Below are 72,089 nucleotides of genomic sequence, written 5' to 3'. Positions count from 1 at the left end.
CAGTAGTTGAAAATAGTCCTGTCGAGGACAAAGAAACTCAACAAGATAAGAGAGTCTTGACTTTTATTTTTTATAACTGGTTTGGACTTTGTTGATGACTTGATAAAAAACCCACTTTATCCCTTGAAAGAAAAATTGGTAGAGAAGGCAAAACCTTTTTCCTACATCTTATGTGCATGTGTGTACCTCACACAGTTGTGCCACCCTCTAGAGGGCACCTGTGTTTTTGGTATATTCAAAGGACTCAATAATATACATTGAACGAGTGCCCTTGTGGTAGGGGATAAGCAAATATACCACCTTCAAATGTCCAGTAGCATGCCTACGGTGATTTTTGCATGAGAGATTCTTCCCCCTCCTTGCACAAAGATTATGCCTCCTTTCGGAGGTGAACCGAGTACCTTCTAACTAGGAGGTTTTTACTTGGCTTTTATTCGAATTAATCCCTGGTGGCTCCGCAAGAAAAGTTGAGGCCAACAACCCACACCAACATCTAAAAGTGCACACTACTTGTTTAACAAGCCAAGGGCTGGTGCCAACCAGTGCATAGACAAAGCTTCCCCTTGATATGCAATATCAAGAATTAAGGGGAAGAAATTAATCCGGCTTTGGAATCTTTTGCTCTACAAAGCATCTTGATTATAGTGAGTTGGAATCTCTAGTGAAAGGAGTGTACTCACTTGGGTCATTCCTGAAGGTTGGATCACTCTGGTAGGCCCTCTAAAGGATTAACATGGACTGGTGGTTTAGATTTAAGGGTCTAAGTTTCTTATTTCCCTCAAGGGGAAAGAGCATAATCCTCTACCATATTTCCTCACCCAAACACGCAAGAAAAATTAATTACCAACTTGGCTTAATCAATCCAAACTCATTCTTCCTTAAAGATTTTGATTCCCTTAAAGGAAATCATTGTCTTATCATAGAAGAGAAAAAGCTTTGGAGAACCACCAAGCTACTTTCCTTCTTTGAAATGCCATCTTTTGGAAGCATTTAGGTTTTTGATTCACTCTTGTTCATGACCTCCAAGAAGTAAAGAGCATACTCCCCTATTGTTCTATCTTGCACCCTAGGAAGTTCACAAGCCATTAATTATACTAGTTTTAAAAGCAAGAAAAGAAGACACACATTGTTTTGTGGGTTTGGAATATGGTCTTTGACAGGTGTACCTTCGACAAGTGTCCTACAAGCAAATAGTTAGTCTGTTTGTATCCCAAGTTGACATTGGCCAAGGTGTGGTAATAGATGTCTAGTATTATTTACTAGCTCCTATAGAATCAATGCCCCAATTGGATGAATAGTTCACAATGCAGAGGACTTAAAATGAAGTGTGAGTCCTATATGCTACAAGAAAACAAGCTGTACAAAAGGAAATATAAAGCGATCTACTAAAAATTCTCAGGATGTGAAGAAGCGAAGGAAGTCCTAAAACAATCTCATGAAAACTATGGTACAGGGCATGGTTCAATAGAAGAGACGACTCATATGATTTTAAGATCAGGTTATTTTTGGCCAACAATATTCAAGGACACTTTTGATCATGTGTTCTCATGTCACATTTTCCAAACTAGTGCTAATAGAGAAAGACACCTAGCAATGCTGCTACAATCCATTTATGAGGTATGGCCTTTTGCAAAGTGGGGTCTAGATTTTATTGGTCCAATTAATCCACCATCATCAACCAAACACACCTACATTCTTATAGCCACTAATTATTGTACAAGATGGATAGAAGTAGAAACTTTTAGAAATTCAACCACTAAGGTAGTAACTAACTTCTTGGAGTAACACATTGTTACTAGATTTGGGATGTCATTCACTTTAGTGTGTGATAATAGATCAGCTTTTGCATTGGTATTCTTCAATCAATGAGCATATAAGAATTAGGTCATTATCAAGTTCTCTTTGGATTATTGTCCACAAGGAAATGGAGTAGCAAAATCTATGAACAAGAACTTGATCATAGTAATAAGATGATTATTGAAAGAGCATCCTAAAGATTGGTATACACAACTCAAATATACCCTATGGATAGATCAAGTAAGGGTCAAGAATGCTTTGGGGACTTCTCCAAATTTTGTTGTCTATGGAAAAGAACTAGTATTCCCACTTAACCTCAAGATTCTAGTTTTAAAGTTCATGAGTGAATATGTTGAAGATGCTGACAAAGTGAAAATTAGATTGATGAATCTTTTAGACATGGATAAAAAATGGATAGATGCATTAGAGCACATGGCTAAACATCGAGCCATTGTCAAGAGATGCTTTGACAAGATGGCCATGATAAAATCCTTCAATATTTCTGACCTTGTTCTATTTTCAGATAAGGTGAAAGAAAAACTATGTAGCCATACCAAATTTCAAGAGTTGTGGACTGGTCGTTATCAGATCATGGAAATTCTCAAAGAAAACACTTTTAAGCTCAATTAATTAGAAGGAGAATTTCTTCCCTTGCCAATAAATGGGAAATTTTTAAAGCACTATTTTAAGGCCTAAAAGAACCAAAAGAAAAAAAAAAATATTAGTTAGATTTTATTTTTGCAATTAGCTAGATCTTATTTCTACAAGTGTTTTCTTTCAGTTGTGTTTTCTTCTAGTCATCTTTTTTCTTTCAAAGTTGTCTTAGTCCTAGTGGGTAAGGTTCACTTGAGATTTTATCTCAAAATATTTTATTAACTACTCTTTTGGTTTCAATTTCAGGAATAGTTATTTCTTTGTCAAAGTATTTGGACAATTGTGTGTCTTATATTAACTGAGGAATAGATGTTGCTTGTAGAAGAAGGGAGACTTTCAGTCTTAAACTCAGGATTCTAAACCAATGCGCTCTTAATGCTTTACAAACTTAAAAAATGATTATCTTAGGTGTTGTTTAATCAAGGTCAAAGATAGCAAGGAATGATCCAAACCCCAATTGGTTCAAATGGGAGGGGACTTCTCAAAGGATTGCTAACATCATAGTTTGGCATTAGAATTTCTAAAAAGTTCTAAAAGATGAACATAAGGGATGTTTACAAAAGATCAAATCCAAGAAATGACATTGATGTCCTAGCTGCACAGTCTAAGCATAGTAAGTATACAGAATAAAAAAGAGAGAAAATGAAAATGAAAGAAAAGAACAGTGTTAAGATTGAAGGATTCTAAAAGATCTGAAATGGAAAAACATACATTTTCAAAATGAAGTATCTTGTACTAAAACATTGCTTCATCGAATAGTGACACTATGAACTACATGGAGCAATTATTCAAAATTTGCCAAAAAATTGAAAGAGAGTGACAACCCGCTAAGAACCCATGAACTGATTCTCTTATTTGGTCAAGAAAGTGATTGATAAGTGACCTCCATAAGGATTCTTAATGAATGAGCTACGGGGGGTGGAAGATTGTTTCTAAATTATCAGAAAACTTAGATAGACCACATCCTAAGATATCAAAGAGAATGAATACACGAATCACATACTAATGCTTGAAGGTTTTGGGTCCCAAACTTTTTAACTTTAAAGTCATTTTAAATTTTGTTGGAATGTTCGAGATTTAGTTGATGTTTCACACACATTGAAAGAATTTTTTCTAATGAAGAAATGCCTTTGTCATTTCTTCCTTTTTTCAGGGCTATTTGTTATGGTTCCACTATGCATGCACTATTCCCTAGTAGGGATGGGGACACCCTAATTTATTTTCTGATCTTGGGTTCACAATCTAGGATGTGGAAAAATTATTGGGGTCTTACCTAATCCCCTTAATTAGATCCTAGGTCCTTACAAAGGAGCCCAATTTTCAAGGGATATGTTTTTGAAAGAGTTAGAAGTTTAAAGTTTTTAAAAAAATGTGCACACCTGATATGGTGCATAGTAGGGTGATGCACAAATGGGCACCTACATAGATGAATATGTTCATACTTGTTCACCACCAAATGATGTGGGTTTATATAAACCCCCCACCCCTCTTTTCCTTCTCACTTTATTTCATTTTCTCTCCACAAAACTCTACACTCTGTACTTGCTACTATGCACTCAGTTGTCTTCAGAGCTTCACACTGACCAAGGTATGAGAACATATCATAACAGCTCAGTGCACACTGGCGCAGTTAACCAGGTGTATAGGTGTGTATCAAATCCATTATCACTTAAGAAAAGATAAAAAAACCTCCCTAATGTGATAAACATAATACAAAATGCAAATGGTGGGTGCACACTTGCACACCCAACTTGGTGTACAGGTGTGCACCTCACACACCCAAAAAGTGGAAAACTCAACTTTTGTAAACAAGTTAAGGGGTGTATAGTAGCACACCTTTTGCAAACAAGTTAAGGGGTCCATAGTAGTGCACCTAGCTTGGTGCGCTACTATGTACCCCCCACATGCAAAAAAATAAAAAAGCACAAACCTCTAGAGGGTGCACAGTTGTGCACCTATGAACCCCCAAAGGACCACCAAGCCTCAAGTGACAAGGTGCACACTAGTGCACCTGGACAGGTGTGGTAGTGTGTACCTCTACAAAAGAGTTAACTTAAAAAATGAAGCCCAAACTCCAAGTTTGGTGCACGCTTGTCCACCTAATTTGGTGCACAAGTGTGCACCTTATATTTAATTTGTTTTGAAGAAAAAGAGGATAGTAATGGGTTTTTGTACATTTAGCTTTCTAGATCTTATCATAACTTTGACATTTTTTTATTAATGGACATCTTTCTTTTGTCACATAGATACAATGGTATCTTCATCTGATGAAAAAATGACACCAAAGCCCATTGTTTTCAAGTTCCAAGGTGTGTCAACAAAGTCAAGGTTCCAAGATGACTACGTAGAGATTAAGGATACTAACTTGGGACACATTGATTTGTGACAGTTCTTAAGGATTTATAATAAGCCCAAGGAGAGATTGGCTATATTATCTGTATTAATCTGATCAAGGTTGGTTAACATAGCTTTGCACCCAGCATCAGTATAGTCATCTGAGCTCATAATGACACTTGCACAACACTTTGTTCCCAAGAAAATGCTAGTGAAGAGTGTGACAAGAGAATTTTTTCTTGACCTTTGACCCAAAAACATTGAGAAGGTATTTCATCTCCCCAAGCGGATCAATTCATCAGACTCATCTATGAGTCAGAAAAAAGGTGGTATATGTATATGTGGAATGTGGCCTTATGCTTCACATAGACACTTCAACATAGTCTTTATATGAGGATTCATCATGGAACGAAAATTGGATTTTCCATCTAAAAATCATCCAACAAGCCAACCTATTGCCTTCTATCTAAAAGGATTTCACTTGTTAATATCCTCAAAATTGAGGTGCAGGCAACCAGACCCTCTAAGCACGAAGGATTTAAGAAATGAAATTAATCTATATGATTGTGTAGATTAATCTAGAATGAACATGCAAAGAACTCTAAATATGTTATGCAATTAAGCTAAGAACATATGAAAGAAACTATGCTAAAATGAATGCATATTAATTCTAAGCTAACAATGAAAATACATGAGAATATGCTAAAGCTTAAATGAGTATGTAATTTGGGAGCAATTTGATGCAAATTCTAATTCATCCCTTAAAATGAAGAGATGAGGGTCTCTTAAATAGACTTTCCTAGAATCCATCAATGGTTGAGATCAATTTCAATCAATGGTTAGGATTGAAGATGAAGTTCAGTCATAACAGAAGATTCTCAAATTAGAGGGAGTTAACTAACTCAGATCTAAGTGTAAGAGCTAGTCAGCTCAGATAGACTTTAGTTAAAAGCAAGTGATCTAGGTCACTTCTAATTTGATCAACAGTGAACTAAGAATTTCCATTCTTGAACTAAAGAGAAATTAGGAGAGATATTTAATTTAATAAAATAAGATATGCTTTCATAATTACCTTTTTCCATTTAATTAAATAATTGTATTTAAATAATTAGAGACACTTTTCTTATTTAATTAAATAATTTCATTTAATTAATTAGGAATGACTTCCCATTTGATTAAATAAATTTTCTCAATTAATTATAAGTAGCTTCTCCATTTAATTAAATAATTTTGTTTAATTAATTAAAATAGGCATATTTATTAAATTAAATAAATTTAGTTCCATAGTACATTAGCCTTAGGAGATAATTTAATTTAATTAAAGTATAAATACTTAACAATTAAATTAAGTCTTAATCAATACTAGTAATTAAATACTATAGGTAATTAAAGAGTCTGATTAATGCAGATTTAGGTTTTCTGCATTTGACAATTAAGTCAAGTACCGAGTAGCAGAATACGAATTGCCTAGTGACATAGGACTTTAGAATTGATCAAAAATATACTAGAATTGGTGATCATGGTAATAAGCCAATTTTTGGGTATTACAATATAGAGAACACCTAAGTGAGGCAATTGAGACCATCTTGTCCTCTTAATCTTATTGATTGTACTCCTCTAGGGAAGGTAACATAAAAGGTGGATATGAAAAAAGTGTATATGAAGGAAGATATTGGATTCTCTATCATTCTTTTGAGTAGGGTGATGGGTCTACTAGTATCTAGGCACTAAAATGTTTTCATGGAAAAATTTATTGAGACAATCAAGATGGAAATGATGCCACTTGACTGGGCCACCAAATTGAGCAAAACCTTATGTAAAAAATTGGATGCAGTCAAGGACAAGAATAAGTTTTATATGATGTCATATTTTGTGTATCCTCTAATTTCAAGGGCAACAAACTATCCTAGGTTATATAGGAAGGGCAGCATGCATGATTCCAATGGCTAGCCTTATATTGTCTACCCTCAATTGGTGAAGAAGAAGCTCTCAGGACATAGCAAAGAATACAAAATCATGAATGCTACATTTATATTTGATATCATCTAATTCATAGAGGGAGACTCTACAAAAAGATTATCTGATGATGTAGTAGCACAGATAATAGCTCTTGGGCCTTATTTTATATAGTTCAAAATAGTCACATATCTAAGGGTAGCTAGTGCCACTATCAACCCAAAGAAGCTCCCTAGATATCCTAGTGATAGACTTGTCCTATTGGAGATTGCATGGTAGATTAAATCTACATATGATAGGGTCAAGAGACAATGAAGACCATGTTGGATGTGGCCACTAGTCATAGGACCATATCAAGTAAAGGAAAAATAGGATATTTAGACTTTTGAATGGGAGCGAGATAAATATCCTCTTGAGTAAAATTCTCCTAGGACTTGTCTTGACAATATTAGGAAAGTTCAGAGTTTGGCAAGCAAAGAATTTTAGCACAAAGAGGCTGTTAAAAATGATTGGATGAATTCAACAAATGACTACGATGTTCATATCAGGGACTATTGTAGGATGACTTTGTATTTGGCTAAGAAGGCTCTTAAATAAGCATTCTTGAGGAGATATTGCAGCAAGATTCTAGGGAGCTATTGGACCCTCTATTCAACACGAACAAAATTGGAGAGAGACCCATACTAAACTTTGCGGTTGATAGAGAGGAGAATGATGATATTAATCATCGAGCAAGGCATGTCATTAAGATGACACATGATTGGATCAAGTAACCATTCTGACTTGATCCAATACCTAACATAGTGATTTTTCATGCACAAGTCTGCCTAGACAAAGGTAGAGGAAAGAAGGTTACTATTCCTACCTTTGTATCCCAATCACCAATAAGGCTAGAAATAGTATGCCAACTTGATAAGCAAGTAGGATACTATCACCCTCTAGAGAGGAAAGGAAAGGGAAAAAGAAAGAGTTCTCCTTAAAGGGGTGAAATAGAAGAGGGTGAAGTACAGGCAACTCCCCAATAGCATGAAGGAGATGTGTAGGGATCAGAAGACACTGGGGCTTCTCAAGACTAACCAGACCCTCAATTTCCACCAGTTGCACCTAGCCAAATAGAGGGTGAAATCAAACAAGTCTCTCCTCCTTCACAGGAAGAATTGATATCCCCTTCCTCCTCTAAGAAATAGAAAAATCTTAAGATCCATATGAAGAAGAGGAAAAGGGTGATTAGAAGGATGGTTCCTTTCCCATCTATCCCACAACCTATTCCTGAGTGACAAGAAGAAGAAGAAGAGGAAGGTGAGGAGGAGGATTTTCCCATACAAAGAAGATCCTGACTAGCTAGAGCCATGGAACAAGAATGGACGAAAAGTTCCACGGTGAAACCACCGTCCACCCCAGAGGAACCTTTGGAAGTAACTTCTTCATAAGATAAAGTATAACAATGGGTGGATGAGTAGAGTAAAGAGGGTGATGACCTATTCAAGATGTCAATTTTTGATTTTATGCTAATAGGGATAGAGTTTATTGGAGATAAGATTAGGGATACCCCAACAGGTGAGCCCTAATAAGAAGATTGGACATAGATGCCTCTAGAATCACAAGGCCCTAATCTTACTCCCTCATTTCCACTACAAGTCATAGTGGTGGATAAAGGCTCTGTTACTCCTTCACCTCCTAGTTTCAAAGAAGAACATGTTCAAAAGGAGCCTTCACAAGAGGAGGAGCCATAGAAAATGGTAACCAATGAAGTGTCAAAAGAGAGACAAATTCTTGAATATTCTCAACAAGCCTCCTAGGACACTGAGATGCAAACTACAAATTCCACAGAAATAGAGACCACAGATGGAGAACCTTCAAAAAGAGAAAGAACTCCAAGGAGGAGTGATAATGGAAAGGAAGTAGCTGAACATACTCATTCATCCTCAAGAGGTAGGCATTCAATTTAATAGATTCCAAGGTGTTTGAGGAAAGAAATGATGAGAAACATGTAACCACAATTCCACGTAGATGACAAGGATATCATTGAATTATTCGAGGTCCTAAATAAACCTGAGTCCCCATCATAGGATTTGAGAGCGTTGGTATTTATTAAAAGTACTTAGGATCAAGATTTTCTTGCTCAAGTTGCTATCCCTTCTCTTGATGTAGATGCAAAAAGCTTAAGCCCACAAGATTATTAGATCAAGGAGGTCATGCTCGAGAAGCCTACATTAGATATAGCCAAATTGATTGTGACCATGGGAATAATGGAAGTTTTTAGAAGCATGGACTAGGAAAGGGATAAACTTAGAAAACTTCGAAGGAAAAATGAAATCCTGAGAGGATATCTAGCTAAAGTTATTAGTCCCCTAGATCTTGGACACCCCAAGAAGACTCAAAATGATGTACTCAAAGAAGGGAGAGGTGTGCATTTGGACCCAATTTTGAAACCCTATCAGTCGTGGTGGGAAAGTTTTGATGAAAAGGGTGTCTTGATCGTCTAAGGAAATTTGAAGTTATGACACACTATGCAGGAGAATGTAAATAAGATGGTAGTGATATTGAAGTAGGATTTTAGTATAATGGATGAAATGTGTGCCTGGAGAAAAGATTTACAAATTTTGCAAGTCATAAAAGGGAAGAGCTATAGGATTTTGATAGTTGTGTATACAACAAAAGAATTAGATTTGATTGATGATTAGATTCAGAAGATATTAGATAGTAATAAAATAATGGAGATGTTACATGTAGAGATCTATCGGCTCAAGGACCAAGCCCAAGAGTAAATTTTGCAGGCAGAGAGGCATTATAGTGATGTGTGTCTAGAGATTTTTGAGGATGAGGAATGGGAGATTTTGATGCCTATAGACATAGTAGCAGAGAAATTTAGGAAGATTTTTGAAGAAGCTTCTAGTTACGAGGACATCTGACGAGATTTCAGAATAGAGGAAGCCTAATTAGAGTTGGATACCAAACTCGAGGATTTTCTTGAGACTCAAATTGAGGTGGAAAACTATAGACAAAAGGTTAAAGACAAGTATGAGGCTTTGGATTTTTTGGATGTAGAAACGATTACTGAGATTATAGAGAAATCCAAGGGCAACAAAACCTAGAAGCCAAAATTTCAATTTTGATACTTAATAAAATTTTGAGATTTTGGACCCTTTTGAGGTATGGAGGTCCACAGGTGCACAAGTCCGTAGGTGCACTTTTCGAGAAATGCACCAATAGTTAATTGCCAATTCCAAAAATAGACCTTTCCATACATTGGAAATGCATTCTAACGGTAGTTTAATTTTGACAGATGCCTAGTGAAGGATCAACTTCTATTTTTGGCACTTCCAAACACTTGCACTTCAACTGAAGGCTTTCTTATTCTCTCTCCTCTCATAAATTCCTTTTTTTTGACATGTAAAGGCTCATGCATCCAATTAATGAATAAGAAATTAATAGAGTCTTACTAAGCACCAGTTAAATTATTAGTTTGTATATAATTAGTTTTTTTTATTAATTTAAAAGACTATTATTGCATGAAGATATCTCTAAGTCTCAACACAAATTTAGGAGACAATTTCTTATAAATACCCCATTGTAATATGTAATTGTGGTTATTATTTTTTTCAATAAAATTATGCTTTTGGTGCTTGCATTTGGAGTGCAGTGACTCTTACCTAAATGTGTCATTATTTTGTAAATTTATGTTCATGGAATTGTGATTGAGAAAAAAGTTTATTGCTTTGTTTTTGGTTGGGCGATCTCTTTAGTTTTGGTGTTTTCTATGGTTTTATGAATTCTAGTGACATATCTAGCTTGAGAAGAAATCATCAAATTATGCCTGCATAACTTTTCTTCTCGCATGAGTGCACTTTCTATGGCCTTGTGATTTGATGAAGAGTGAAATATCATATGATTACTAAGTTTCTCACCAATGATTGCATCAATGGAATCGAGGAAGTGTTGCTCCTTTTTTCATTGGTTAGCCACCAATTTCTTTGAAAGCTTAACTCATCAACATCATAGCTTATGTTTGGTAGGATTTTACTTTCATGTTGTTTACTTTAAAGTTCTTGTTATTTAATTTACTAACCCCCTTGCTAGAATAGGACTTCATACCAGTTGCATTGCTAGATTGCATTTTTTTTTTTTTAAAACATAAAAATATAAAACTATAGTTCTTTTTTTCATGTTTTATTTTGTAGTGTGTAGATTATACATCTGATCTGAAATCAAACAGACTAGCAAAGGCCTCCCTGTGATCAATTACATTTATCTTCAACTGAACAAAGTTTATTAGGTCACAAGATCACCTAAAACTTTGGAGTTGATTCACAAGATCAACTTTTCAAGAGAGGAGTTTGAAAGGATTCTTGTCATCAGGCATCATGCAAAATGATGGCATAAAAGGTTCTCAGGGGACTTCTTCTTGATAGGTAAAACTCATTGTTGTTGTACAAATTATATATAATAAATATGTTAATGCATATATTTTATTATGTTTTATTCTTCACTACTATTTTGGATTGATTTTAAATATGGCGCTAATATTATTATTCTCACAAATGAGTATGTTGGAGTTCTTTCTAGTAATGAACATATCAAGTGGATTTAAACCTAATACCAGGAAACAAAGGTAAGGAAAAGGCTAAGGATTAGCTAAATCCTATGTTCAACAAGGCTAAATCTTAGTTCTAGACCAATATTAACAGAGTCATCAGGACTCACTTCACTTTAGGCTCTACTAAGCCAAGGCGGGAAAACCTAAGGGATTTATCCTATTATCCTGATATTCTTCTCTACAAGACTATCCCCTTATAGTAGAAATGGTCAACATTCTTCTATAACCTATTATAAAATTTCCTAATTATAATTGCTAATTATAACCAAAGAAAGTAACAACAAATAAGCAATAACCATAACCTTTATCTTTTTAACATATAAAAAGGTAAATTGATTTGATATTGTGAATTCTCTATAGTTAAGTGAATCATCAATCTACTCTTGAACTTTTAAATGGACCAATGCCTTATCCAATGGGATATAGAGTCAAAGATTAGTAGACTTGAACCTTTTTAATCAACTTGTGATTAAAATTGTTAGCACTAAACTTTAAGTTTCATTCTGATTCTCATCCTTTTCACAAATCTTAAACCTTAGCCATTAGAGAAAGCAATTATGCAATTCTTTGAATTAGCAGCAATTAGTAAAAGATATGCAAGTTGTGTAAATTGCATCAAACTGAATAAAACTTGTTCATTCAATCTCAAGATTATAGATGTATGAGAAAGGAGACAAAACTCAAAGATAATGATGATTAAGGAAAAATCCTCCTTCTTAAGATCTTAATACAGCTAAAAAAAACTCAAATAACTCAAAGGCAAAGCATAGGTGCCAAATGTTCACTTTTTTTTTTTGTATTCAAGTATGCAATTACTGAACTCATTTACATAACCATAGAAAAAAATGGATGGACTGCAAAATAATACATGACACATGAGAAAATTCTATAGGCATTTGACCTTTACTCTTCATCTTGGAAATCCATATATAGGATTGCAACAAGCTACATATAATAGGAGGACACATGTCAAAAATTTTATGGATACACAAAAACTTTGGAAGATGGGAAAAATAAGTATATAGAAAATTCTTCCAAAATATCAATCAGAAAAAGGTAAGTAGTTGAGATGGTAGAATAAAATTTATATTGAGCCTCTAATTTTTCTCCTCCTTGTCCTTCACTGACATGTATGCAAAATATCTCAGCTACTTCCTCTCGATAGAGCTTTAATTTCTCCTACAACCTCCCAAACATAAATTTCCTTTTTGGTGGGCCACTTTGTAGTCTTCACAACTTGTAAATCTTGAGTGGCCTTAGTCCACCTGGCATCCATGATTACTTTTGATTCAATAATAAACTTATTCAAATTTATTTCTACCTTGAAAAGAGAATCAATTAAAGTATTATATGGGATATCAAAATTGTCTTACAAAATTGACACTGTAGCTTCTTGAGTCAAAATATTGTCAAAAGAAGTAGGCCACTTTTGCCAGTCTACTACTGTGCTAGCAGCATCCAGAATTGATGGTATACAAGGATCCACTCCCTCAAATAAAACCCTTAATTTTCTTTGGAAAACTACTAATTTACAATTGAAGAGACCACTCAATTCTCTTACTATCTCTAGGCCTTCCTTCACTGTGATAATTTTATCAAGAAAATCTAGCTTTTTAGCCATTAGTAAAATTAGCCTCTCCATAAATTGAGCATATGGCCCCCACAAAATAAAAGTGGGTGATAGCCATGAAAGTACTTCATTGCAAAATTTCTCAGCACTTTGTAAAGTAATATACAAACTATGAGCCTGTTGTGATATGTTTTTCAAAACTTCAACCCTATGGCTCATCATATTTCTAAGGACACTCGTCCTTATATTTCCTCCCTACTGAATAGATGGAGCATCAATGCTCATTCTTCTTGGTTCTAATTCCTTCTCTTCCCCCAAGTCCTTTTTTTGTACCAGGGCCTCAATTGTGCTTCTAGTTGGCTTTTGTTAGTCTTCATGTTCCTCTCTCTATTCTACAGCAACTACCTACTTTGCATGGGTGACTTTCTCTTTGAGAGATGCAAATTCATTTTCTAATGCTTGGATCTAGGCCTCAAGCTCTTTAATTCTTTCCTTATATACATGGCTTCTTCTCATCTCATTTTCATACAATTTCCTTACATCTATGTAATCATGTATGGAATTAGACAATCTTGTCTCCATCTCCTCTACCTTGGCTTCATTCATAAATGAAAAGTGTTCCAATGCCTTGGAAATCTCTATGCCAAAGGTGCCTTATAGATTCAATACAATCATGTTACCTTGTTTAGTGGTTTGTACATCCATCAATTTTGGCTTATTAGAGGTAGGGGCCATACTCCAGGATCAATATTAAAACAAGTCCCTCTCTTTAATCCATCTACACCAATTGCCTCATATGAAATGGCACTTTCCTACCTCCTTATTCAATCAATCATAAATGCTTATTCTAAGTCTCATCCAAGTACCAATAACATGTCACTCCTCTATACCAAATCCTTAGCCTTCTCTAGATTCATTACCTCACTGTCAGGGTCATAAGCCTACAACTTCTCTATCAATTCCATTTTCTGCTCATCAAACTCTCCAGGTTTCATCTTCAACACTAGTTTACTCTATTTTATTTTATATAGGAAACTCTTGAATTCAGTGGATTTTATGAATTCATCATCCTCAAGGAATTGTTGGGCTTGGATAATCCTGTCATCTAGCCTTGTTGCTACTAACTCCAAGCCTATGAGGGTATTCTCAACTGCATTTATTCTATTTTGGAGATAGTTTTGTCTCAAATCAGCAAAATACTGACCATTCCTTGGTAAAATTTGTAATTTCCTCTATTTCAGCTCATCAAGGATATGGACAATTTTCTGTCTTTTGTTTCCCTTATGGCCCATGATGCTTGACGGACAATATCTTCTTCTTTTTCTTCTAACTCCACATCAAGCTCAACGCTATTAGGACATGCTCTTTCTTCCTCTTCCATCGGGCCTTCTGGCATCTTTTCCATAATTTCATCATGGTCTACAACCATCTTCCTAATCCTTTGTGGATAGGGGATATCCATGTACAATCCTAAAAATTATGGATCTATCATTTTCAACTCTCTCTCCACCCTCAAAACATCATCAAGCTTTGCTAGCTTGTTAGTTTCCTCACCCTTTGCTACTATATTTGGAATTATATCCTCATGAGGCAATTCCTTAGTGCTTGCTAATACATAATTTCTAATTTCCTTGAGGGTATTCCTCATCCAACTATCAGGCTCATACATTCTGTAGGGACTAGTGGATAGATTATAGTGATGGAGATAAGAGTGGACTCTATCTAGGGCTTCTTTCCCAATGGTAAAATCCCCAACTCTAAAGCATCTACACAAAAATGTTCCTTTATGAACTTTAGGTCCTAAATATTCCCTATTGACCATGAACAATTGCCCAATAAATTCAACTATACCTAATCTGGGAGGAATACATTTTGGTAGTATATGGGGTGGTTGAGGACAACCATAGACTCTCATTAAGGAAAAGGTTGGGAACAAGAAAATACCCCCTATTTATGATCAATTCTCTTCCCTTTAGGAAGTAGGGCTGGTCTCAAAAGAACTTTTAAAACATCTAGTGCCCTAAAATACCCTGGTCTAACATTTTCATAACTATAGCAATAAAATTATTTAAAAATGAAACAAAATCAGAATAATGGTGATTGCTATCCCATACCTATGTCCACAACTACACTGGTAGAGCTCTATTTGCATCAGAAGTGTGATCAATAAATTAAGAGTTGATATAGCCTATATTTTTGTAAAGGATTAAATGCATTAGCAGTAAATAATAGTGGAAAGTATAATCCTTTAGGTCTCCACTTTGAGCCCTAGCAATATTCTCTTTCATGACCTCCAAAATCTAATTGGCATAATCATAATCCCCACCATGGTAGGAGTCTTGTACATCTCTAGAAATTATAATTTTTTCTCAATAGACCATATTAGTCCCATCCTTGCCAACCACCTTATGGACACCATATACTATCTTTAAAAAATAGTTTTTAAACTTATCCAGTGGCATCATTTCATCTATCTTCTTAGGGTAATCACCCACATTCTTCAATTCCATAGGAATATGTTGTAACATAGATTTCTTGATGTATGCCTTGGTGTTTTCTTCAATTTTCTTTTGCAAATATTTTAAATCTATAGGCTAGCCCATAGCTTTATCTAGTCCAAAGGCCTCAAGGAAAGATTCCTAGTCTAGAGTGTAGAGGATGGTTCCATCTTTCCTATGGAAGGATTTTGTGGCTAGATTACACCATTAAAATAGGGCCTTCATCAAATCTACATCTATGAAAACTTCTGGAAATATGAGTTTAGCTAGATTTTTCTTCTACGGGTTGCACATGGAAATTTTCTTCTCCCTATTATGATAGAAGTATTTGAAAAATTTTGAACTTGTAACATGAGGGCATATAGCATCTCTGTAGAGGGCATATGGATCAATGAAAGCTTGATCATATGCAACATTAGCATTGGAAGAACCAGGAAAGAGTTCCATCCATTCCTCAGTAAACTTGTTAGGTTTCTTCTAGCTAGTTTTCCCAACCTTTGAAGTTGAAGGCTCTACAACTCCCATGTTTGATGCTTGAATTTCTTCTACTTCTTTATCAGACATTTTGATACTATGTAAGTAAGTACCAAATATTAAAATTTTTTATAGACGCTCTAAAAATAACAATTTGCAATATACTAGAAGCTCTAAAACTGATCAAATTCTCTCTTTCTACAAATGTCAAACTATAATTTAGAACCAAGGAAATCTTTACAACTTAATATATGCAAATAAACATTCACTTTGCTTTGATTTCATCATGCTTGAAAAATAATATCAAATCATTTTTTCAATTCAATGGAGTGTTGCAATTAATTCCTAGACATGTGCTTTTTGTATTATGCTTAACTCCCATTGGTTGAAAAGCTCACTGTTGATTCCAGCTCAAAATAAGTGACTTAACATTTTAATGAAAAATGTAGGGCTTATGATGCTATGACTATGACTGATGAAAAGACCTATCACATTATCTTACAACTCCAAGAATAGTCTTTGGATGTTATGAAAACCTTTGAAAAACCCTTGATGACTAGTCAGACATAATAATAAAAAATTATGACCTTACAATTCCTTTGTTGCCTTGACATTGGTACTAACCTCATCTTCCTCTATGATCATATGAAAAATAGCTTTGTAGCATCACAAATTATACCCTCTTAGCATATGATCTTACGATCCTAGTTACTTTTACCTTTTCATAACATCTTTGATGATCTATCAAGCTTTTACAATGTTACAACAAACAATTAACCCATAATATTGTAGCATCGATAGTTTAACATTTTCCATGTGTGATCTTACAATGAAAACCTAATCATAACATTGCAAGACTTCTTTTATAGCCATGAGATCTCATGATGAACCATTCATCGTAATCTTGGAGATCACCATGTGCCACTCAGAACTTATTATAATATCATTTTTTAGTCCCACTAATCCTGACATAGCATACATCTGACATTCATATATCTGTTCTAACCAGTCAAAAATTAGACACCTATCTGATAGCACATCATCTTTATTTGCCTTTGTCTTCTTAATGATATTATGATAGTAAGCACACTATAGCATCATGATATCCCAACATTCCCTTTATAATCCTTCAATATTCATTGCTTTTTAATATTGTAGCACCCTATTTCACTATTCCCAATGTCATGATAACCTTCCTTGTCATAACATTAGAGAAAGCCACAACAATATGAACCAATTAAGTCAAGATAAAATATAAAGGAAATCATATGATTAGGAAGAAAAAATTTCTTACCCATGACAATATGACACAATGTACATCGTAAGATCAGGAGATCTCTAACCGTTGCTTGTGAAACTTTTCTAATCCCCTTTGTTAGGATAAACCACGAACAAAAATAAAAAATACATGCAAATATAACCAATAATATAAAATAATAGATCACATAGAAATGAACTCAAGGCACCAAGATTTAACATGGTTCAACCAATCCCTCGGCTACATCCACCAAACAACAAGTCTGATCTTATTACAATTCACTGATTACAACCTGATTACAATCCTTAATCCCTTATAGCTCAATACCACTGCAAGAAGTAATTTTACATCACAACATAATGAAAATACCTAACCCTAAACCCTTTTATACAAGTATTTTATGCCATTTTAGGGTTACAACATGTTAGCCATATGTCAGCCATATGTCGACTACAACGCTGGCCATAGCCCAAATTTTTTTTTTGAAGTATGTACGGTACTTTCTTGATCAGTCACCATAATCTAAAAATTTCCCACTCGAGGACTGATTAGGCTCCACACTAAACAACAATCTCCCACTTGGAGACTAATCCTATAGAAATACCACTACCACATGGGGCTCCCACTAGATCAAACCACCCTGGACTCTGCTGTTCTTTGATTCATGTTTAGTCTAAAAGAGCAACCAAAGTTGAAGAGGAGTTAAGCTCCTCCCTTGTTACAACCTTGGTCAACATATCTGTTGGCTTGTCATTTGTATGGATCTTCTCCAGCTTTAGTTGTCCATCCTCCAAAACTGACCGAATGAAATGGTACTGCAACTATATGTGTTTGGTCTTAGAATGCAAAGCTGAATTCTTTGCAAGATGAATGGCACTCTAACTATCTATGAACAAATAATTATACTTCTAAGGATATCCCAATTCTTCCAAGAAGAACTGAAGCCATATCATCTCCTTGGATGCCTTTGTAGCAGCAACATACTCTGCCTCTGTAGTGGATGGAGCATTAATCTTCTGTAACCTAGAAACCTAGCTCACAGCTACCCCACCAATAGTAAAGACATAACCTATAGTACTCCGCCTGGTATCAATATCCCCTACCAAATCTAAGTCAACATAGCCCTGTAAATCAATAGTAGAGCCCCCAAAGCATAAACACTTATTGAATTTTCCTCTCAAATATCTGAGAATCCACTTGACAGCATTCCAATGCTCAAATCCTAGATGACTCATATACATGCTAACAACTCCCACTGCATGTGCAATATCTGGCCTAGTACATACCATAGCATACATCAAGCTTCCTACTGCTAAAGCATAGGGTACCTTAGACATCTTATCCTCCTCTTCTTGTGTCTTAGGACACATCTCCTTAGTCAATTTTAAATGACTAGGTAAAGGTGTGTTGACATCGCAAAAGCTTCTCAACATAATCAGCCTGAGATAGTGTTAATGTTCTATTCTTCCTATCTCTGCGAATCTTCATACCAAGGATTTGTTTTTTTGCCCCCAAATTCTTCATAGAAAATGTATGTGCTAATTGGCATTTTAGCCTCTTAATATGATCCATGTTAGACTCAGCTACAAGCATATCATCAACATATAAACATAAAATAATGTAGCTATCATCATCCAACCTCTTAAAATAAATACAATAATCCAAATGACACCTATTATAGCCATACTCATGCATAAACCTATCAAATTTTAGATACCATTGCCGAGGTGCTTGCTTCAAGCCATATAAACTTTTCTTTAATTTGTACACTAACTTTTCCTTACCTTTGACCTCAAATCCCTGTGGCTAAACCATATATATTTCTTCATCCAAATCACCATGAAGGAAGGTTGTTTTAACATCCAACTACTCTAAATGCAAATCTTTAGTAGCCACAAGACTTAAAACAGTATGGATAGAAGTCAGTTTAACAACAGGAGAAAATATCTCATCAAAATCTATTTCCTTTTTTTGTGAAAATCATTTTACAACTAACCTAGCCTTAAATATTTTCTTACCTCCTTCCTCTTCATTCAACCTATAAACCCACTTATTCTGTAAATCCTTTTTACTTGCAGGCAACTTGCACAAATCCCATGTCTTATTCTTTAGCAAAGAGTCCATTTCATCTTTCATTGCAGACTCCCACTGAATCTTAGTATCCACCTACATAGCTTCATCATAACTTTCAAGTTCACCAGCATCAGTAAGTAAAATAGAATACAAAGAGGGAGAAAATTTTTATGAAGGTCTAATTTGCCTCATTGACCATCAAACATTCACTGGTGTGTGTGGTATTTTCATTGTGGTTGTTGCACATCATGAGGAATGGCTAGAACATTAGCTTTTGGAATATCATCCAGCACTACATAATAATCTTCTTTCTTCTCATGTTGCTGAAACATATCTTTGTACAACACTTTCTCATTGAATATGACATCCCAAGTTCTAACAATTTTATGATTTTTAAAATCCCAAAGCCTATAACCAAAATCATTAATGCCATATCCAAAAAAGAAACATTTCTTTGATTTAGCTTCTAGCTTGGTTCTATTTTCAGAGTCTATATGAGAAAAAGCTTCACAACTGAAGGTCTTGAGAAAAGAATAACTCACCTTCTTACTAGTCCATGCCTCCTCTAGAATACCACATCCCAAAGGAGTAGAGGGACCTCTATTAATCAAATATATTGTAGTATTGATAGCCTCTACCCACATGTGTAAGGGAAACCTAACATGCAACCTCATGCTTCTTGCACGCTCCATTATAGTCTTGTTCATGTGTCCAGCTACTCTGTTTTCCTGTGGAGTCCTTGGAATAGTTTTCTATCTATGAATACCATTAGTGGAGCAATAATCTTCAAATTCATGACTGCAATACTCACCACCATTATCATATCTGAGATATTTTAATTTCTTACCAGTCTCATTTTCAACCAAGCATTTCTATTTCTTAAAAGTTTGAAATACATTAGATTTCTATCTAAGGAAATAAACCCATACTTTTCTAGTTGCATCATCAATAAATGTAAGATAATAATGAGGGCCACCAAGGGAAGATACCTGAGCTGGTCCCCATACATCTGTATACACAAGTTCTAATTTCTCCTTTTTGTTTTCCTTCCCAGTCTTTACAAAACTCACTCTCTTTTATTTTCCATATACACAACTTTCACATAAATCCATATTAACACATTTCAGACCTGGTAAAACTTTCATTGAATGAAGTACTTTCATACCTTTCTCACTAATGTGCCCAAGTTTTTTGTGCCACAACGTTGTATCAAAATCTATAGCAGCTATCTATTCTCCCTACTCAACTACAACAATTGTTCCTGAACATTCATTTCTCTCTTAAACAATCAAAGTAGAAGGAACAATATAACCTGTACAAAGATATAAGGTGCCTACTTTTACACCTTTTGCTACTACAAGGGAACCTTTTGAAACCTTCCAATTTTTATCATTAAAAGTAACTACACAACCCTCATCACTGAGTTGCCCCACTAAAATTAAATTCCTACTCAGCCTTGGAACATGTTTTACCTCATGTGGTAGCCAATGATTCCCATTCTGCAACTTAATCTTAATTTTTCCCTTTCCAACAATTTGATAGGGTTCATTATCCCCCAAATAAACAAGCCCAAAATCCCCTTGGACATAATCAATAAAGTAACCTCTATGAGGTGTAGCATGAAATGAAGCACCAGAATCTAAAACCCATGAATCATCAACACTTTCTAAAGACAAAAGCAAAGCATCCTCTTCGAATTTGTTACTTACCACATTTGCCTCCTTGTCTCCATCTAATTTATCTCCTTCCTTTTTCTTTCGATTCCAACAATCTTTCTTTTTATGACCTGGTTTGCCACAATACCAACAGTTTTTTGGTCCTCTTGATTGAGACCTCTTCTCTTTTGACTTTTCTCTTGATTTCCCACGATTTCCAAAGTTGTTTCCTCTCTTAGTCATTCTGCCCCTGCTTTGTGCATTCAAAGCACTTTCTGATGTGGATCCACCTGAGGATTTCCTATGAGTTTCCTCACTCAAAAAAACACTGATCACATCATCATATTTTAGGGTATTAGATCCAAGAACAGAATTACTCACAGCCATTACCAAACCATTCCAGCTTTTAGGCAAGGAACACAAAATCAAGAGAGCCCTAATTTCTTCATGAAAATTGATACCCATAGAAGATAACTGACTAGTAATAGTATTAAACTCATTTAAATGATATGCAATAGATCCACCTTTTTCCATTTTCATATTAAATAAACACTTCATGAGAAATACTTTGTTTGAAGTGGAGGGCTTTTCATAGAGTGTCACTAGGGTTTTCATCAACTCTTCTGTCATCTTTGCTTTTGTAATATTAAATGCCACTGATGGTGCCAGGCATAATCAAATACTTCCAAGTGCCTTTCTATCCAAAAGATCCCATTTAGTATCTGACATAGATCCCTGATTCTTGGCTTTGCCTTCCATCAGATTCCATAAATCTTTCTGATAAAGATAATCTTCCATTTACATCTTCCATAACTGGAAGTTCTGCCCATTAAACCTATCAACCCTCAGCTAATCCTCATCTTCCATTGCTCCCACTCAACTGTGAGACTCCCACTTAATCGTGAGACTTTCCTATAGAGGATAACTAAAAAAACAACTAGGCTCTAAAACCACTTGTTAGGATAAACTACGGACATAAATAAAAACTACATGCAAATATAACCAATAATAAAAAATCATAGATCACACAGAAATGAACACAAGGCACCAAGATTTAACATGGTTTACCCAATCCCTAGGCTATGTCCACCAAACAACAAGTCTCATCTTATTACAATCTAGTGATTACAACCTGATTACAATCTGTAATCCCTTACAGCTCAATACTGCTGCAAGAAGCAATTTTGCATCACAAAAAAATAAAAATACCTAACCCTAAACCCTTTTATACAAGTATTTTATGCCATTTTAGGGTTACAACATGTTAGCCATATGTCAGCAATATGTCAGCTACAATGTCGGCCACTGCCCAAAATCTAACACCTTTATCATAACATCGTAGGAGATGATGTATAATTCAAAATGGAAACTCGCTCACTTATAAGGCCTAGAGTTAGGGCTTAAACTATAATTTCATAAAGATTTTTGCAATGTGGGACAAAATTAAAACCTAGGGCCTCAAACCTTACACTTGGGATACCAATAAAGATAATTAGACTAGGAAAAAATTGCTAGGGTTTTCTCTAAAAAAGAAAGAAAGAATATACAACCCTAACAGTCACAACAAATTAAGTATTTTCACCATAAAATCTTGAACATTAAGCTCAATAAAAATAGGAGCTATTAGAGTGTTGATCGAGAAAAGAGAAAGGAACAAGAAGTTCATGATGAGCCATAGGATGAGTGGGATCCATTCATTATTGATTTTGTGTCAGTAATTGATCCTATGGTTGCATTTCCAAAGGTCCTTCATACACTATCAAGAGCATTAACAAAATTGGTATCAATTCCACCTCAAACTCCCAAAATACAATAGAGAGAGGATGAGTCAATGGACCTAGTTCAAACTTATATAGTAAGTATTCATGTAGTTTTTAATTGTAAAAAAGTTCAATAATGATTTTTGTGGTATTCTCTTTTTTGTGTCATTAAATAAAGTGCATGTGTTATTTTTACAAAGGATGTTGAATAGATTAAAGGGATATGCCCCAGATGATGATACTTCAAGTGGTTCAAGTACATCACATGTTCTATCCTACAATTGTGTTTTGCTCAAACATTTTTTTAATAGCTCTAACAATCTTTTTTTGTGCTCTAACATCTTATATTTCATCTCCTAGCATTGATCCTATGTTAACTACACTTCCTGATACAAGGAATAAAACTAAATAGGTAATATTGACTGCAATGTTGACAATACTAGCATGGAAACATATGCAATGAAAATGCCTATTGGTCAATAGATTCTGTTAATCTTAGATTGGTTTTGACAAGGAAGTGACAAAGCACTTAGTCATTATCTATCAATATTTTAGTGTATGCCAAGTGATCAGAGAGAGCCGAGTAATTAGTGTAAAAAAAGTGATCAAAGCATGTTGAGCATCAATTATTAGACAATACCTGCTAAGAAGATAGTATATGTTGAGTCACTCATGAGCCTAGAGGACTATACATGTTGAGTGGTTCAGAAGGTGAGTAAATAGTGTATGTTGAGCCATTTAGAAGCCGAGTTACAACATTGTGAATGTAGTGATGGTCAAGCATCAGAGCCTTCAGATGTCGAGTGAAAAATTTTGCACATATATTTTTGTAATGGCACAAACTTGTATATAAACCATTTTTGGGCTGACATTATGATTCTTTTATGATTCTAGAAGATATGTATGGATGGATATTATGAATCCATATGCAGTATATGCAACCAATTGAATTAAGGGATGATGTAAGAGACAATATGAATCAATATTAGCCATTGATTCTTACCTAACCCTAGTCCACCTATGTTTACTTAAAGAGGAAAACCCTAAAGATCTTGTATGCAGAAAAGGAGATGAATGCTAAGTGTTGAGAGAGCATTCACGGTGGCTATGGAGGTTGTGACAATGATCTAAATTGCATAATCAATTAGAAAGAAAAGAGGAAAGAAGAGAGAGGATAGAGGAGACATATATAATCATGAGGATCAAGGTTGTATTAGTAAATAGAAGATCTAACATATGAAGGATCATGGTGTTGAATCAATTTAATAGGTCCTACAGAGAAAATCTCCTAACAAAGTAGTCTAAACAAACTTGTGTAAATCTCTTAATTGACTACTTATTTTATTGTAAGTTCATCTCAATTCACATATATACCAAGCGAGTCAACAATACTCAGTACAAATAAAGGATCTTAGTGATAATTCAGCTCAGAAAATAAATCCCTTGAAAGAAGAATATTTTAAAAAGATATTGAAGGACTCCACTAAAGTAGCTCAGTTATGCTCAAAAGCCATACTGATAAGAGTTTATGAAATTTAGAGTGTAGAAGTTGTATTAGCAGTGGAGAAACCAAAAAAAACATCTAATGTGCCCCCTCAATCCAAAGAAGCAAAGGAGAAGGAAAAAATTATCTACAAACATATAAAAGTACAAACCTAGAAGACACAGTTATCACAACTGGGACACAATGTATAATTCTTAGAGATATATTTCACATAAAAGAGGTTGAGGTACAATAGAAAAATACATCTTTTCCTAGCCTATATAGTTCAAGTATGATAGCTATACTTAACATTGAGAAAGATGGAACTCAAGTTCACATGGGTTAGGAAGAAATTCATGTACCTACTCCACAAACACAAGATGAAGCACAACAAGTAGAGATTAAAGATGATAAGCCAAAAGAGTTGAAGGTGAGTACTTTAGTAGAATAAAAAATTTCCATATAGACTCTAGTTACCCTGCCAATTTCTTTTACTCCTCCTAGTAGTCAAGCTCTTCAGAGGCCGAGCACACATGTAACACCTTTGCAAATATCAAGGCCGAGTGCAAGTACATCAAGGATCATTAATGATACATCTTTTGGATATGCAAGTTTAGATGAGGTGATTGAGTTGCCCAAGTTTTATCTAGCAACCATCACAATTGAAGTGATGAGCATTCTACAAAAAGCTCTATAGAGAAAGAAGACACAAGAAATGATGAGAAGGGAGTATAAGAAAAAGTACATTTTGCATGAGATAAAAGACATATTCTATGATGCTTTTAGACTTCCTAAGGTCAATGAAGAAAATTCCATCATTGAACAACTTATCACTATTGTTGACAAAATAAAGGATGAAGACCTACATTCTAATGTTAAACATTTAGAATGGTCTGAAAGGAAATTTCACACAAAGGTACTATAGAATATATCTAGTGTTATTATACTAAGACAAGTTGATTTAACACCCAAAATAGAGAGTGTGAAGAAGGTGTTAAAGAATATTTTCTCTCTATAAACCAAGCTATGTGATATGAACCTTTTCACATGGGAAGTTTAGAGGGCTATTGACCAACTACAAGGAAATTTACAAACTACAAGTACTACTCTTAAGTTATCTCCTAGTCAAAGCCAAGATCATTTTCAAAGATTACTATCCACACAAGGTATGCTTTCCGCACTAAAAGAACAAGATGCAAAAATTTGAGCTACCTTGATAGGTATTCAATCCATGTTGACCGCACACATGGAAGTGTTTTTTAAGGAACTAGCCTATAGTGAGACATTGATGAAGAAAGGTAACCAAATTTCAACTCATGATGGCTTAGTTGACCTTGCTACCTTGCTAGATATTCAATATCATTCTCTAGAGGTAGCATAGAACAATTGAGATGTGGTGTTGAAGATTATAATGGAGATCCACAAATTATTTTTCGACAAATACACTATCAGTGTACCACCCATTACATAAGTGTCAAGAAAAGGGGGATTATGAACTTTTTGTTCATAAATGGGGATAGTGTAAATGAGCAATATAGTTTTGAGTAAGAGGGAGTAATAATGCAAAAATATGTAAAAAAAAATCTACTCAGGAGGAGTATCAAATTTAGATACAAATAGTAAACATTTACTCAGAGGGAGTGATGGAGAAATGGAGAAATAAGGTATGAGAGTTGAGTCATATATATATCGTCTGAGTTATGCTCATAATAGGGATTGTATATGCATTACAATGTGTTTTTTCACTTCATGTCAAAGAGGGAGATTGTTGGTCTCATATTGGTTTTGACAAGGCAAAGAAAAAACACTTGGTCATTATATATTAGTATTTTAGTGCAAGCTGAGTAATCAGAGTGAGCTGAGCAATTAGTGTGAGCAGAGTGATCAAAGCATGTCGAGCATTAGTTGTCAAACAACACATGTCAATAAGATAGCATGTGTTGAGTCACTAATGAGCCAATAAAAATATACATGTTGAGTAATTTAGGAGGTAAGTAAATAGTATATGTCAATCCATTCAGAAGCCAAGTTATAGTTTTGAGAATGTAGTGATAGTCAAGCATTAGAACCTTTAGATTTTGAGCAAATAGTTTTGGTCATAATTATTTGTAATAGCACAAATTTTTATGCAAAGCATTTTTGGGAGGACATAACATTTGTTTTATGATTCTAGAAGATATGTATGGAGGTATATTACAAATCCTTATGCAGTACATGCAACCAATCAAATTAAGGGATATTCTAAGTGGCAATATGGATCAACCTTAGCCATTGATTCTTACCTAATCCTAGTCCACCTATGTTTATTTAAAGAGAAAAGCTGTAAAGAGTTTGTATGCATGAAAGAAGATGAATGCTAAGTGTTAAGAGAGAACTCATGGTGGCTATGAAGTTATGAAAATGATATAAATTATAGAATTAGATAGAGAAAATAAAGGAAAGTAGAGAGAGGATAGAGGAATCATATCTGATTAGAAGGATCAAGGTTTTATCAGTAAAGAGAAGATATGACATCTAGCAATAGAGTGTTAACTAAAAGACCATGGTGTTGAATCATTTTAACAAATGCTATAGAAAAAAAATATCCTTACAGAGTAGTCTTAACAAACTTTTTTAAATCTCTTAACTAAGTGCTTTCTTTATTGTAAGTTTAAGTCCTCTAACAAGGCACACTTTTAGCAGGCTTTTGAAATCATTTAATAGGGTGAGACCTAATAGTCTTTGTAACCCTTTAACAAGGCAAATGTCTCATAGGGTAGATCATAGTTTATGGTTAAACTTATTGTAACCATAATTGGCTAGACTTTCAAAATGTACCAATGAAAATTTGTGGGTGCCATCCCCACCCTAGTTTTACCTTCTCATTAGAGGGTTTCTAGGTAACAGATTTATTGTGTCATGTGTTATTTATTCCATACTATGGATGAACATGTGTAGTTAGCTAAATTATGAGTTGGATGCATGGTGAATATTTTATGGTTATAGTTTTGAAGTGTTGATTCACACCCTCCCACCCTCTCAAAGTTCACTTTCCCATTTTTATTTCAAACAATTGGTATCAAAGCTTTGTTCTCTAGAAAGGGATGCTTTATAGCTTTCCCTACACTGACTCAATGAAGTGAGAGATGAATTGAAACATTCATTATAGAAAAGAAAGGAATTTGGTAGTCATCTAAATGATACTCATTACGAAGAAGAAGACACTACTGAATTGTTTGAGAATTTAAATTCAAGTGATTTTGATGCAATAGTTGTAGATCTAATGGAAAAGAATAATGCCGTAACTAAAGAGGTCAAAAATCATAATATAGAACAAGAAGTCCAATCACTATTGCTATGTGAGGTGACTAAACAAAAAAATAAATTTGAGGAAGAGAAAGTCATGATTGAAGATGAAAAAAGGACACTAACCAACAAACTAGAAGAGAAGACATCAGATGTGCAAAATCTTTCTAACATCAAACTGGATACAATGAATTAATTGATGATTGTGAACCATGAAGTGAATGGAAAGTACATTAAGATTACAATACTAAAGTTATAGAATGATCAATTAAGGAATGAACCGAGAACAAAAAAGGAATTCACTGAAAGTTTCAACAACCTAGTGAAGCCATCAAATGCTTTGAGAAATTGATGAAATTTCCAACACCTAACAACTATATTGCTGGATTGGGATACATCAGTACTAAGGAAGGAGAGTCATTTAAAAGTGGTAGGAAAAGAAACAAAAAAAGGTAAGAACTATAAACTCACTTATCATAATTGTGTAAAGCTAGGTCATACAGAAAATGTTTGCAGGAGAAATAATGAAAATTAAAACCCTAAGAAGAATTTCAAGGGTTACTATCATAAGTGCAACAAGAAAGGACATTAGACACATAAATGTAGGATCAAGACCATAAAAACTCAAAGATTTGAAGGATACTGCCACAATTGTCAGAAGTATGGACACAAAGCATATGAATGTAGATCTAATACCAAATGAACATTGAACGAGTAGAAAAAGGCACAACAAAATGGAAAATCCTATAATTGGGATTAAAACACAAGGTAAAGTTATCACTATTGTGAAGAATATGTACTTGTTCCTGAGAATTGCATTAGAACACATGTCAAAGGAAACTTGATGCAGTAGTGGATAACAAAAGCCTTCAAAAAGCAAGAAATGGTGATGTTTCCAAATCCCTCAACAACCAAGGTGAAGGGTCCAAGTGCCAAATACCTATCATAGGTATATAAAGGGCTTAGACAATGCTATCACAACCCTACACTATAAGGTAACCTAATCACTAGGCTTAACAAGGTCCTAAGCACCAAAACACACAAATGCACTATTGGATTCCTTTAACAAAAAGAGGGATCAAACCCCAAAAAGTGGATACAAAGACCAGGGGTGGCCTAAAATAATTTTTCTAGCCCATTTAGGTCTTACTCACAAGGAACCAATGGTTATTTCCTTCAAAAGCAACCCATAACACAAAGTTGCTTCACAACACAAGGATTTGGCTTGTAGCCCTTCCTAGAGTGAAAATTGAACATAATTTTGAATATCTCCAAATGAGATGATAGTTTGGTTAGGTATTCTAATACCCTTATGGGTTTTACAAGACATTCCAAAACACAAAAGGATGGAAATGCATGGAGGTTGTTGTTGTTGCAACATTAGACCGGGTTGATATGCCTAATTAATGCTCTAATTGCACTAGAAGTACTCTTTCTCCTATGTAAAAACTCAAAAAAAGCATTGATAAATGTGTGAGAATGTAAAATAATCTAAAATCCAAGGTTTCAAGATTTGATGAATCCCCAACCAAGATCTAAGGATGATTGTCCTTAATTGTTGTTTGGTGTACATATAGGGATGCACACCTAGGGTATGATGTTAAATCCAACCCTTCGCATTTTATAGCACTTAACCTAAAAAATATAAAAATAAATTTATAAGGCTTATGTTACACCAAGGTAAATTAATTTCCCATGGTGGAATGTATAAAAACAACCTAGCCCTATTAGAATCTTGATTTTAAGGTTGAATTTTAGGCAGCTGGAGTAAAAAGTTGATATCTCCCAGACTAGACATGATCAAAACATGAGACTTGTTGAAAAAGGAAGAAGATTAATTGTGTCAACTTATTTTATTACTATCACATGCCCAAGCATCTATACCAATTTTTACAATGGCCTAAAACATGAGATCCACAAAAAAAAATGTTTGTTTTTATTGGTAAATTGCCAAATTATACTATTCTTCATACCACCCACCTATGTGGGATTTTTAGGGCATTCCAAATGGTTATATGACCATTTTAAACTGTTTTAGCCTTTGGGAGAAGATATTACAATTTTTTGACAACTTTTAAGAAAGTTGCATGACAACTTTTAGAGCAACTTTAGCAAAATTTGCAAAATTGCAAATCTAATAACCAAACTTGGTCCAAACACTATATTAATGATCCAACATGGATCTAAACCTTAAAAATATGAAAAACCTAAGATCCTATTAATTTTTAGGCTTATTGACTATTTTGATCTTAGTTAGCCAGTGGCTTATAATCATGCCAATCCTAGAACTAGGCCTTACAACTAGGTCTTATGTGCCTGACTAGTACTTCTAGCCTAAGTAGAATGTTTAGGACTCTTAGGTGCATTTTTTTGATGATTTTAGAGTAGGTGATCTTGCACCATAATCCCCTTGAGTTTTAAAACTCAAGTCCCTACTTGAGGGTAGCAAATACACTAAAGTGTCATGTTGTTTGATTTTGTCTTCTGTTAGCCAAGTAGCATCTATGTTGGGAAGGCCCTTCCATTTAACTAGGTACTGCATGTACTTCTTAGTTATGGTTTGTGTTAGTATCTTTGTGTCCAAGGTTTCTTCTAACTCCACTATTTTTTTTGGTAGAAGATTGGTAACATAATTTTCGTTATTGGTGTCTTCACCTTGCTGATTTGATGAACCTGTTGTAGTTTTATATGGTGTGAGGTCTACCACATTAAATATGGAAGAGATCTGCAAATTTGGAGATCTCATAGGCATTATCACCTAGTTTGTTAAGTATGTAGTAGGGGCCTACTTTCTTCATTTTTAGTTTGGAATATCTTCCCTTAGGTAGTCTATCCCTCCTTAGAAAAGTCCAAACTCTATCACCCACTTTGAAGTGGACCTCTCTCCTTCTCTTGTCAGCATTTTCTTTGTACTTCAAGCTAGAGCTTCATAAAGTATCCTTCACTTGCTATTGTACCTTTGTAATGAGTTTTGCCAATTCTTGTCCTTGAGCACTAATTTTAGAATCAGAGGGAAGTTCCATCAGATCCAATGGTCCCATGGGGTGTAAACCATATATGGCTTGGAATGGAGTTTTATCTATTGATCTATTTATATATTCATTGAAGGAAAACTTTTCTTGGGCCAAATTTGTGAGTATTGCTTGGTTAGGCATCTTAGAAGATTTTCCAAGGACCTATTCACTACCTCAGTCTAGCCATATGTTTGTGGGTGATAGGTAGAACTATAGATGAGATTTGTACCCAACTTCTTGAAGAGTGTCCTCCAAACATGCCCTTGAAATTTTACATCTCTATATAATATAATTTTTTGAGGAAAGTCATGAATTATAACTACTTCTTTGAAGAAGATATTAGCTATATTGGATGCATCATTTCTACTCTTGCATGGCACAAAGTGGGTCATCTTGTTGAATTTGTCCACTATGACAAATACACTATCACATCCTTGTTTGGTTTTGGGTAGTCTCATGACAAAATCATTTGGTATGGATTCCTAAGGTCTTGAAGGGATTGGTAAGGGTTGGTAGAGCCCTTGATTTATTGTCATCCCTTTAGCTCATCGGAAAATAGTACAACATTGAATGAACTTCTTAACTTCATTTTTCATCTTGGGCCAAAAATAACTTCTCTTCAGCATGTTTGTTGTTTTTTCAATGCCAAAGTAACCTCCTAGGCCACCACAATTTTTTTCTTAGATTATATTTTCTCTAATTGAACACTTTGGTATGCATAATTGTGCCCTTTTGAATAGAAGCCCATTTTGAATCAGATATTCAGAATAATCAGCATGATATCTAGCCTTCATTATTGTACAAATTTGATATACTTCTACAAAATCAAGGTCATTTGGATATAATTGTTTGAGGGACTCAATTACAACACTTTGTAGTTGAAATTCTTCAATAAGACCAATCCTCCTACTAAGAGCATCAGAAACCTTTTTTACTACACCCTTTTTATGCTTAATAATCAAGTTATAGGCTTGCAATTTCTCTACACATTTTAGATGCCTGACTGAAAGTTTTTCTTGTGAATTGAGTAAGCTTAATGTATGATTTTCCATGTAGAATAAAAATTATTTTGGAATCAAATAGTGCCTCCATTTCTTGAGGGCTTGGAACATGGCATAGAGCTCTAAGTCATATGTAGAGTACTTTCTTTTAGCCTCATTCAATGTCTCTAAAAAGAAAGCAACTACTTTGCCTTCCTGGCTTAGGACTACACCTATAGCCAAATTGCTTGCATCTATTTTCATAGTGAAGACTTTGTTAAAATCACAAAGGACCAAGATAGCATATTGGGAGACTCTATTCTTCAAGTATTGGAATGCATCATTTGCTTCCTTTGTCCATGCAAACTTGGTTTTCTTCCCAACTCTTATTGTTTCTAGCATTGGTGTGCACACATGATTGAATTTTTTTATAAATTTCCTATAGAAAGTTTAAATCCCGTGGAAGCTTCTTACATCACCTTGATTCTTTGGTGAAGACCAATTAATAATTGCATCTACCTTCTTAAGAGACCAATTAATAATTGCATCTACCTTGTGAGATCACAAAACCTAGGAACACAAGTTCCTTGTTCATAAACATGGTTGATTGCCAACTTGTGCTAATGGATTCTTCTTAGTACTTGTTCCACATGATCAAGATGGTCTTCCTTGCTATGGCTGAATATTAGTATGGCATCAAGGTAAATAACAACAATTTTTCCAATAAAATCAATGAATATCTCATTCATAAGCCTCATAAAAGTGCTAGAGGCATTGCTTAAAACAAAAAGCATTACTAACCATTCAAAAAAACCTTTAGTAGTCTTGATTGTTGTTTTCCATTCATCTCCAGGCTTGATTTTGATTTGATGGTAACTAGACTTTAAGTCTATCTTGGTGAAGTAGTAAACACCTCCTAGTTGATCCAATAGGTACTCAATCCTTGGCATGGGAAAATTTTACCTCATTGTGATTTTGTTTAGGGCCCTACTATCAGTTAATAACCTCCATTTACCATCCTTTTTAGGGGCCAAGACCGAAGGTATGACACAAGGACTGAGACTCTTTTGGATGAGCCATCTTTCCAACAATTTGGTGACCTATTTTGCAATCTCTACTTAATACAATGGTGTCATTTTATATGGTTCCTTATTAGGTAGGGATGAGCCTAGTATGAGATCTATTTGATGACTAATGTCCCTAATGGGAGGGAGGCTAGTGGGCAGGTCACTAGTAGTGACATCTTTATATTTTTGTAGCAGTTTTATAACTTCATTTGGTATGGGCTCTTTTTTATCAAACCTAATGTTATCTTTGGGCTTTGAGATTAAAATAAATGGCTCCATGTCAAATTCTTTTAAGGTTTTTAGCATCTCTTTTTCTCTTTTGATAATCATAGTAGGTTCCTTTTTAGATTTGTTATCTAGTAGGGGCTTCATAGTGAAGGTCTTACCATCTTTAGTGATGGAGTAGGTGTTCTTCCTATAATGATGTACATAATCAACATCAAATTTTCAAGGCCTACTTATAAGGATGTGTGAGGCATCCATTTCAACCACATCACAAAAGACCTTGTCCTTGAAGTCAGCAATAGAAAACTCTATCCAAGCTTGTTCTATGACTAGAGTTTTTTGGCCTTTGGTTAAACATGAAACATGATAGGGGTAAGGGTGTGGCTTCTTAGACATGTTTAAGTTTTGTACCATTTCACAAGACACAAGATTTTTAGTTAAACCAAAATCTATAAGAAGATTGCATACCTTTCCATGACATTTGATCTTTATCCTGAAGAGATTCTTCCTTTGTGGAGGTTCTTAGGTTTGTGGTACTTGAAGGAAGACCTATCTCATCATCAAGCATGCTCCTTCTTCTGGTTCTAATTCTCTAGCATCAGAATTTTCTTCTTGCTTATCTTCTTATACAAGTGTTTCTCTCCTCTCACCTTTGTTGTTGTTATTCCTCTTCTTAGGGCATCTTCCTACATGGTGTCCCATTTGGTTGCAGTTGAAATATTTCAATATTCCATTACCTCTTCCTAAATTATTCCTTCCTCTATTGAAAGGTCTTCTTCCTCTATAGTTTCATCTTGAATTAGAGTCACTATTTTCTTTGTCTCCATGGTTAGAGGTCTTGTTGCTATTGCCACTATTTTGTTCCTTATTCCAAGAGTTTCCCTTACCTCTAAAGTTCTTCCCACTATCATTACTCTTCCCTTTGAAAAATTCTTTCTTTCTCTTCCATTTTTCCTCTACCTTCAGTGCCATTTGATAGCACTTATTGATTGTGATAGGGCTATGTAGGTTTAGTTCCTCTTGAATGGGCACCTTCAAGCCATTCATGTACCTTGCCAATTTCTCTTCCTCATTTCTGCCATATTGGTCTTCATACATAGTTTTAGGAGCTCCTCAGTGTATGAATCTACATCCATGTCCTTCTCTTTCAAACTTTTCTTCCTCCTATGGATTTTCACTCCATAATCCTTAGGTACATATGTCTCTTTAATCAAGGTTGTCATCCTATTCCATGAATTGATCATGCTCTTTCTATTTTTCACTCTCTCTATTTGGATGAAGTTCCACCAAGTTAGGGCTACCCCCTTCAACTTGGATCTTTCCATCTTTATTATTTGTTTTTCAAGGATATCCTCACATTCAAAGAATATTGTCAAAGCCTCTATCCAATCCAAGGCTAAATCTGCATTCACCTTGCCATTGAAGACTAGAAAATCTATCTTCTCCTCCATGATTCTCCTCCCCATGGATTTTAAGGCATCTATGATAGGCCTTGGCCTATAAGGATGTCTTTTTCAGAGCCATCATCCTCTTCTTCACTCCCTCCTTCATATTTAGACCCATCTTCTTTGTCCTTATCATCAAGCTCCTTATCATGTTCTTGAAGCCTCTTAGTTAAGGCTTGATTTGTAGCCCTTTTATCTCTCACCATCTTTGCTAACTCACAATTTGTGACCCTTGCAGGGATCTCCTCATTCTTAGGATCAGCCGAAGGCTTTGATACCACTTAATGTAGTATTGGATAGTGGAAGCCTTTAAACAAAAAGAAATGGTGATCTTTCCAAACCCCTCAACACCCAAGGTGAAGGGTCCAAGTGCCAAATATATTTATCACAGGTATAGAAAGGGCTTAGAGAAGATTATCACAACCCTACACTATAACATAACCTAATCACTAGGATTACCAAGGTTCTAAGCACCAAAATACAAAAATGCACTATTGGATTCCTTGAAAAAAAAGAGGGATCAAACCCCAAAAAGTGGATACAAAGACCAGGGGTGGTCTACAATCACTATTTTTTCCTATTTAGGTCTTACTCACAAGGACTCAATGGTTCTTTCCTTCAAAAGCAACCCATAACACCAAGTTGCTTCACAACCCAAAGATTTGGCTTGTAGCCCTTCCTAGAGTTAAAATGAACATAATTTTTAATATATCCAAATGAGATGATAGTGTGCTTAGAGATTCTAATACCCTTTTGGGTTTTACAAGACATTCAAGAACACCAAAGGATGGAAATGCATAGAGGTTGTTGTTGTTTCCACATTAGACTGGGTTGATAGGCCTAATTAGGGCTCCAATTGCACTACAAGTACTCTTTCTCCTATGTCAAAACTCAAAACAAGTATGGATACATGTGTAGTCATGTATAATAACCTAAAGTTCAAGGTTTCAAACTTTTATGAATCCCCACCCAAGATCTAAGGATGATTGTCCTTAATTGTTGTTTGGTGTACACATAGGGTATGGTGACAAATCCAACCCTCTGCATTTTATAGCACTTAACCTAAAAAATATCAAAATAAATTAATAAGTCTTGTGTTCCACCAAGGGGCATCAATTTCTCATGGTGGAATGCATCAAAACAACCCAAACCTATTAGAATCCTGATTTTAAGGTTAAATTCTAGGCAGAGAGAGTAAAAGTTTGATATCTCCCACACTAGTCCTAATTAAAGAATGAGACTTGTTGAAAAATGATGAAGACTCAATTTTCCAACTTCTTTTGTTATTGTCACATTCCCCAACATCTTTACTAATTCAAACAATGGCCTAAAACATAGAATTTGCAAAGAAATGTTGTTTGTTTTTATTGATAAATTACCAAATTATACTATTCTTCCCACCACCTACCTATGAGGGATTTGTAGGGAATTCCCAATGGTTGCATGAATATTTTAAACTATTTTAGCCATTTTGAGAAGAGATTACAAGTTTTTCAAAACTTTTAAGAAAGTTGCTCAAAAGTTGCATGACAACTTTTAGAGCAACTTTTGCAAAATTTGTAAAATAGCAAATTTAATGATCAAACTTGGTCCAAAAACTATACTAATGATCCAACATGGATCTAAACCTTAAAAACATAAAAAATCTAAGATCTTATTAATTTTTAGGCTTATTGACCATTTTGACCTTAGTTAGCTAGGGGCTTATAATCATGCCAATCTTGGAACTTGGTCCAAGAATCTAAGATCTAAAAATATTATATATGCATGAACTATGATGCAATTTATTGGTTAGAACCTAGAATAAATCTATAATTTTGTTACTTTCTATGTTGATTTCGATCATGGAAGATAACGCTATTTTTACCAAGCAAGGAAAGGAATAGTGTTTATTGCCAAGTTATGGAGACATGGTTGTTAGAAATTTATTTAAAACTCCCCTTGGGATTTGTGACAAGGGCTTAACCACCTTCTATGTACTATAAGTTGAGTGGTTGTATCAGGCATCGGTAGATTGGTCTTTTGGTACAACAGCAACCCCACTCTAACAAGTGGTATCAAAGATAGGTCACAAGTTCAAATCTTCAGACCCTTAGGTAACGTTGAGAGGAAGATTGATAGAAATTTATTTAGCACTCCCCTCAAGATTCATGAAAAGGGCTTAACCACATCTTGTGTACTATAAGTTGAGTAGTTGTATCAAGCATTAACAAATGGGTCTTTTAGTGCAATGACAACCTCACTCTAACAATGGTAGTAAGTGTCGAGCTCACAATATTGACTATGCATGTTGAAAGTCATATGATAATCAAGTTTACAACTATTCAATAATTGAGCATTTATTTCCAAATATGAATGATTATATACTCAATTTTTGACTCATTTTTACTTACCAAAGTTTATTGACTACATGAAGAGCATGAAGGCAACTTGAGTAAGAAAATTCAAGTGTTTATGAACTGGATTTAGCTTCTATTGGTCATTAATAATCATATTCAAAAGGTATTTAACTATTGTTGAGTTAGATTTTTTCTAGATATTTGAATTGGAATCTAGGTCTTCTACAAATGTTAAGAAAGAGGGGAAAGAGGTTTTTAATGTTTAATTGATAAGTAATGACTAGTTACTTTCAGGATTTTAAGAAATCCATGAAATAGAGGTTGAGGATCCCTATATCACTTGTGGAAAAACATTATTATGATGTTTGTTTCCTAGTTGATGCAAACTACACATATTTGCAAGAAGCTATACCTAGGGTCAGATGGGTGAAGCCTTTCCCATATGAGATAAATGTAGATGAGGCCTCTGTAGCTATTACAACTCGATTAGCAAAAGATATTGACAAGAGTGCCACCTCATTTGGAAATTATGAGGAGGCCAAATCAAGGATCACAATAGACTTGAAAATAGCTACTATTCTTAGGAAGAAGAAAAAACTAGTGATAAAGATGAAGGAAACATCTAGTGAAGAAGAAGACAAAGATGAAGAGGAAGAACAAGGCTAAGCCCCATTCGCATTAACTTAAGGATAAGGAGAGGATAAAGAAGAAGATGTAGAAGGTTTCAAGGGAGAAGAAGTCGAGGAAGCACCAAAGTACACAAAGGCTAAGAAGAGAAAGGAAAAAGAACAAACAATGGAGAAACCTAAGAATCTTGTGAAGAAGCAACAATAGAAGCCTGCAATATTTACTACTAGGTCAAGCATAATGGCAACCATTGTTCAGGAAAGTGAAGTTAGAAAGCCTAAAGGAAAGAGGACACTTGACATAACCAAGTCAAGTGAGCTTGTTAACAAGACATACAAGAGATCAAAGAAAAAGATACTGCCTCAACTAGATTCAGATGAGGAGAAAACAAAGTCAGAAGACATGAACGAATTTAAAGTGTTGAGGAAGCTATATATGTCATGATGGCTACATTTAAATCAACTTCTCTAAAAATTTCCAACTTACTACCGAAGAGTCAATATGACTGAGTTGAGAAAAAATTGCAATATAGCTTGAAAATTGAAAGACAAATTAGGGAATCAACTTTAGCCTAAGTTATGTCAGATTAGACAAAAGAAAGATTGTTAGAGCTATGGAAAAGCATAAGGCTAAAATTTTCCCCAAATATAGAGCTTTCCATATCTTAACAAATAATATTGAAGATGTAGTTACCAAGAGTACAACAATTTGGAAATCAATATATGGGTCATCAACTATAGCAATCAAAGACAAAGGTGAGCAAGAAATGCAACATCTTAAGAAAATTGAACAAGAGGCAACAAATGTTGCAAAAGAGGTTCCAATCAAGGATGGTAATTTGGAAGTTACTGAGGAGACAATAGAAGAAGAGGCCATAGTTGATAATGTGCAACAACATGTTCAATACAAACAATGTTGAGTGTCATTCCTCCACATATGACCAAGTGAATTAATAGTACTTACTACAAATAAAGAATTTTCCTGATAATTTAGTTTAGGACATCAATCCGTTAACTAAAAAAGATTTGAAAAAAAAAATTAGACTTGACCACAACAACTCAATTATCGTTAAATTTCATATTGGTGAGAGTTGATGAGATTCATAATGCAAAAGTTGCATCATTAGGGGAGCAACCAAAAGATGCATCTAATGTGCTCCCTCAATCCATAGAAGTATAGGAGAAGGAAAAGCAAGATCTATAGACATATCAAAATGCAAACCTAGAATAGATAGTTATTACAAGTAAGACACAATCTATAATTTTTATAGTTATATTTCAAATAAAATAGGCTGAGGTACAAGAGATAGATACAACATTGCCTATCCTACACAGTTCAAGTATGGCAACTAAAGTTATTATTGAAAATTATGGAACTGAAGTTTACATAGGTTAGGGAGCAAGTTGTGTACCTACTCAACAAACACAAGGTGAAGCACAACAAGTAAAGAATAAAGATGATAAGCTTGAAGAGTTGAAGGTGACTACTACACTAGAAGAACAAACTACCATATAGAATTTGGTTACCCTACCAATTTATTTTGCTCCTCCCAATAGTCAAGCTCTTTAGAGATCAAGCACACATGTAACACCTTTGCAAATATCAAGGCCAGATGCAAGTACATCAAGGTGCACAAATGATACATCTTTTTGAGATGGAAGTTTAGATCAGCTGATTGAGTTACCCAAAAATTATTTGGCAACCACCACAATTGAAGAGGTGGGCATTCTGCAAGAAGCTATGTAGAGAAAGAGGACACAAGAAATGATGAGAAAGGAGTATAAGGAAACGAAAGTTGTGAATGAGATGAAAGACATGTTTTATGAAGCTTTTAGTCTCCCTAAGATGAATGAAGAGAAACCCACCATTGAACAACTTGTCCCTATTGTTGACAAACTAAAGGATGAAGACCTAGATTCTAATGTTAAACTTTTAGAAAGGTATTCAAGGAAATTTCACGCAAAGGTATTGGAGAAGATATCTAGTTCTATTTAACTAAGACAGGTTGATTTAATGACCAAAATGAAGAGTGTAAAGAAGGTGTGAAAGAATATTTTCTCTCTCTACACCAAGCTATGTGATGTGAATATTGTCACACGGGAAGTTTAGAGGGGTATTGACCAACTACAAGGAGATTTATAAACTACAGGTACTACTCTTAAGTTATCTCCTAGTCAAAGCCAAGCTCAATTTTCAGAGATTATTGTCCACACAAGGTATGCTTGCCAACCTAAAAGCACAAGATGCAAACATTCAAGCTACTTTGATAAGTATCCAATCCATGTTAACCCCACATATGGAAGTGTTGCATAAGGAACTAGCCTATGTTGAGATATTGATGAAAAAAGATAACCAACTTCCAACTCATGATGACTTATTTGACCTTGTTGTCTAGCTAGATATTCAATATCAATCTCTAGAGGTAGCATGCAACAATTGGGATGCAATTTTGAAGATTATAATGCATATCCATAAATAATTTTTGGACAAATACATTATCAGTGTACCACCCATGACATAAGTGTCAAAAAGAGGAGGATATGAAATTTTTGTTGATAAAGGGGAATAGTGGAAATGAGCAATACAATTTTGAGTAAGGAGGAGTAATAATGCAGAAGCAAGGAATAAAAAATCTACTCAACAAGAATATCAAATTCAAATATAGAAATAGAGGGAGTAATGGAGAAATAAGGTATGATAGTTAGTCATCTATTTTGAAAAAAATTGAAGTTTTGAAGTTTTGAAAATTTGTATGAGAGCTGAGTCATAGATATATATTGTCTGAGTTATGCTCATAATAAGGATTGTATATGTAAGACAACATTTTTTTTCACTTCATCTCAAAGGGGGAGATTGTTAATCTCATACTAGTTTTGACAAGGCAGTAAAAAAATAGTTAGCCATTATCTATCAATATTTTAGTTCAAGTTGAGTGATCAAAGTGAGCCTAGGAATCAATGTGAGCCCAATGATCAAAGCATGTTGAGCATTGGTTGTTAGACAATACATGCCGAGCAGATAGTATGTTTCATGTCACTCATGAGCTAAGAAAAATATACATGCCAAATAATTCAGGAGTCAACTAAATAGTGTATGTCGAACCATTAAAAAGCTGAGTTATAGCATTGATAATATAATGATGGTTGATCATTAGAGCCTTTAGATGTTTATTGAAAAACTTTGGATGTAGTTGTTTGTAATGGCACAAACTTCTATGTAAACCATTTTTGGGCTGACATAATGATTATTTTATGATTCTAGAAGATGTGTATGGAGGTATATTATGAATCCCTATGAAGTACATACAACCAATCAAATTAAGGAATGTTCTAAGCAGCAATATGGATCAACCTTAGTCATTGATTCTTACCTAACCCTAGTCCACCTATATTTACTTAAGGAGACAAACCCTAAAGAGTTTGTATGAATAGAAGGCGATGAACGCCAACTTTTGAGAGAGAATTCATGATGGTTATGGAGGTTGTGATAATATTCTAAATTAAAAAATTAGTTAGAGAGAATAGAGGAAAGTAGAGAGAGAATATAAGAGACATATCTGATTAGAAGGATCAAGGTTTTATCAGTAAAGACAAGATCTGACATCTAGTAACAAAGTGCTAACCGAAGGATCATGGTGTCAAATCATTTTAATAGGTGATATAGAGAAAATTTCCTAATAGAGTAGTCTTAATAGACTTGCATAAATCTCTTAATTGAGTGCTTTCTTTATTGTAAGTTTAAGTCCTCTAACAAGGCACACTTTTAGCAAGGTGTTGAAATATTTTGATAGGGTGAGACCTAACAGTCTTTGTAAGCCTCTAACAGGGTAGACCCCTCACAGGGTAGATCATAGTTTATGGTCAAACTTATTGTAACCATAATTGGCTACACTTTACATCTGCACTAGTGAAGATTTGTGGTTGTCATCCCCACCCCATTTTTACCTTCTCACTGGAGGGTTTCTAGGTAACAAATTTATTGTGTCATGTGTTTTTTTTTTTCATGCTATGGATGAACATGTGTAGTTAGATATTTTAGTTTACATGCTAAATTATGAGATGGATGTGTGGTGAATGTTTTATGATTAAAGTTTTGAATTTTTGATTTATCTCCACCCCCCCACACCAAGATTTTGCATTCCCATTGTTATTTCCAACAATTGGTATCAGAGCATTGTTCTCTAGAAAGGGAAACTTTACAACTTTTGATGAAAGATCTTGAAGATGCAAGTCTAAAAGTTGGGAAAGACTATTGAGAACTAGAAGATTGAAGTACATCTTGTCCTACACCAACTCAATAAAGCAAGAGATGAACTATCTCATTCATTGCAAAGAAGAAAGGAACTGGCTATTCAGCTAAATGATACTCTTACCAATAAGAAGAAAATTTTGAATTGTTTAAGAATGGAAATTCAAGTGAGTTTGATGTAGGAGTTGTAGATTTGATGAAAAAGAACAATGCCCCAACTGAAGAGGTCAGAAATCTTAGGATAGAATAAGAAGTCCAATCAGTATTGCTATGTGAGGTGACTAAATAGAAAAAGAAAGCTAAGGAAGATAAAGTCATGATTGAAGATGACAAAAGGACATTGACCAACAGACTAAAAGAGAAGACATTAGATGTACACAAGCTTTCTAACATGCAACTAGATACAATGAATCAATTGATGATTGCAAACCATGAATTGAATGGAAAGGACTTTGACATCACAACCTTGAAGTTACAAAATGATCAACTGAGGGATGAACCGAGAGAAAAAAATGAATCCACTAAAAGTTTCAAAAAACCTAGTGAAGTCGTCAAATACTTTGAGAAACTGATGAAATCTCCAAGACCTAACAATGAAATTGTTGTATTGGTATACACTAGTAATGAGGAAGGAAAATTGTCTAAAAGTGGTGAGCAAAGAAATAACAAAGGTAAGAACTAGAAACCTAGTTGTCATAATTATTGAAAGCTAGGTCATACAACAAATGTTTGTAGCAGCAACAATCTGAATCAAAACACCAAGAAAAAGTTCAAGGGTTATTTTCATAAGAGCAACAAGCAAGGACATTAGGCACATGAATGTAGGACCAAAACCATAAGCACTCAGAGATTTAAAGGATAGTGCCACAATTGTCAGAAGTATGGACACAAAGCATATGAATGCAAATCTAATGCCAAGTAGACATCAAACAAGAAGATAAAGGTACAACAAAATGGAGAATCTTATGATTGGGATTACAACACAAGGTATAGTTGTCACTATTATCAAGAATATTGCAAGACATGGTGGAGAAATAGTATCATGAAGAAAGAAGGTATGCCATAATATCAAGAATGAAATATGTACTAATTACTCTTAATACTTATGTGATCTAACATATTTCAAACTTTATATAGGTTTCCTGACACATCAAAGGCAACCAAAGCAAGAAAAAAGAAGCACAAAAAGCACAAGCTCATATCAGGTGGATATTCAAGATTTGTTGCATGAATTGTAAGTATACCTAAATGAAAAATTATATACAAATATTTATGAATTGTAAACAGTTTGGTCTTTGATAAAATTGATTACAAAAAAAAATCATGATACCAAGCAAAAATGTAGGCATTGGAGTTTAAAAAACAACTTTTGAAGAGGACAAGAAATTGTTGGAAATGATTGAAAAGATCATTAATTGAAGAATGAGGGAACTATTAAAGAATGTTTTCAATCATTGTTTTGTCATTGATGTCAAACTTGCTACTTATAGGGATGAAAATTACTTAAGTGATCCAATTACTATCACTTAGTTGATTGACAAGGAAGGAGTTAATCAATAAGATGTAACTAGAGCACCTAGAGAAAGGTTGAAGTTATGTTATTGTAATGAAGTATAAGGATCAACTAAGACATTGATAAAATAGTGTATTGATGACATATTCTAAGACACAAAGGTTAGACACACTTAGACACATTAGAAGTGTAAGGTTTAATTAAGTCAATTTGTAAAGCTTAACTAAGTTCATATGTGAGTGATGAGCAAGCTAGTTGAAGCTGAGCAAATCCAAAAATTAGTGTGTGTCGAGTAACCTTCAAGTGTCGAGTGAAAAATTCTTCATGTGCTGAGCATCAAAAAAATTTAGTGAATGCCGAGCAAAATTCTTCAGGTGCCGAGCACGAGTAAAACATAGTTGGAGCCAAGTAACACAGTAAGTGTCAAGTATCAGTAATCCAATGATGTTAAGTTGCTACATTGTTTGAAAAGTCAAAAGATTTTCCAGATTAGTAACGATAAGTTTGTTACATTGATTTTAGTGATCCAATAGGATGATAAGGATGATGAGTTGGTATCATAGAGTTTTATACCAACCAATTCCAAGCGAAAATAGAAGGACTTATCTTAATGTTTCTAGAGGAAAAAATTTGGAGGGAAAACAATATCATTTTCTCAAATCAATTCAAGTTGATGAGTGGGAAATGAAGAACATAACCTTTTTATAAGGAGTTACAAGTTAGAGATCAAGGTGAGAGTTGAATGTGGTTACAAGTGAGAAGTGTGAAGAAGCCAAGAAAAGGCCAGTGTGAAATGTCAAAAGAAAGACACAGTAAGGAAGAACAGAGCATTATGACTTTGAGTTGATCAAGTGAACATAGCATGCATTGGTACAACAAGTTGATGAACTCAAGGAGACAGATCTTGAAGGGTGAACAAGCTGTCTAAACTGCAAGGAAGGAAAGCCAAGCAAGGAAGAAGGACTGAAGTGTGATCTGAATTCTGCAAGGTTTGAGTTGCAATCTGTATCAAGTCAAAAGCTTTTTAATACTTTCTTACCATTGTCTTAGATATTGAAATCCTACATTGCTAGATTAGCTTAACAACTAGGTGGAGAAGCCTTTGAGAAGGTAATTGAAAGTCCCATGGATTTGGGTGGGCCTAATAGCCTTATGTAAATCCTTTAATAGGGTGACATTCCAAGTTGAATGTTCTTAAGTCCTCTAACAAGGTACACTCTTAACAGGGTGTTAAAATTCTTTAATAGGATCACATTTATTAGTGTGTTGTAGCCTTTAATAGGGTAAGCCTTTAATAGGGCATCACTTCAGAAGGGTGAGAAAAGAAGGTAGCATGTTACTAGTGGTTTTCACAAATTGGGATTCCACGTAAATCCTTATGTTATGTGTTGATTATTTATGTTTCATTATTGCATATTGTTTACAGTAGCTTGCTAAAATAAAGGTTAAAGCTTGGATGAATAATAGAATGCATGGGCTTACTATAGTTTCATTAAAAGGTTGAATTGGACATTATTGGACCTTGAATAACTAATTCACCCCCCTCTCAGTTATTCTAAAGAATTCTAAAAAAAAATTAGCCTACATACAAGGCTATATGGTCATGGTTGAACAACTTCAAGCAATGAATGTGCAAGGTTCTTATGTTGGATCTATCAATGATGTAAAAATGTCAATTGATTTTTATTTCAAATTGAATAATTCAGCAATTATTTATTTGATATTAATTCCCAAAAATATAAGTCATTATATTTGTTTTAAGTAAGGAAACAATGATTATATATTTGTTTAACACTTTAAAGTAAATATGTTTATATGTATTAAATTGAATAATTAACATTTCTCAATATTTTTCTTATATTTATATGTATATATTGTTGATAAATGCACTAATTATTTATATTGGATTGCAGCCTGTCAACCCTGATACAACATCTAAGCACCATGGAGGCATCTATTTGAATATGCATTGTAGTACTAAAGGCATATATTTTCTATTCAATTTTTTATTTCTAAATTATTAATACAAGTAAACATTTTAAATTGAATTTGGTGTAGTAATACAAATTTAACTACAATATGTGTTGGGATTAAGAAAACATCTTGTATTGTAGTTGCAAGGGATGTAGAGATTGTTCCTGATTAGTGTGTTGAGGTTCAAGTCATAAAGAAATATGATGTGGTTGGACAAGGTAAAGAGCACCACAATGTTCTTTAAAGTCTCAAATTCTTTAAATTTAACCCTTTTATTTTTTATTACAGAGGACCCACCTTTGAAAATGATAGTGAGATCACATCCACGGGTGAGAAGAAATATTGATGACAACATGGATATGTCTCTAGAACAATATTGGGAAGAACAAAAAAATAAATGATTCTCATTTATGTAACTTATTTGATAATGGCTGATGTTTAAGTCTAGATGTTTTAATTATGTTCTATTGAATGTTCTAGTGAATTTGATATTTTAATGTTAATGTGCATGTTCTAATGAAACTTGTGTTAATGCATGTTATCATGTGATAATTCATGAATGTTACATTTTATTAATAGAATTAATAAATTTTAGATGTTAATGAGGAATTTAGATTTTTTTTAATGTTTTTTTGGTGGGGGGAGGTGGGGGTGCAAGTCAGCTTCCACATTCATGCGGTTGGCCTTGTTTAGTAGAGAATATTAAACTATTCTTTAAACCAAGTGAAGCTCAATGTTAACCTATGATTGCATGACAACTAACTGTGACAATCTCTTAGTTTCAGACAATGCAGAAGAAGACCATAGTTGAATATGCAATCTCGATTCAGAGTGGTAGAATCTTATTTTAGATGCGATGGAAAAATGACATGCACTAGAAGATGAGAAAATGATGTCACTTTTGTAGGTATGAAACCATTTTTTGATATATTTTGTTGTACGTATCCACATGAATATGAATATTTTTAAAGAAAACTAATTTTATTCTCTAAGAATTTAAGATTTTCTAGAAGAATTAGTAAAAATTAAAACAAATGATTGTTAATGAAATTGAATACAATACATCTACTCCTAATTTATCTATCATAAAAGATCAACATAATCCTCACTATCATAATAAATATCACATTCTTATGATAACACAAAATACTAAATAAAACTCATGTGAGTATTGAGTCTCAATTATAAATATCCAAAATAGTGAGCTCTTGAATCCCTAATTTTCTAAGAGGGGGCATATACCAATAATAATATAAGTGCATTATTTCACAAATTTTAATGGAACAACATAGTCAATGTAGTAGTTTTCAATCTTACCATCCTTCACATGTGCAACATATATATCACAAGAGCATTATTGAGTAGCTAGACCCTTTTCACACTCCAAAGCCTCTCCCCATCAAGTTCGATCAAACCATCCATGTCATTCACTATATAAGGACAATAAAGAGCACCAAAATGGACAATATAAATAATCTCCTTGAGTCGATGTATGATATAGAAAGGATTCTTCCTTAAATTCAAGGAGTCATCTACTCTAATCACAATTTATCTTCAAGATGAAGAGATGTTATGTAAATGTCAGGGATAGGAATTGAAACCATTATCTTTCTTCGATGATGTTCATACTCTTCCTTTGCACGGACTTGGATTTTTATGGCAACCATATCTACATGATTAATTTTGGTTCTGGTTTAATAAACATTAATTCTAAGGTGAATATCTACAAATTTCAATGAATATGTGTTGGTTTGGTTTAGTCAATTAAAGCTTCCAATCTAATATAGTTGAGTTTTTGAAGAATATTTGTCTTCTTGTGTCATGAGTATTTATAAAGATAAAAATTAATATTTTACATTACATATCATCATTTATTATCATATTGGGATAGAAGGAAAAGAATAATGAATGACACATCCTAATTGACTTTTTTTTAATAAACCTTTCCATTTTCTTCACAAAATGATGATAAATTATTATGTTTATTTAGCCATTACAATTCATAATTCTTAAATTTTTACATCACCTGGTCATGAGGGTTATCAATTACCTCTAGTAAGAAGCATTCCTAAAGGTAAGGAAGAAAACAATAGTGATTTAATATAGTAATAAAAAAATATAAAATGCTAATAGCTTTATAGGTTAGCATTGAAGTGTATTAATAAATGTATGATTTGGCTTTATAGTACCATATAAGGGAATTTATGTGGTTTTAGACATTTGGATATCATTAGGTTTGATTAAAAAATAAAGATAATTAAATGCTTTTCTTAATAAATCTAGAAATGTTAGGTAGTCGATTGGGTAGCCCAGCTGCTTTGAATTGGGAATCTACGTGATTATTAGGTAGAACTAAAGAATACATGTCAACAATTGATTCATTGATATCCCTATTTTCTTTGAAAGGTTTTTTTTTTTGCAGTCTTCTATATTGTTAGAACTTCTTGCAATTGGATTTTTTTCTTAATCTTTTTGCTTTGTAGGATATGGATGAATCATGATCTATATAATAATAATAATCTCAAGATTTTGTAATAAATCCCATGTTGTACTATGTTGTCTTAGTTTTTAGTTTTCTGTATTATTATTTTTAGCTTTATGGATAAGAAAAATATATGTATACATAGTAAAAAGCTACTCAATTTGGTTTTAGATATTGTTTCATGTTGTTGGATAAACATTCAAGTTCATATGCAAAAATTATATAGCTTCTTCTTTGAATGAGAAGTCATATTTATTAGTTCCATTTTTTCAGCTCTTATTTGTAGTTTTATAGTTTTAATTTATATCCGATCTAATTAAGAATTTGAAATAATCTAAAAATAATTAGACATTCTAAGAATGCAAAAATGAGTGTCTATTATTATTTTTAAACAAGATATCATCATTTTGGGTAATCATGCATCCCAATTACAGGTTGCCTTTAGTTATGTAACCACATGTACAAATATTTTGTCCCTCAAGTTTACATAGGAATTAAAGCTGACTTGAATGGACTATGTTATTTATGTCAAATCAAAAGACATTTTAAAACATTTAAGCCAACACAGTTACTCATTCCAATAGTCATAATGAATCTAAGCCCCAAAGATGGAATTCTTTTTAATTTTAGCCCAAGTTTTAGATCTAATTTTAAGGTAACTACTACAAAGAGAATTTGTATGGTGGTAGAAATTTTGCTAGAATAAATATACCAAAGAATATAAACTAAATTCTAAATAGACCATATCTATAAGAAAAAATGATCTATGTATGACATACCTAATTTGATATGGTGATGGAAGAGAATTTGGAACCTTTTTCAATGTACCTTTCTTCCTCTTCTATATTAGAATTATTATTTTTCATTCCTTAATTCAAAGACCCAACAACAAAGGTTACAATTGACTAATAGACTTGAAGTTGTGGGTCACCCTCATGGTCTCTGGTTTGCTTCTTCCTCTAGGTTCAAATGGTGGGAGTGGCTTGGGTCTAACTATTCTACACCCATGGGAGACTAGTATTGCCCTAAGATCACAACCACAATTGCTATCTCATCTACTATCATAGCTAACTAGTTCCTATGTATTCTTGTAGGTGAAACAACAACATGAGAGTCCATAGGAGTATTCTATGAAAGGTTGGGTGATAACATACCATATCTAGAGGAAGTTCCAAGCATGTACACCTCCAATAGAATTGGAAAATTTAGAATATATTATGTTGATCAAAAGACTCTTTATGCATCCCAAAACAAAGGCATACAATTAATAGTGGGACTCCAGAATGAGGAGCTCCCTAATATTACATCAAGCCAAACCACTACAAGACAATGGGTTGCAGACAACATTCAGCCCCAATACCCCAAAACCCTCATAAAATACATCTCAATCGAGAATGAGATACTACTTGATACACCCTACACATCCAACCTCTTCCCTACCATGAAAAACATCTACAATTACTCTATGCCATCAACTTACACAATGAAATCAAGGTCTCTACAAAAATACCCATGTCTTCCCTTAACATTTCTTATCTTCATTCTTCAAGAACCTTCAGCACTAAAATAACCTCAACCATGCACTCCATATTGGACTTCCTTCTAGGCCCCCTTTATGGAAGATTTGTACCCCTATTTTGCCTATGCCTCTAATCAAAAAGATATTCATCTCCCTTATGTCCTCTTCCAAGAGAGGACTCCCAATGAAGTGGGTTACAAGAAATTGTTTGATGCAAGTGTGGATTCTCTCATTTATGCCATGGAAGCCTTGGGTCACTCAAAAATTCCTATTATTGTTGTTGAAAGTGGTTGGCCTTCTTATGGGAATGCTAATGGCGGTGCAAATGTAGGCAATGCAAAGATTTACAACATCTATATCAAGCACATTTTGTCTAATCAAGGGACTCCAAAGAGGCCTAACCAAGCCATGGATAGTTTTATGTTTGCCATGTTCAATGAAGATTTGAAGCTTGGAAATACCATAGAGAAGAATTTTGGGCCCTTTTAGCCTACTAAAACATAAGTGCACCCTATAAATTGTATAGGTTAAAATCTAGTGGATTGTAATTTGTTCCCCTAGTTTTGGATAAGTATGCATCACTCTCTTTGCTAAGTTCCTATCAACATGGATATTTTGTTGGGTTTAAGCATGTTGCAAGTTTTTCTAAGTCTTCATGATATCTGCACTATGTTGTGTCACATCCTTTTCTCTTGGGGCTCTACAATCCATAAAGACAAAATTTGAATATGAAGTAGCATCATGAAAGTAAACCACAAAAAACATTAACGAAACCATAGGCTTTCCCATGTTGTAACTATGATCTAAAAATAAGAAAATTTTGGTGTCATGGCTATCCATTGGTCTTGCAATGCCACAAAAGAAATATTTGTTTAATAATTTGACTAGTCATGACCATTGCAACGATCCATTCCAATGGCTAGTCGTCCCTTGCAGAACACATCTGTTGCAAAAAAAACATAACTATGATCACAAGATTTGGTAGATAATTGTTGCTTGTACAATGCCATTTTCGCATACACATCACAATTTTGATGGTTGAATAAAAGCTTAAACCATCATTTTTGATGACATATTGTCGCAATTGCAATGTCATGAACATGAAATCTTGTCCCTCCCTTCTTCCAAGTTATGATAGTGTCATTATTTGCCATTATGATAGATACCCTTGTCGCCTCAATTTGAGAAAGCAAAACTCCAATAGGAGCCAATTTGTGGTTCTGTCACTAGAGTGATAGATTTACATCACAATTGCAATAGCCTGCCATCACAAAATGGGTCCAAATGTAGTAGTCTAGAAAGTAGTTCAAAAATTGGCTACTGGCATCTTGATATTTAGGTAGAGACTTGGTTTCTAGTGTAGGTGTATCCATAAAAAGCCAATACAAAAGTAAGATACCCTATTATGACTCATGCCCTTCTTCTATTTGTCCTCATCTATCCTCATCAATTGTCTTCTAACTACTTCCCATGGGCAAAGCCTTGATCTCACCAACTACCTCCCAAACATAAATCTCTCTCTTAGTTGGTTAGTCAGTGCCTCTAATAGTCTCCAAGTTTTTCATGAACTTATTCCATCTAACATCTGTAATGACCCTTGATTTTGTCACAAATCGGTTCATGTCTACCTCAACCTTAAACAAAGAATCAATCAAATCATAGAAAGAAACTTCATCAACATCTCCATCATATATTGTTACAACACTTTCCAATGTCACAATATGATCAAAATATGTTGACCACTCCTACCAATCTTTCAACTTGTTATCATTATCAATAATAGAAGGAATGAAATTATCAATACCTTCACTCATTATCTTCATCTTACTTTGTATCACCTCTAATTTATTTGTAAAATAGCTAATCAACTCCTTAAGTGCTTCCAAATCCTCTTTTACTCTGAAAAAATTGTCTGGCAATTCTAGCTTCTTAGCCATAAGAATGATCAATCTATTAAAGAGTTGAATTTATGATCTCCACTAATTAAAAATAGGAGTTAGCCATGTCAAGGCTTCATCACATATGTCTACTATATTCTACAAAGAGATAAAGATGTTGTGAACTTACTTGGACACTCTCTTCAAAACATATATTTTGTGAGTTAACATTCCCTTTAGCACATTTACCTTTAATTGGTTGTCCTAGCTTGGAGCCCTAGTCTTCATTATAGAAATTGCTTACTCTATCCCAACTTCTTTTACCTCTATCATTAGAGCAACTTGTTCACTGCCTCCTTCTATTTTGTCAACCTTCATATCACTCTTACTTTCTTCCATGACCTTGAGTTTCTCTTTCAAAGTGGAAATTTCATTTCACAATCCATGCATCTTATTTTCCAATTCTTTCATCCTTTTCTTTAGTACATAACTTTTTTTGAGTTCTTCCTCATACAATTTTCTAGTGTCAATATATTCTCTAAATCTTTGGGCAAGGTAGTCTTCAAATTTCCCTACCTTAGCTTCATTAATGAAGGTAAAGTGCTACAAGGCACTTGAGATCTCACTTCCAATGGTGGAATCCAATGTGCATGTGATAGCACTACCTTGAGTTGTATCTTGCACATCCATCAATCAAGGCTTTTTTGTTTCAAGAGAAAAGCTCCATACAACTAAGGTCTTTTTATCTATGTTGAAACTTGATCCTCTCTACAAACATTGTGTCCCAAAGGCTTCATAAGAAATGGAATTATCATGTCTCCTAATTTGGTCCATCACAAAGGTTGTTCAGAAATCCCACCCAGGCACCAAAAGCATGCCACTACTATGTACCATATCCCTAGCCTCATTCACCATCATGGTCTCATTATCTAGGTCATAGGCTAAGAGCTTCTCTATAAGCTCTTTTGTCTTCTCTTCACTCTCCCCCAGTTTTAACATCAAAGTTAATTCTCTTTGCCTGACTTTATACAAAAATCTCTTAAATTCTTTTAATTTTATAGAATCATCATCTTCTAAAAAAAATTCAGCTTGGATGATCCTATCATCCAGCCTTGTTGCAGTTAAATGTAGATCTACCAAGGAGCTCTCTATTGCCTTTATTCTTTCCTCCAAATAATTTGTCCTTATGTCAGAAAAATATTGGATTTTTCTAGGCATTAGCCACAATGTCCTTTACTTTACTCTTTCAGGCATACAAACAATCTTTTGCCTCTTATTTCCCTTTGCCACCCACGTGGATGCTTTAGGTTGATCTCTTCCTCTTCCAACTCTACATCTAGCTCTATAGAGTCTAGATTTACTCTATCTTCTTCTCCTTAATCATGTGGCAATTGTGACATGATATGGTAGTAGTTTTACAACAAAGTTCCAAGCCTAAATGGATAGGCAACTTTTGAACAAAAATTCTCAAAGTTAGGGTCCTTTTTCTTCATCCCCCTCTCTACTCTTTTTATGTCTTCAAATTTCCTCAACCTTTCCTCCACGTAACTCTCAATCAAATTATTTCTAACTAAATGTTCTTGAGGTAATTCTTTAATGTTTGGAAGAATGTAATTTCTGATTTCCTTCAAAGCATTCTTGACTACATTCTCAAGATCAAAAATTTTGTATAGTGTGGAAAACAAATTAGAATGCCTTAGAAATTCATGAATTTTATCAACTATTTCTTTCCCAATTGTAATATCTCCAATCTTGAAACATTTGCATAAGAAGGTTCCTTTGTGTAATTTAGCACCTAGGTATTCCCTAACCATCATGATGAGTTGCCATAAGAATTTCATTATTCCTATCCTAGTTAGTATATATCTAGGCAATATATGTGGCAGCTAGGGGAATGCATAAACCCTCATGATAGAAATTGCTTGGAACAAGACTGCATCTCCCCAATTATGATCTAATTTCTAGCATCATCCCTCAAAAATGTAGACCTTAATATTCTCTTTAGAATTTTAGGAATTCTTTCTTGTTGGGCACCCAACATTCTCATGAAAACAAAGCTAAAAAAGTTTTAAAATGAAAAAAAACTAGAATAGGGCTAATACATGTCCCGTACCTAAATCCACAGTTACACTGGTGATTCTCCATCAAGGTCTAATTTTTTATCAATTAAATTGGTACTGAAAATCATATGCATCAAGAGTAAATAGTGATAGAATTTGAAATTTCCAAATTCCCCCCTATGAGTAGTGGTAATTTGTTCTTGCATATACTCAATGGTGTACATCACATAATCCTATTCAGTGTTTGTGAAGGGATCTTGAATTTTTAGGGCCATGAGGTAGGTCCTCCATACACCATATCAAAACCATCACTCCCTAGTGCTTTGTGCAAACCATAAATTGTGTTTTGCATATAATTTATGACTTTTTTTCATAGGGAAGATCTTCTCCAGTTTCTTCGGGTGTCTCCAACTAATTTGAACTCATATGGAATATGGTGAATCATCACCTTGCCAATATAAAACTTGAAATTCCTCTCAAACTTTTCTTGGAAGTCTTGGATGTCTATCTTCACACTCATATGTCCTTCAAGTTCAAAAGCCAAAGGAGGCATGATCAAGTGTGCACAATATGCTCTTGTCCTACTTGTGGAAATATTTGGTTGTAGGGTTGTATGATGCTATTAGGGCTTTCAATAAGTCTATGTCAACGTACAACTCAAGTAAGATGAGCTTTGCCAAATTCCTTCTCCATGGGTTTGAGGTGGTGGCTTTTTAAACCTGTTACTATAGAAAAACATGAATAGCTCATACCCATTTGTGTCTAGAAAAATGGAATCTCTGCAATACATATATGCATCACTAAAACTATGATCATTTGTAGCAATTACACTTGATGATCTAGGCAAGATATGGAGCCATTCTTCTACATATTAATTTGGCCTTCTTTGCATTATTTTTCCATTTTTTAAAGATGATTCTTGAACTATTTCCACCTCTTTATATTCCCCCCATCACCTCCTATTTCAAACATCTTTTCTTTGCAACTAAACCCTGAATTTTGAAATTCTCAAGAAGAGTTTGATAGTTTGAGAGCTTGACTACTTCTACAACTCAGTAATTTCTCTTTTGGTGTAATGCCCCACCAAGGGATCCAAAAGAATTAACTTATATTTTTAATAAGTTTTTCAAACATTCTTTTTTAAAACAAGAAAGATAACAACATACACATCAAACACATAGTAGCAAAAGCAATAACATGTAATCAACTAAAAGCATACATAATAGGTTACATTCCTTAAGGATCCCAAGACATTGAGTCACATTTAAATTAATTAAAACTAAGTCTAACAACTTCCACATCCAAATGAAAGAATAATTAAAGCTCCAAAGTCCATAACATACATTTGTTTTGAATGCCTCTTGGCAATTAAATTTGAAATGCTCAATCATCCACTGTACATGTCACGAGGTATGAAAGGCTTAAAAAAATAGACATATATAAGGATACATCCTCTTTAGATCCATGATACAAGTGCAATAAATTAAATGAAACCATAACATACATAATAGATCCATCCATCATAAAAGATATAACATCCATCATAGAAGATATAACATCCATCATAAAACACAACTAACTAAGTGTGTGGTACCTCCCAACTATTAATAACATCATTAGACCATCGTGGGCTCTATCCATCCCTGCACATAACATCCCAAACCACCAATCAGATCATCGATACTATCATAATAGGAATGTCACTCTTAAAACATGCTACAACATATGCATAAAGAAATCTAACATTCTAGAATAAAGCATAAGATGATCCTACAAACTAGATAACATCATCTATCACATGTTAATCATCAATCTAAGGAAATGCATTAGTAAATAACATCATCTAAACATGATAAAAAAGCATCCCAAGAAGCTCCAGCCACAGTGACTACAAATGGATCTCAATGGTAAGAGTAAAAAGCACTACCACCTAACCACATGGAACCTAAATGACACACTCCCAACACACTGAGGAGATAGTCTCAAGTCCCAAATAGGATATCAAATCACATAACACCAATACTCTATAAGTCCAAGAATCCTAAAAGTATACTAACTCAAAGGTTCCAACATAGACCAACATCTATACCTAGAGGCACACAAAGAAATGTAGTAATCTACTATGTAAGAAGGCAAGTGTCAATGCATAAATCATGTTCAGAGTTACCCGAGCAATCCCTTAGGACTCTCAGGTCCCTAGTGATCCCCGTGGCCACTAGTATCCTCTCGTACTAACGAGGCATACTATGGAATGCAAGGATGTAACCAACCATTCTCTCTACTCCCCTCCTAGTCTGCACTAGCACTCGAGGCATCGGCAAGAACAAACAATTACCTCTTATTAGGTTCATTTAAGTCAGTATTTAGTGTAATGTTTTCACTTATTAAACAATTTACAATGAGTTGCCCTGGCAGCCTCTTGGGGACCATGCAAGCCACTTATCGACACTACATATAGATAACCTACCCTAAGCCCATGAAATCACAAATCACATGATCACCTCAGCCCTATACAAGTGATTGGAAAGCATCAAAAGATAATCCACAATAATCACATCAGTTCTCCATGAGCAACTGAAAAGCATCAAATGATAATCATAATAATCATAACAGTTCTTTATAGGCAAATGAAGGCATCAATGATAAATTGCAATATCCAATGGTTCTCAATGAGCAACTAGAATAAATCACAATGTCCATCGATTCTCAACGAGAAACTAGAAAGCATCCCATAATGAATCACAATACCCCTTGGTTCTCAACAAGCAACCAGAAAGTATCCCAAAATAATACTGATGGAAGACTCCAAAATGGTCAAGTCAAAGATGTCACAACATGACATCATCAAGATCAAAACAAACACTATAGTCCCATCAAGGTGGCTAGAAAGTAATCCAAGTATAACTAATCGATGACTCAAAAATGGTTAAGTCAAGTATCTCATATACATATATCTCAACTTCACACAAGACGACTAAAAAGCATCAACAAATAGTAAATGCAAACATCTCATAGAGCATACCATCACATTACCATGGTTAGGTAATCAAGACTAAGTACAAATCAACATGATACCACACTCACAAAACCCTCAAGCCTCTGGTAGACGTCATATAACTGGTCAACAATTTAGTCAACCCCAAAACACAAACAATATACATACAACAATGTAAGTTTCATGTTTGGGTTTAGCCTTGAATACACAATGTCAATTTATAGTAAAGTTCCAATTTTCATTTTAGAGTGAGTTTTCAAATTTAAAGGGGTACAACTTACTCCATATAGTTTAACCCATTTGTTTCTTCAAATAGAATACAAAATTACCCCATTCAATTTCCCAAAATAATCAAGATGCAAATACATGTTACAGTTTGGTTTTGAATTCACATGGTTATGCCAAGTATAAGATTTCAGTTTTCGTTTCAAGTATATTTCAAGAGTATAAGATTCTTCATTTAATCTCCAAGTCAACCCATCTATCTCTTCGAATAAAGCATAGAATTATCCCCCATTATTTTAAACAATTTTATAAAATAATCAGAAGATAATTATTTACTTATTTAAATCATCAAACTCATTCCCATTGACTTCAACAAAATCATTCGCATTATTTTACTAAAATCAATGTTACTAATAATTGAGTAAAAATCCCTTAATATTTAATTCAATTTCTCCAAAAATAATTAAAGGATAATTAACCATCTATTATCACAAATAATTGCATTTATTAGAAAAAAAAAACTTACTATTAAAGAAAATCGGGATTATTAATAATTAAATGAATCCCCATTATCCTTTAATTAACTCCCATAATACATTGATTGAATTAGATTAGAATAATATATACAAAATAATTAAATTTTAATTAATTATTTAAATTTAATAACCATTTAATAATCTTTATTTAAAAATAATTATATATATTAAATAACAATTAATATTAATTATTAATTGAAACGTAATTTAAATAAATAAAAATAAAAATAAAACTTTTATAACAAATCAGAATTTCCGTTACAAGCCTGCAATTTAAACATGGCACCGGCTACGGTGCAACATATTTGCACCAAGCCGTTGCCCGTCCACATGCCCAAGCTAACCACTGACAGCAATCAGAAATAATTTATGCTATCAACAAAATGACTCTGCCTTCAATTTTTATTCCTTCGCTTCAACATAATTATTTAAGGTTTACTTTTATTTGTAAGAATTATAGATATTTTTTTAAAATTTGAATGTTTAGAATCGAGTGTAAAAAAAAATTGTTCAATCTTAGATAATAATTATCTATTTACAAATAATAAAATAATTTTTAAAATGATAATAAATATTTTTGATTAAATTTGTATTTATAAGTATTATTTCATAATTGTTTATAAAATTAGTGTTTAAATGATACATTATAAGTTGTGAATTAAATTATTGTTAAATAAAAATTAAATAAAGTAATTACACTAAAACATGGAAATATCTATTATTTTATTATTTATAAATATCTATTTTTTTATTATGCTTACCTTAACACTCATAATCAAAACTATAACCCTAATTATAATTAACCCTCTAAGTATAAGTCTTCAACCCTGAACCTTAATGTAATCTAATTGTAACCATAAAATAAAGAGAATTATTTAAAATTTTATGAATAATATATAAAAATAGATATTTATGAATAATAAATTAAAATTAATTATATATTACAATTTAGAATTAAAACAAGACTTAAATGTAAAAGTAAAATTTAAATTTTTTATTTATATTTAACATTATAACATTTTGTAAAATGGTTGATAAATAAAATTAAAGCTTGAACATAATTAAAACATGGAAATAACATTTTTTTTTTCCTTTAGAACTTTATAAATAAAACAAAAATCTTACGATTTATGAAAACTAAATAAAAATAATTTTAAATTATATCTTAAAACTAAGTTTTGAAGGTAAATCCTTGAAAAAAATATTATTAAAATAATATATTAATTATATTGTATAATAATTAAATATTACTTATTTTAAATAATTTTTAGTTAATGTTTCTTTCTTAACATTTTATGACCATACTATTACCATGTTGCAACTCAAGAGTTGTACTTCTGCCTATATGGTAAGTTAACAAACTAAAATATAAATTTAAAAAAAATGATTTTGACTTGGAATATGAGGTTTCTACAAATTCATGCAAATTTTGATTTTGATTCACATTCACGTATCGAATGTGTTCCATAAAAAATCTTGTAGAATTAGTTCTTATTATTTGATGTGCACTCTACCCTAGTTATATGTCCTAGACACTAGAAGTAGAAATTTTGTTTAAATCGTAATTAAAAATATTAATATAATTACTTTGTTTAATTTTTATTTAAAAATAATTTAATTCACAACTTATAATGCATCATTTAAATACTAATTTTACAAACAATTATGAAATAATACTTATAAATAAAAATTTAATCAAAAAAAAATTATTATCATTTTTTAAAATATTTTATTATTTACAAATAGATAATTATTATGTTTAATTATTTTAATATTTTTAATTTTAAGATTATCTAAGATTGAACAATTATTTTTTAACACCTGATTCTAAATATTCAAATATAATAATAATATCTATAATTTTTACAAATAAAACTAAACCTTAAATAATTATGTTGAAGCGAAGGAAAAAAATTTGCAGGCGGAGTCATTTCGCTGACAGCACGAATTATTTCTGACTATTGTCAGTGGTCAGCCCGGGCATGTGGACGAGCAGCGGCTCGGTGCAAATATGTTGCACCGTAGCCAGTGCCTATAAACATAGCCCAGCACTATTTAACATGGCAATCACCATCCCTTATAAAAGGGAGGTTGTGGTGACTCTGTCACGGAAGTGTCCTACTGCGCAGCCTTAAAGGCTGTCGGTAGTCCACTGTCATGGACAGTGCCAGTGGCCAGGGGGTGGGACATGACTGCCCACCTCCCCTCTTTTTTTGTATATTTTTTTGCAATTTTTTTTATAAAAATGTTTTCAATTTAAACGTTCCCCTTATAGAAATATTTTCAATTTAAATGTTTCCAGTAAATATTCATATAAATTAATTTGATTTAAACTTTGAAATATCTACTTAAAATTTTCATTTTTAATTTCAAATCTTTCCCCAAATCATATGATAAAAAGGTTTGATTAAAATTTGAATTTCTAAATTAAACTTTCTTTTAAATCTCAAACCCTCCCCATTATAAAAACTAGTTTCTTTCATTAATGGAACAAGGGTTTTCTAATTGGGTTTTTCCTTGATTTCTTTGCACAAAGAAAGAATCAACATGCATAGCCAAATTTCCGCAATATAAAACATTCATCACAAGAATTATCAAAACAATCATTTAACACACACGATGAAGATAGGAAGAGAGAGAGAGAGAGAGCGTAATAGAATATGCAAAATAATCACAAGTGCCTACCTAGACACTGATGCTAATTCGCTACACCTCAAAAAATCTATAGAAAAAATTCCTTCCTTCTGCAACATTCGTAGTCCTTCAAAAAATGAACCCCCAAGTGATTAGGAGTGTTTGAGATAAAGACCTCTCAAGAAGCACCTAGAATGTCTCTAGAAACAACCAGGAGATAAGACAAGCATTGAAAACTAAGCACAAGCCTTATCCAACCTTCTAGATGAATGGATAAGAATGATAAGGTTGTAGACACCATGTGCTTAATTAGTGCGCTAACTCTTGTGTTGTAGACAACATGTGAATAAAAGAGGTGCGCATACTCCTAGGTGAATAAGTATTAAAATAATGCACATTACTTTATTTAATATTCACTTGACTCCTTTTAAATTAATTTATTAATTTTAAATATCATGCACTTATCACACAATCATGAAATTTTTAATAAATTAATTTACTTTTCCACTTCTAAATTTATTTATGAAACTTAATTGATAAAATATTTATCAACTTAAATAATATTATTATTTAGCATTTATTTAAAAATGAACTCTAAATATATTATTATTAAATTAAATAAATATTATCACGTTCAAAATTTAAACTTATAACTTTTATCTTCAAATTTAATTATTTTTATTTAATTAATTTCCCAATTAATTAAATAAAATAAAATATTTTAAAATAAACGAGGGGTGAAAATTTATTCAAGCTAAAAGAGAAACAAATACAAACAGAGAAAGGGCATCAAATAGCCTTGTCAAGATCAACCAAGTGATCAAGGTGATGGGACAAGCCCATTGGAAGTTGAGTCTTATCAACAATGTTCCAATTACACATATGATCAAAAGCCCACTTCACCAAACAATTAGCAACACTATTCCATTCTTTGGGAATATGAGTAAAACTAACAGACTCTAAAGAAGTAGACAAATGATGAATCTGGTCCACAATCAAAGCTAACTTCCAACTAACAACTTCAAAATGTTGCTGATTCAATAGACGTATCACCACTTGGGAATCAGATTCACAAATAAGCCTTTGCTAACCAAGGTCACAAGTATTCTTCATAGCATACAAAATAGCTATGGCCTCCATTAGGTTTTTAGTTTGAAGACCTTTATAAATAGAAAACACAAATTGGATATCCCCCTTACTATCTCTACCAACACCACCAATAGTAGTAGGGCTTAAATTTCCTTTTGAAGACCCATCCATGTTGATTTTAAGAATACCCTGTGGGGGGCACTCCACTTCCCCACTCGATTAATCTTTCACAAGGGATGTCTACACATCTTTCTTAGCAGATTTCCATGTGAGGGGGGTATATTTAATCAAGTTTTGAAAATATCCTCCCCTGGTTCCATAGCTTCAGAAGTGTCACATTTTGTAGAAATAGTTTCCTGCAAAGAATGGATAATTTTCCACCATAAGTGAAAAACCTCTAAAAACTCACCCTTAAAGATACGATGATTCCTTTCCAACCATTTATGCCAAATAATAAAGGAGGGTCCAAGAGACTAGGAAACTTGAAGAAAGGAAGTCTTGACAAGAGCCTTACCCCAGCGAGCAAAGAATTCTACTAGTGAGGAAACATGCCAATAGGATTGGTTCCACACATTCCACCAAAAGTGCCAAATATGTCTAGTGAAAGAGCAATGGAAAAAGAGATGAGAGATATTTTCTTCACTATTTTGGCATAGAACACACATGGAGGGACCTTGGAAGCCACGCTTACATAAAGTATCTTATGTAAGACATCGGCTATGAACCACCAACCACATTAAAAAATTACATTTGGGCCAAGAAAACTTGTTCCAAACTTGCTTCCACCAAGGCATCTGAATGCCCCCCAATGTCTGCCAAAGAAGCTCAACATATCCTGTAGACACTGAAATTTTTTTAGACAAATCTTCATTGTCCCAAGCAAGAACATCATTACCAACCAAATTAGTACACTCACAAGACTACAAAATGTAAAATAACTCCTTCCTATCCTCTCCAGATTCTCCTAGAGGCCATTCAAAAGAGTGTTTCCAATGAAAGGAAGGAGCCAAACTTTGAACATACCCTATCTTATAAAAATTAACTGTGTCCCAACCAGTAGCACTAAAATGTTGATAGAGGGAATGTAGTTGAGGATGAGTGGTAAGAATAGGAGGGTGCCCATCCCAAGAGTCAAGCCAAAATAAAGCTTTGGATCCAGAATGAAAAATCTGAAAGAGACCATCCTTAACCAACTGAGCTCCAAACTTTAGTGTATTCCAAATCATGGATCCTCTCCTTCCCAGAGGAAAGCGATGAACTTCAACCACATCAATATCGGGAAAATACTTATGGGTGAGAATACAAGCCCAAAGTTGATGTTGATTAGTACACCAATGCCAATAAAGTTTTGCAGCAAGAACTTGTCCATTTAAAATAGTTGATTGTAAGCCAAGACCACCCTCCTTCTGAGGTTTGCACACCATTTCCCATTTAACTAGACTCCATTTTGAAGTTGAAAGGTTCCCACTCCAAAGGAATTGATAGGACAAAGCATTAAATTCCTAAAGAAAATACATTGGGGCAGCCTATACAAAACACATATAAATAGGAAGGGCTTGAATAACTGATTTTAATAGAGTCAGGCAAGTAGCAGTTGATAGCCATCGATGAGTCCAATGATTAACCTTTTTCCGTAGTTTATCAAGCAAAACTTGCCAGGAAGATCTAGGATGTCTACTAACAATAAGAGGAATACCTAAATAAACAAAGGGAAGAGACCCAATCTGAAACCTTAGAATAGTAGTAATACGCCTTTGAATAGCTTGGGGAGTATTGAAGAAAAAAATGGAGGATTTTTTCTCATTAACTTTCTGTCCCGAAGCTACAAGATACACATCCAAAGTATTCCTAAAAGAAGTAGCTTCCTATAGACGAGCATATCCCATAAATGAAGAATCATCCACAAACTAGAGATGTGAAATAGGAGGCAAACCAACACCCCATTTCCACCCATGAATCAAACCCTAGTGAACACAAAGCTTAAGAAAGTGGTCCAAACCCTCAGCTAAAATGATAAAGAGATAAGGCGAAATAGGATCCACTTGACCAAGTCCTCTAGAGGTAGCAAACGGCTATGAAGGAACACCATTCACTAGAATAGAAAAAGAAGTTGAAGTAACACAACTCATAACCCAATTCACCTACTATTGGCAGAAACCAAAGGCCAAGAGGATCTTTTGTAGAAAACTCCATTTGACTCTATAATAAGCCTTAGCCATATCCAACTTAATGAACATAGCTCGCGTGTTTGATAGATGCGTAGAGTGAATAACTTTAGAAGCAAGAAGAATTCCATCAAGAAATTGCTTACCAGCCAAAAAACCACCTTGTTCCTCTGAAATCACAATTGGAAGGCATCTCTTGAGTCTATCAACAATCAATTTGGTGATAATTTTGTACACGACATTGCAAAGAGCAATGGGACAAAAGGAGTTAAGATTGTCAGCACCTTCCTTTTTAGGGATAAGACTTCCAAAAGATCCATATTAATAATTTCCTAAAATTCCTGGAAGAATTCCATAGGGAAGCCATCTGGGCTTGGAGCTTTGCCTTTATTCATCCCAAACATAACCTCTTTAAGTTTAGATATCAAAATTGTATGAAGAAGAGAATCATTCATAGGATTGGTGATAAGAGAAGGAATGAATGAAAGAATTAAGTTACCCTCCTTAGCTGTAGGTTGAGAATCCTCAACTATAAAAAGGTTAGAATAAAAGTGAAGGGCTTCCTTGGTAATAGCAGATTGAGAAGAAATCTTAAGCCCTTCAGTAGTAACAAGAGAAGAAATATACCCTTTATTATGATGAGCTTGAATAGAATGATGAAAGAAAGCAATATTTCTATCCCCTTCTTGCAACCAATCAATGCGAGCCTTTTGCTTCTAGTAAATCTCTTCCTGAAGTTCCCATTCTTCAAAATCCCACATAGCCTTACATTCAGCCCTGCCAAGAGCCTCGGTAAGCCCTAAGTCCCTGATTTGGTGAGTAATCATTGCAAGATGATCTAGAGCATTCCTATTTCTAGATTGAAGGTTTCCAAAGTAGGAACTATTCCATCTCTTAAGATGATATTTGATATATTGAAGTTTCGTCTCAAAGACAAAAATAGTTGTACCATAAGCTGGGGCACCCTCTCTCCACCACTTAGCCACCAGATCATAAAGGGATGAGTCTTGGTGCCACATAAGCTGAAATCTAAAAGAAGGGTTCTTAGAGAGTGCAATAGGAGAAGAAGAGAACTTAATTGGCCAATGATCAAAACCTCTCTAATCAAGAATTTCAGAACTTGTAATTGGGCCACTGCTAACCCAATAACTGGAAACAAAAAACCTTTCCAAACATTCTAAAATAGCTTCTTGACCACTTCGTCTATTATTCCAAGTGAAAACCCCATTTGAAGGCTTAACATCAATAATAGAAAGAACATCCACCTGGGCTTGGAAAATATTAGAAGCAGGGCCAAGCCTAGCCCAATCTCCTCTTTTCTCCTCAAGACTTAAAATAGAATAAAAGTCGCCTCCTAAAATCCAAGGAAAATAAGGAGCACAAGAACGCACAAACCTAATGTGATCCCAGAGATGAATCTTCCCATGAATGTCAATAGGGGCATAAACATTTGTCACAAGAATAGTCTAACCAGAGTCCAAGGCAGTAGCCACCATAGAGATTGACTAATGACAAGAAATCCACTGAAGGGGAGAAATCTTACTAGGGTCCCATAATAGAGCCAAACCTCTAGAATTCCCTTGCAATCCAATACTTTGACAGTGACTAGCATACCAAATACATGGAGCAAGCTGATGCATAACCTCAAAAGAAACCTTAGTCTCTTGAACACAAAAGACATCTGGAGAATGAATTACAATCAAATCATAAATAGCTTTTTCACGACAGGTTCTATTCAAACACCTCACATTCCAAGAGAGAATGATCATTGAGGGGTTTAAGAAAAATGATCATCAAGAGGTTTAACAAACCCAGATTCCACCAATAGATCTCCAGTCATTTTTATTCTTTCAAGGTCTATCCTCTACCCTTTGTTGTTTAGTGTGGAGCCTGATCAGTCCCCAAGTGGGAGATTGTTAGATTGTGGTGACTGATCAGGAAAGTACTGTACATATGAAAATCCAATGAAAATCCAGCAGATATGTTGACAAAGGTTGTCACAAGGGAGAAGCTAAACTCCTCTTCAGCTTCAGTTGGTCTTTTAGACTAAAATGTGAATAAAAGAACAGCAGAGTCCAGGGTGGTTTGATCCAGTGGGAGCCCCATGCGGTAGTTGTATTGCTACAGGATCAGTCTCCAAGTGGGAGATTGTTGTTTAGTGTGGAGCCTGATCAGTCCCCAAGTGGGAGATTGTTAGATTGTGGTGACTGATCAGGAAAGTACTGTACATACTTCATAAATAGTGGGGTTCAGGGCATCGCCCCGAAAAAAAAAAATTTGGAAGTAGCCGACATGGTAGCCGACATATTATGGCCGACATATGGCCGACATGTTATAACCCTAAAGCAGTTTAATACTTGTATAAAAAGGGCTTAGGGTTGGGTATTTTTTATGTGTGGTGATACGAAATTGGTTCTTGCGGCGGTATTGAGCTGTAAGGGATTACGAATTGTAATCAGGTTGTAATCACTGGATTGTAATAAGATCGGACTTGCTGTTTGGTGGATGTAGCCCAGGGATTGAGTGAACCACGTTAAATCTTGGTGCCTTGTGTTCATTTCTGTGTGTTCTATTATTTTTGTTATTGGTTATATTTGCATGTAGTTTTTATTTCTGTCCATGGTTTATCCTAACAAGTGGTATCAGAGCCTAGTTGTTTCTCAGTTATCCTTTGCAGGAAAGTCTCACGGTTAAGTGGGAGTCTCACGATTGAGTGGGAGCAATGGTAGATGATGGTAACCTGAGGGTTGATAGGTTTAATGGGCAGAACTTCCAGTTATGGAAGATGCAAATGGAAGACTATTTATATCAGAAGGATTTATGGAAGCCGTTGGAAGGAAAAGCCAAGAATCAGGGAACTATGTCAGAGGCTGAATGGGATCTTTTGGACAGAAAGGCACTCGGAAGCATTCGGTTATGCTTGGCACTATCGGTGGCATTTAATATTACAAAAGCAAAGACGACAGAAGATTTGATGAAAACCCTAGCGACACTGTATGAAAAGCCCTCCGCTTCAAATAAGGTATTTCTCATGAAGCGTTTATTTAATATGAAAATGGCAGAAGGTGGATCTGTTGCAGATCATTTAAATGAGTTTAATACTATTACTAGTCAATTATCTTCTGTGGGTATCAATTTTGATGAAGAAATTAGGGCTCTCTTGATTTTGTGTTCTTTGCCTGAAAGCTGGAATGGCTTGGTAATGGCAGTGAGTAATTCTGTTCCTGGATCAAGTACCCTAAAATATGATGATGTGATCAGTGTTATTTTAAGTGAGGAAACTCGTAGAAAATCCTCAGGTGGATCTACATCAGGAAGTGCTTTAAATGCACAAAGCAGGGGCAGAACGACTGAAAGAGGAAGTAACTCTGGAAATCGTGGGAAATCAAGAGGAAAGTCAAAGGGGAGGAGGTCTCGATCGAGAGGACCTAATGATTGCTGGTACTGTGGGAAACCAGGGCACAAAAAGAAAGATTGCTGGACTCGAAAGAAAAATGAAGGAGATAAATCAGATGGAGACAAAGAGGCAAATGTGGTAAGTAATAAATCCAAAGAGGATGCTTTGCTTCTGTCTTTAGAGAGTGTTGATGATTCATGGGTTTTAGATTCTGGTGCTTCTTTTCATGCTACAGCTCATAGAGGTTATTTCATTGATTATGTCCAAGGGGATTTTGGGCTTGATTATTTGGGGGATAATGAACCCTGTTAGATTGTTGGAAAGGGAAACATTAAGATTAAGTTGCAGAATGGGAATCATTGGCTACTACATGAGGTAAGACATGTTCCAATGCTGAGTAGGAATTTAATTTCAGCAGGGCAACTCGGTGATGAGGGTTGTGTAATTACTTTTAATGATAAAAATTGGAAGGTTTCAAAAGGTTCCCTTGTAGTAGAAAAAGGTGTGAAAGTAGGCACCTTATATCTTTGTACAGGTCATATTTTTCCTTCTACTTTGATTGTTTCAGAGAAAAATGAATATTCAGGAACAATTACTGCAGTTGAGCAGGGAGAACAAATAGCTGCTGTAGATTCTGATACAGCGCTGTGGCACAATAGACTTGGGCACATGAGTGAGAAAGGTATGAAAGTAATTCATTCAAGGAAAGTTTTACCAGGTCTAAAATATGTGAATATGGATTTCTATGAAAGTTGTGTGTATGGAAAACAAAAGAGAGTGAGTTTTGTAAAAACAGGGAAGGAAAACAAAAAGGAGAAATTAGAGCTTGTGCATACAGATGTATGGGGACCGGCTCAAGTATCTTCCCTTGGTGGCTCTCATTATTATGTTACATTTATTGATGACGCAACTAGAAAAGTATGGGTTTATTTTCTTAGACAGAAATCTGATGTATTTCAAACTTTTAAGAAATGGAAATGCTTGGTTGAAAATGAGACTGGTAAGAAATTAAAATGTCTCAGATCTGATAATGGTGGTGAGTATTGCAGTCATGAATTTAAAGATTATTGCTCCACTAATGGTATTCATAGACAAAAAACTATTCCAAGGACTCCACAGGAAAATGGAGTGGCTGAACGCATGAACAGGACTATAATGGAGTGCGCAAGGAGCATGAGGTTGCATGCTGGGTTGCCCTTACACATGTGGGCGGAGGCTGTCAATACTACAGTATATTTGATTAATAGAGGTCCCTCTACTCCTTTGTGCTGTGGTATTCCAGAGGAAGCATGGACTGGTAAGAAGGTGAGTTATTCTTTTCTCAAGACCTTCAGTTGTGAAGCTTTTGCTCATATAGAATCTGAAAATAGAACCAAGCTAGAAGCGAAATCAAAGAAATGTGTCTTTGTTGGATATGGCATTAATGAATTTGGCTATAGGCTTTGGGATTTTGAGAATCATAAAATTATAAGAAGTCGGGATGTCATATTCAATGAAAAAGTGTTGTACAAAGATCTGTTGCAGCAACATGAGAAGAAAGAAGATGATTATGTAGTGTTGGATGATACTCCAAAAGCTGATGTTCCAGCCATTCCTCATGATGTGCAACAACTGCAACAACAAATACCACACACACCAGTGAATGTTAGATGGTCAACAAGGCCAATTAGACCTCCACAAAGGTTTTCTCCCTCTTTGTATTCTATTTTACTTACTGAGGCTGGTGAACCTGAAAGTTATGATGAAGCTGTGCAGGTGGATACTAAGATTCAGTGGGAGTCTGCAATGAAAGATGAAATGGACTCTTTGCTGAAAAATAAGACATGGGATTTGTGCAAGTTGCCTGCAGGTAAAAAGGCTTTACAAAATAAATGGGTTTACAGGTTGAAAGAAGAGGAAGGAGGTAAGAAAAGATTTAAGGCCAGGTTAGTTGTAAAAGGATTTGCATAGAAAAAGGGAATTGATTTTGATGAGATATTTTCTCCTGTTGTTAAAATGACTTCTATTCGTACTGTTTTAAATCTTGTGGCTACTGAAGATTTGCATTTAGAGCAGATGGATGTTAAAACAACCTTTCTTCATGGTGATTTGGATGAAGAAATATATATGGCTTAGCCACAGGGTTTTGAGGTCAAAGGTAAGGAGAACTTAGTGTGCAAATTGAAGAAAAGTTTATATGGCCTGAAGCAAGCACCTCGGCAATGGTATCTGAAATTTGACAGTTTTATGCATGAGCATGGATATAACAGGTGTCATTCAGATTACTGTGTTTATTTTAAGAGGTTGGATGATGATAGCTACATTATTTTATGTCTATATGTTGATGATATGCTTATAGCTGGGTCTAACATGCATCATATTAAGGGGCTAAAATGCCAGTTAGCACATGCATTTGCTATGAAGGATTTGGGGGTAGCAAAACAAATCCTTGGTATGAAGATTTGCAGAGATAGGAAGAACAAAAAATTGACGCTATCTCAAGCTGATTATGTTGAGAAGGTGTTGCAACATTTCTCTATGGAGAATGCTAAAGCTGTCAGCACACCTTTACCTGGTCATTTGAAATTGACTAAGGAGATGTGTCCCAAGACACAGGAAGAGGAGGATAAGATGTCCAAGGTACCCTATGCTTCAGCTGTAGGAAGTTTGATGTATGCTATGGTATGCACTAGGCCAGATATTGCACATGCAGTGGGAGTCGTTAGGAGGTATATGAGTCATCCAGGTTTTGAGCATTGGAATGCTGTCAAGTGGATTCTCAGATATTTGAGAGGAACATCCAATAAGTGTTTACACTTTGGGGGCTCTACTACTGATTTACAAGGCTATGTTGACTCAGATTTGGTTGGGGATATTGATACCAGGCGGAGTACTACAGGTTATGTCTTTACTGTTGGTGGGGCAGCCGTGAGCTGGGTTTCTAGGCTACAGAAGATTAATGCTCTCTCCACTACAGAGGCAGAGTATGTTGCTGCTACAGAGGCAGCCAAAGAGATGATATGGTTTTAGTTCTTCTTGGAAGAATTGGGACATCCGCAAAAGGATAATTATTTGTTCATAGATAGTCAAAGTGCCATTCATCTTGCTAAGAATTCAGCTCTGCATTCTAAGACCAAACACCTACAGTTGCGGTACCATTTCATTCGGTCAGTTTTCGAGGATGGACAGTTAAAGCTGGAGAAGATACATACCAATGAAAATCCAGTAGATATGTTGACAAAGGTTGTCACAAGGGAGAAGCTGAACTCCTCTTCAACTTCAGTTGGTCTTTTAGACTAAAATGTGAATAAAAGAATAGCAGAGTCCAGGGTGGTTTGATCCAGTGGGAGCCCCATGCGGTAGTTGTATTGCTACAGGATCAGTCTCCAAGTGGGAGATTGTTGTTTAGTGTGGAGCCTGATCAGTCCCCAAGTGGGAGATTGTTAGATTGTGGTGACTGATCAGGAAAGTACTTTACATACTTCATAAATAGTGGGGTTCGGGGCATCGGCCCGAAAAAAAAAAAATTTGGAAGTAGCCGACATGGTAGCCAATATATTATGGCCGACATATGGCCGACATGTTATAACCCTAAAGCGGTTTAATACTTGTATAAAAAGGGCTTAGGGTTGGGTATTTTTTATGTGTGGTGATATGAAATTGGTTCTTGTGGCGGTATTGAGCTGTAAGGGATTACGGATTGTAATCAGGTTGTAATCACTGGATTGTAATAAGATCGGACTTGCTGTTTGGTGGATGTAGCCCAGGGATTGGGTGAACCACATTAAATCTTGGTGCCTTGTGTTCATTTCTATGTGTTCTATTATTTTTGTTATTGGTTATATTTGCATGTAGTTTTTATTTCTGTCTGTGGTTTATCCTAACACCCTTTTGAGGAGCTATCAATGGGACTTTTCTTAAGGGGTCGTTGGTGCACTCCCAATCTATGAGATGAGCCCTTATTATTTTGAGATGAAACTAAAACTTCTCTAGCTAAATCAGCCAATACAATGTCATCCTCTATGGAATTATTTAAAGGCATCTAAGCCACTTGTTGTTTTTGAATAGCTTGAACGGGTTTTGGTTCAAGGGCTAGAACACAATTAGAAGTGACCACATGTGGAACCCCTTCTTCCAAAGCTAAATTCTCCAGCACCTCAAACCCATTATAGCTTCCATCTATCTATCTATCCTTGAAGTGCCTCTTTTGACCGCATCCTTTAGCCTTAGTTTTAACAAGTACAAATCCTTCCTTATCCTTTCCTTGACGTTCAGCCATCATGGGCACCTCCATCTCTCCGCAATTCATTTATTTTCACTCTCTGATATCTTCTATAAAATTAAATACTAAAATATCATATTAATTTCCATTAAATTAACTCATTAATTAAATCTTTTAATTAGGCTTAATTAATAAAAAATTCACCAAAGAATCCTGAGGTAAAATATGAAATCCCATCATAGAAAAATTCATACAAAATCAAGCTAAGGGGTTATAATCATGAATTATGTCATCTGACACATTTGGAATGTAGACAACTCAGATACTTGTCCTACTTTTCTAGGACAAATGGTTTAAGGGTTTAGGATTTGGACTTAAGAATTTATCTCCCCTCTCATACCATTGAGATAATGTGATAGGGTATTCTCATCTTGGCAATTCAAGGAAGTCGATACCCAGTACCTACAACCTGCATAAAATTCATGCATATATAGACACAATATTCTAAGCGAAACAGGCAATGGAAGGAAGTGGTGCATCATGTAGATCTCAACTAGCAGGTGACTACAACTCTCTTCCTTAACCACATCAAAAATGCCATACATAAAGAAAACAAACATGCACACCATACACATGTAGTATGGGGTAAGTATCCATAAGAAAACACATATGATAATAACCCATCTAAATATTCATCATCAATATCTGAAAACACCAAATAATCATCATGCATACATGAAATATAGAGTACCAAATGATCTCATCATAAAATAAACTAAATTTGAAACAATATCTGATAATCTCAAAATAACGTCACTAATAATCATCAACATAAAGCTAGCCTAAAAGAGTTTGGCAATGATAGCAAAAATGCAAACGAGGGGCAGGCACTACATTTTGTAATCGGTTGGTCATTGAGAATCTCTTTATGTAAGAATGATTTTCATAAACTTCATTTATTTCATTAAATGCTTGCATGCATGTAATGCCTTGCCAAGGGATCCAAAGAATTAACCCTAAGTTTCTCAAAGTTTGGTAGTATTTTTTATTTTTTATTTTTTTAAACATAATAGTAAATCCATTTACATCATACACATGATAGCGGAAGTAATAACAACAATTCAAGTGAAAGTAAACATAAACTTACATAAAAGGTTACATTCTTCAAGGATCCCTTAACATAGAATCACATCAAAATTAACTAGTACAATACCATCTAGTACTACATCCACATAAAATAATAATGAAAATTCCAACGTTCATACATTACATTTTCGATTGCTCAATCATCCACTGTACATGCCACAGGTTATGAAAGGCTTAAAAGAATATACATAGGTGAAAAAAAATTACATCATCCTATTCTAAATCCATGATGCAAATGCTATAAAGTAAATGAAACCACATTTCATACATGACACATCATCATAGAAGATATAAACATCCATCATAAAAGATAACCATAAATCATCAACATAATTAACTAAGTGCACGGTTCCTCCCAACCGTAAATAGCATCATTAGACCATCGTGGGCCCTAGCCATCCCTCTATGCGTAACATTCTAAATCACCGAAGAGATCATCAGTATTAACATAGTAGGGATGTCACTCCTAAATCATACTACATCATATGTAGAAAAGAATCTAACATGCAAAGTAAAGCATAAGATAATAGCATTTAACAGATGCAAATCATCAATATAAGGATACTTGTCCACCATCAAAATCAAAGAGTGCATCAACCACGATGTCTCAAACAGATCTCATATGGTAAGAGTGAAAAAGCACTACCACCCAACTGCGTGGAACCTAAATGGTCCACTCCCACTGCACTGAGGAGATAATCTCAAGTCTCAAATAGGTTATCAAAACCACATAGCATAAATGCACTCTATGTCCAGGAATCCTAAAAGTATACTAACTCAAGGGTTCCAATCAAAAATCGACATCTAAACCTAGAGGCACAACAAAGACATATAGGAAACCTACTATGCAAGCGAAAAAGTGTCATCACACGAATCATGCTAGAGTTACCCTGGTAGTCTCCTAATAGACCTCAGCCCCCTAGTGATCCCTGTGTGG

The 72,089-nt window shown here is 34.3% G+C and overlaps 1 pseudogene; it reads left to right on the top strand.

Annotated features, from left to right (window-relative positions):
* Positions 1 to 46,385: 46,385 nt before the first annotated feature.
* LOC149546307 (glucan endo-1,3-beta-glucosidase, acidic-like) lies at positions 46,386 to 49,358 on the top strand (annotated as a pseudogene).
* Positions 49,359 to 72,089: the final 22,731 nt, after the last annotated feature.

This window comes from Cupressus sempervirens, chromosome 7, assembly GCF_028749045.1.
Source record: "Cupressus sempervirens isolate cs-2001-9-10 chromosome 7, ASM2874904v1, whole genome shotgun sequence".
NCBI lineage: Eukaryota > Viridiplantae > Streptophyta > Pinopsida > Cupressales > Cupressaceae > Cupressus > Cupressus sempervirens.
This window is presented reverse-complemented; position numbering and strand designations above follow the sequence as displayed.